We start from the raw sequence: 72,089 nt of genomic DNA, 5'->3' as shown, positions 1-72,089 counted from the left end.
ATCAGGTGGGATCTCATAGAATTGATATTGTAGTTGCTCTTTGTATTTGGCCTAAAATTGGAAGGCCTTACAGTCGGACATATTGCATGTAATCAATTATTTTATGGATAAAGAGTTGTGATTTGGTATCAGATCTTGCGTTGTTGTTGCTTGTTTTCGTATTACTACTATGTGTTTGTTTGTTGGGGCTTTGGACATCTCCTTTTGGGATTCTCCTTCCTTGCACTGCATCAAGTGGTATCAGAGTCAAGGTTTTCTTGAGTGTGTTAATAGATCACTGAAGTTGAGGCAATTTGTTCAAAGATCTTATGTTGGTGAAGGTTGATCTTGTGGAGTTGATTGATCTTCTAGATTTTTGGATACATTGCTTAGGGTTTACAAAAATTAGGGAAGATTCCCCCAAGAAGATTGGACCCTAGGTAAATTGATAATCTTAGTGATGTTGTGGAAGAAAGGATCTTAGAGAAGATTTGAGTAGAATTTAGATATGAGATTTTGTTGATGAAAAGTGACATGATTGCTGAAATTGTAAGTGCTTTAGGTGGTGTACCTAGGCCTGTGGGTACTGAAGGTAGTTATGAGGAATTTGATGAAGAATTTGAATTTCTAGATCGACTGGTGATGATAGAACAAATTATATGGAGGGACCTATTGGAACTAGGGCTAGTCAGTTTGTTAGACATGGATCTTAGTTGATATTGAAGCATAAGATGGAGGTGTCTAATTTCTCAGTTACTCTGACTCTTGAAAACTTGATTGATTGGATTGGTGAATTGGAAGACTACTTTGAACTAGAGGATATTAAGGATCCAGTCAAAGTGAGGTTGGCACAAACTAAGCTAAATGGATATGTTGCTCTTTGGTGAAAGGAACTATAATGGACATGTTGCTCTTTGGTGAAAGGAATTGCAAAGAAATGGAGAATAAGAAGGTGAAATAAAGATATTTAGATGGAGATTGATGGTGACTAAATTGAAGGCTAAGTTCATTCCTATTGATTATGAACTTGAATTGTTTAAGAGGTTGCAGAATTTGAAGCAGAAATATATGACTATAAAGGATTATACTAAGGAGTTTGACAAGTTGACTATTCGGTATGGTCATAGAGAATTGTCGAAGGAGAAGGTAGCTTAGTGCATTAACAGTTTGAGATTCAATATTTAGGATGAGGTTGGTATGTTGAATATTTTTTCAATTGAGGATGCTTATCAATAAGCTCTGAAGGCAAACGATAAGTTTTAGAGGAAAAGTCAAGGTAATGCTAGAGGAAAAGAGAAGCAGGATAACTCAACACAAGCTAAACCAAGTGTAGAAGGTGAACCAAAACCTATTACTCAAAAAAGGAGGACAAGTAGAGGTGAGTTTAGAGGTAACTATTTTAGATGTGGTCAAGAAGGGCATAGATCTTTTGAATGTATGCATGGTAGGACAAATGTTGTTGTGAATAAGGTTTTAGTGAGTAAGATAGGAGACCTTTTAAATTGTAAATCCAACTTTAGTAGAAATTACTATTATTCTATCAAAAATTATTGAGAAAACTCAAAAAAATATAGTATTTACCATTGGTAAATTTTAGAAAATTTATTTCAAAATATGGGGGAAAATCTTTGTTTTGTTTAAACAAATTTGTGGGTTAACTATAGGGTAAATGGAGAATCACTTTTAACTTGAAACATACACTGGAACAAAAATGGAAACCTTGTATTTAACCCAACAATGTGATTCAAAATTAACCAAAACATGTACTTGCATCTTTTTTGTATATGCTGTCTATATTTTAGGGTTTGGGGTTGACTAGATTGTTGACCAGTTATAGGACGTCTACTAGAGGCTCGAGAGTTTTTTGAGTGTGGTATCATGCTAATGTAATCTTGATTAATTTTACTTAACCATGGTATGTGATGGTATGCTCTATGTTGAGTGTGTTTATATTGCTGATTACTATTTTTAGTGTCTTTGTGGGATAGCGAGATTTATGCTATGAGATACTTGATTTAACCATGTTGAGTCATTGATCAGTATTGTTGGGATACTTTCTACTTTCTCATTGAGAACCAATGGATATTGTGATTTATCTTTGAAGCTTTCTAGTTGCTCTCAAAGAACTGATGTGATTATTATGATTATCTTTACAATGCTTTCCAATCACTTGTCTAGGGCTGAGGTGATTTTACTATGTTTCTATGATTTGTGATTTCATGAGCCTAGGGTAGGAAATCTATATGTAATGTCAGGAAGTGGCTTGCAATGGGGGTCGGGGCCCTAAGTGGTTGCCAGGGTAACTCATTACAAGTTGTTTAATAAGTGAAAACATTACACTAAAAGTAAGTAAAATGAACCTAATAAGAGTCTTTGTATGTTCTCGCCCATGCCTCGAGTGCTAGTACAAACTAGGATGGGAGTAGAGAGAATGTTTGGTTGCAACCTTTTATGCATGGTATGCCTTGTCAGTACGAGAAGATACTAGTGGCCGTATAGAGAACACTAGGGGGCTGGGGTAGTGAGAGACTACCATTTTAACTATAGCATGATTCATGTGATGGCACATGCCCGCTTACATAGTAGGTTTCCTACATGTCTTGTGTGCCTCTAGGTATAGATGTCAAGCTATCTTGGAACCCTTTGAGTTAGAATACTTTTAGGATTTCCTGGACTTAGAGAGTATTTTGATATTTGGTTTGATATCCTATTTGGGAGTTTAGACTATCTCCTCAGTGTGGTGGGAGTGGGCCATTTAGGTTCCACGTGTATATGAGCAATGTTAGTATGCTAATAGAAACCAAATTTAAATAAAGCTTCTACAAACTAAACAAAATTCATAAACTTCAAGATAGACTAAGATGAGTTCTTAATTGAGAATATGAGCCATTAATGGGCTCTCTCAATAAGAAGCTCTCTTGTTGAGTGGCTTTGTCTAAATAGATAGGATGTATGCTCAAGCTTATGCCTCAAAAAGGGCTTCAAATGGAGTTGGAATTTGGGTGTGAGTGTATGATTTTGATGTAAAATGGCTTCTTAAAATGGCATTATGACTTTACTTCATGGATTGTATTATTTTTCAAAGGGGAAGGATCCAATTTATAGGCAAGAGGCTTGAGGGATTGAGGGCTAAGATGCAAGGATGGGAAAAAGCTCATGGAGGGCTCAAATTGCATGAGAGGAGAGCACATGGATTGTGCTTCCTTACAGCCAATCAGGGAGTGACACATGTCACGGGGTGAGAGGATGGAGGAAAGGGGAAGGATGAGTCAACAAAGGAGGCTCAAGGGATAAAATCTTCATAAAGACCCTCATAATGGCTTGTAAGAGCAATAAAAAGGCTTGGAAGAGTCATTTATGGCCTAGTAGGCTTCATAAAGTTTTATGGTTGAGATATTTTGAGGGAGATGAGAGCAATTTTGACTTGGGCTTGATTAGGAGGGTTTTAAGCTTGCTTAGGATTGTGCAAATGATTAGAGGATGGATTAGGATGGTTTAGGATTAGCTTAGGGATAGGCAAGTGGATGGCATTTAATGAGGGTGGGTGAAGGAGATATTTGTTAACTTTGGCTTGGGTTAGTAAGTCTTAACTCATGTTTAGAGAATGTGACAAGGTTAGGAGGGGATTAGGATTAGGTCTAAAGACATCTTCTAGAAGAGTCTAGACTTTGGATGAGGATAAAGACTTTCTAGAATAGTCTAGAATTTCCTAGGATGAGGATGAAGACTTTCTAGAAGAGTCTAGAACTTCTTAGGATGAGGATAAATTAGATTCTTAGGAAATAAATAAAGTTTTATTTATTTCAAGGGTTTGGGTTGAGGAGATATTTATTAAAACTTTTTTAATAAACATGAGGATTAATATTTAATCTTAATTAAATATTTTGAGTTGGGATTAGGGGTAGGAAATGATGGGATTAGCCTTTAATCAAAATTAAAGAAGGATTAGAAGATTTTGGAAGAGGTTAGTGGTCTTAAGGAAATTGGCCAAGTTTTGGGCAAAAAATAATTTTTTTATTTATTTTGGGTTTTTTGGTGAATTTATTAATTAAATAATTAATAAATAAGGAAATAATGTTTAAATAAGATTTAAACATTTTTGGGAGGGGTTCCTTAATTAAATATTTTTAATTAAGATAAAGGGATTTAATGGCATAAAAATAAATTAATTAATTAAATAATTAATTAATTAATAAATGATGATGTCATTAGGAATCTTTCAGAAAATAAAAATACTTTATTTTCTAAAGGTTTTAGGTGTCTACACCATGCGATTGGGTGGTAGTACTTTTTCACTCTTACCATTGAGATCCATCCATAGTCATTGTGGCTAGAGCTTCCTTGACTGCATTTACTTTCATTCTTTCTATGTATCATTATGATGGATGGTTATATTTCATGATGGATGTTGTACCTTTTATGATGGATGGATGTATCATGTATGGTGGATGGTTTCATTTATTTTCATTGTACTTTGTATCGTAGATCCGAGGAGGATGATGTATTTCTATTTCTACATATGTATATTCTTTTAAGTCTTTCATACCCTATGACATGTATATTGGATGATTGAGCATTCTAAATTTCATTTGCCAAGAGGCATTTGGAACATATGTATATTATTTAAATGGAAATTGGACTTTTCATTATTCTTTCATATGGATGTGGTATTGATGGACTTAGTATTAGATTAAATTTATATGTGATTCAACATCTTGGGATCCTTAAGAAATGTAACCTGTTATGTATGCTTTAGTTGATTGTATGTTATTGCTTCCGCTACTATGTGTTTGATGTGTATGTTACTCTTTCTTGTTTCAAAAGAAAAATGATACCAAACTTAGTAAAAATTTAGGTTATTTCTTTTGGATTCCTTGGCAGAGCATTACATCTGGTATCAGAGCCTGAGTTTCTACATTGGGAGCTTTGGGTATATTGGAACACCACTAGTGTTAGCTAGTTGAACAACAACGAAAAAACTTTAAACTATTATATGTACCTATATCAAACTAAAACTTTAACTAGTTGAACTGAAACAAACCTTAAACTTCTAGTTGTGTATTTTTCATACTTCAACACTTAGACTTCAAGCTGAAAATTATACATAAACCTAAACTTAGGCAAAACTGAAAATTGGAACTTATTCTATTTTCGAAACCATGTGTCTTTTATATAAATGCTTATAGTACTATGCTTTATGGTTGTTTTAGTATCTTGTATCTTGGATATTATTGTAGGATGGTATCTAGGACGAGATCTTCCATTAGAGGTCGTAGCCTTGGCTATGGTAGAGGCCATGGATGAGGTAGAGCTATCAATGTACATGAGTCTATCCATGAAGGCCTCATTCAAGAAGAGGATAGGGAAGAGCATATCAGTGAGCATCAAGAAGAGAATAGGGGAGATAATATTAGTGAGCATTAGGAAGAGAGCCATAGAGAGTAGCATGTTGATTCTAAGGAGGTGGATCTGATGAAAATGATATGGACCATTATTGATCGCCTACCTATTGTTCATGATTAGGATAGACCACATCAAGTAGGACATGAACATAGACCTAGGTCTAGGAGCCCTTGGAGGGATCATCATAGATCCATAGTATCTGCTTAGATGAAGGAACTTATAAGGACCAAGCTCAAGCCCTTTAATGGGCATGGTTCAGGATATATAGCTGAACAATGGCTTATTGCCTTTGACATAATTTTGCTATGCAGGACTTTGACAGTAATGTCAAAGCAAGGTTTGTCATTATGAACTTGGAAAAATTTGGAGCCACTTGGTGGACTATCAAGGAAAAGAAGCTAGGCATAAATATGAACAATGTCACATGGGAGATATTCTTGGAGAGATTCCATGAGCGATTCCTACCAGAGGAATGGAAGTAGCATAGAGTAGATGAGTTCCATAACATGAGACAATACACTATGACTATTGTAGAGTATGAGTGGAAGTTCTATGAGCTCATTCCCTTTTTGGTATTCATTGACAACCTAGCACAGTTGGCACAACATTTCATTAGAGGCTTGAACAAGTATATCATTGGGGGTGTTAAGGTATTTGAGCCTAAAACCCTCAAGGATGCGGTACATCAAGCCATCCTTGTTGAGCAGAGTGTCAACCTTGGACATGGAGGTTTTGTGGGAGCATTTATAGCATCAATACTTAAGGGAAACCACAACTCAGGTGGGAACAAGAAGTCTCCTTTTCCTAAGGGGAATTAGAATTAGCAGCAACCTCAGTAGTCATAGGAGCAGAAGTGATCATACCCTTAGGCATAGAGTGGTGGAAATCATTCTAACTCCAAGAACAATCACAATGCTTAGCACAATAAATGAAATCAACACACTCAACCTACACAGAGTAGCTAGTCTTTTACTAGTAGGGATAGTCACCAATGGTCAAATGCACCACCTATAGGGAGAGGATCTAGCGAAGGCATAGGATGTTATACATATGGGTAGGTTAGACACATTGTAGCTCATTTTCCATAATGAGCACCTCAGTATTCAAGTCCTAGGCCAATAGCATCTGAGCCTACAGTTGGAGATGCAAGTAGAGCTCATAGGATTTTTGCAATAGTTGATCATCTTCAGGTAGACCATCAACGGATCATGGTTGAGACTACAAGAACTATTTGAGGTACACCTCTCTCTATATTTTTTGATTCAGGTGCCATAGATTCCTTTATTTTACCATCATTTGTTGCTAAGTGTAAGCTAGAAGTAGTTAAGCAAGATCATGGTTGGCAAGTGGAACTAGCCTCAAGTGCTAAGGTTTCCTTAGATTTTGTAGTTCATAAGTGTGGGCTTAGCATAGAAGGGTTTGAGACATCAAATTACCTTTAATTTATTCCTCTTGGCTCCTATAATGTGATCTTAGGTATGGATTGGCTTGGGTCTCATAGATCTAGTATAGATTGTAGGAAGAAGACCATTATGTGTCAGGATGACCAAGGGAAGGATGTGGAGATTGTGGGGATACTGAGGCCTATATCTCTATGGATGATTTCTACTATGCAATTGAAGCAGAGATTTCGTAAGGGATGTCAAATATTTTCTATTACAGTAAGTGAGCTAGATGAAGAAGATCCCGTGAGAAAGACTTTGGACCACCCTATTCTATAGGAGTATGTAGATGTCTTTCTTAGTGAGATTCCGGGCATGCCCCCAAAGAGAGATATTGATTTTAGCATTGACCTCACTCCAAGAACATAGCCTATCTCTAGAGCTCCTTACTATATGACCACTCAGGAATTGAGTGAGTTGCACCTATAGCTAGAGGAACTTTTGGCCAAGGGTAGTATCTAACCTAGTGTATCACCATGGGGAGCTTCAATTCTCTTTGTGAAGAAGAAGGATGGTTCTTTATGCCTTTGTATTGATTATAGACATCTGAACAAGGTAACAATAAAGAACAGGTATCCTCTACCAAGGATCAATGATTTATTTGATCAAATCAAGGGAGCTATAGTCTTCTCTGAGATCGACCTTAAGTTAGGATACCATTAGCTTTGCATCAAGGAAGCTGACATTCATAAGATAGCTTTTCAAACTCACTATGGGCACTATTAGTTCATAGTGATACCTTTTGGGCTGAAAAATGCTCCATCAGTATTTATGAGCCTGATGAATGGAGTGTTTCATTCCTATCTTGATAGATTTTTACTTGTGTTCCTTGATGATATAGTGATATATTAGAAGTCCCAGAAGGAGTATGAGGAACACCTATATTTGGTTTTGTAGTGCTTGAGAGATAATCAACTTTATGCCAATGCGATGAAGTGTGATTTCTTTCAATCAGAGATACAGTACTTAGGGCATGTCATATTAGGTGAGGGTATCTCTATAGACCCCATGAAGATCCAAGCAATAGTAGATTGGCTTACACCCACTAATGTGTCATAAATTCATAGTTTCATGGGTCTATCTGGTTATTATCGCAAATTCATCTAAAACTTTTCCAGAATAGCACATCGTATCACTTCGCTTCAAGGGAAAGGAAAGAAGTTTTTATGGATGGAGAAATATGGGGAAGCATTTTAGAAGCTCAAGGAGCTTTTGACTAGTGTACTAATCTTAGCAGTACCTGATCTAGTAGGTGATTTCATGGTGTGTATAGATGCTTCCCTTGATGGGGTTGGAGTGATTTTGATGCAGAATGGACGAGTGATTGCATATGAAACATGCAAGCTCAAGGATCACAAGCTAAATTATCCTACACATGATCTTGAGTTAGCAGTGGTAGTTCATGCCTTGACAAGATGGAGACATTTCTTGTTGGGGCACAGATTTGAACTTCATAGCAATCATCGCAGTCTATAGTACATTTTCACATAGCCTATTCTGAATGCTCGACAAAGGTGATGGATGGAGTTTTTATGCGAGTATGACTTTGAAGTGAAGTACATTTAGGGGAAAGAGAAAATAGTAGAAAATTCTTTGAGTCACAGGAGACATGTGATATCATCTATGACTCTTAGTGCTGATTTGAGGAGCCAGATACTTCAAGCATTCCCTACCAACTCTTAGTATTAAGAGGTGTGCAGAGAGATAGAGTCAGGGAGACCTTTGGAGGGTAAGTTTTTAGACTATGTCCTAGAGTTAGATGGCCTTTTAAGACATTCAGGAAGGATTTATGTGCCACTAATAGATGAGCTTCATACATTGATCCTATCTGAGGCCCATCGTGCACCTTACTCGACACATCCAGGTGTCAAGAAGATGCATGCAGATTTGTGAAATTTATTCTATTGGATAGGGATGAAGCATGACATTGCTGATTTTGTGGCTAGATGCCTTGAGTGTCAGAGAGTTAAATTAGAGCACCAACATCCAGTGGGACTTTTACAGCCAAATCTCATTCCTTCATGGAAGTGGGACATCATCTCTATGGACTTCGTAGTAGGATTACCTATGACTGCTCATTATCATGATGTTATCATGGTGACCATTGATTGATTGACTAAGGTGGCATATTTTTTATCGATAAGGTCTTTCTACACTGTAACTTCTATAGCTAATTTCTTCATGCACAAAATCATGAGGCTACATGGTATTCCCCGAAAGATCATTTTGGATAGGGATCCTATATTCACTTCTGCATTTTGGACATCACTAGAACATGATCTTAGAGTGCAGATGAATATCAGTTTGGCATATCACCTAGAGATAGATGGATAGACAAATAGAGTGAATCAAGTTTTGGAAGATATGTTGAGGATGTATGTGATGGATAGGCAGACTCATTGGGAGGACTATCTATACCTAGTGGAGTTTTCTCACAACAATGGATATCACATTTCTATTGGCATGACACCTTTTCAGGCTTTATATGGTTGTCCTTGTCGTACAGCTTTGAGTTGGGATAGTTTGGAGGATCGCATCCTATTGGGTCCTTAGATGGTTCGAGATATGGAGCAATAGGTAGTGTGTATCTAAGAGAACTTGACTACGGCATAAGATAGATAGAAAAAGTATGCTGGTGCACATAGGACAGATAAGAAGTTTTCTATGGGAGAGAAGGTTTTCTTGAGAGTGCATCTATGGAAGAGTCTAATCCATTATGGAAAGGGTTCAAAGCTAGCACCTCACTTTGCGGGACTATTCGAGATACTTGAGAAGATTGGTCCAGTTGCCTATCGTCTTATTTTACTGCCCAGTTTAGCTCACATTCATGATGTTTTCCATATTTTAGTACTTAGGCAATATATCCTAGATGTGGTACATGTTCTTGATTGGAATGCATTGCAAGTAGAAGACAAGTAGCTGGCTTTCGAGCTGGTTCACATTCTGGAGCAACAAGAGTTGACTCTTAGGGGTTGAACCATAAAGCAGGCAAGGGTCCAATGGGACCCTACTAATGACTCTTTAGCTACATGGGAGGATGCATCTAAATTACATGATTTACATCCCTACTTGTTTATAGGCTTCCAAGAGTAAGCCTAATCCTAGGGGGGTGGATGTAGTTCCTTCGCCTACCTTACATTTTCCTAGTTTACATTTTTGCTATCATTGCCAAACTCTTTTAGGCCAATTTTATGGTTGATGATTAGTAGCATGATTTTGGGATTATTAGATATTGTTTCAAATTCAGTTGATATATGATGAGGTTACTTGGTACTCTATATTTCATGTATGCATGATGATTATTATAGTGTTTTTCAATTATTAATGATGTTTAGTTAGATGGATCATTATGTATGTGTTTTCTTATGGATACTTACCCCATACTGTGTGTGCGTGCGCGCGTGCATGTGTGTGTGTGTGTGTGTGTGTGTGTGTGTGTGTGTGTGTGTGTGTGTGTGTGTGTGTGTGTGTGTGTGTGTGTGTGTGTGTGTTTATTTTCTTTAGGTATGGCATTTTTGATGTGGTTAAGGAAGGGAGTCATAGTCACCTACTATTCGGTATCTACACGATGCACCACTTCTTACCATTATCTGTTTAGCCTAGTATATATTGTGTTTGTACATGCATAGATTTTATACATGTTGAAAGTACCAGGTATCAACTTCCCTGAATTGCCAGGATGAGCATACTCTATCACATTATCTTAATGGTAAGAGAGGGAAGATAAATTATTAAGTCCAAATCCTAAGCCTTTAAGTCATTTGTCCTAGAAAATTAGGACAAGTATTTGAGTTGTGTAGCCTCCAAATGCATTGGATGATGTTAATTCGTAATTATTAACACTTTAGTTTGATTTGTGTGTGTTTTACTATGATGGGTTTTTCGTATGTTGTTTCATGAGTATTTGGTAAATTTTCTATTAATTAAGTCTAATTAAAAGATTAAATTAATAATTTAATTTAATGAAAAAATTATGATATTTTAATATTTATTTATATTTAATTAATTGAGAAATTAATTAAATAAAAAGAATTAAATTTGAAGATAAAAACTTACAAGTATAAATTTGGAATGTGATAATATTTATTTAATTTAATAATAATATATTTAGAGTTCATTTTTGAATAAATGCTAAATAATATTATTATTTAAGTTAATAAATAGTTATCAAACTTAATGTTCGAAAATAAATTTAGAAGTGGAAAAGAAATTAATTTATTAAAAATTTCATGATCACATGATATGTGCATGAGATTAAATTTATTAAATTAATCTAAATAGAAGTCAAGTGAAAATTAAATAAAGTAATTTAATTAATTAATTAATGTACATGAAAAAGATAAAAGAAATATAAATAAAAGTTAATAATGAGTTAAGGGTTGTGAGCAAGGAGTTCTCTGGGGTGAATGCACAATTAGTTCCCCAATTTTTGGGAGAGAACTCCATATCACAACTTAGGGGTTTATTTTTGAAGAACTGCGAATTTTGGAGAAGGAAGGAATTTACAGAAAGGAGAAGGTTTTGGGAGGAGGAATTTTCCCTACAATTTTGTAGGGCATAGCGATTAACATCAGTGTCCAAGTAGATGCTTGTGATTTTTGCATATCTTAGTACACTCCATTCTTTCATGTCTTCATCGTGTCTGTTGGATGGATGTTTGGATAATTTTTGTAAAGAATGTTTCATGTTGTGAGTTCTGGACATTTGTTATTTCTTCTGTACATGGAACATTTTTAATTGATTGATATAGTCTTTCTTTCAATAGATTAAAAATGGAAAAATCAATCAGGGAAGGGTTGAACTAAAATAGGATATTCCTTAGGAAAAAAATAAATAACTAATTGGCAGGTTCGTTGTAAATTCCCAATTAGATTAATGTTGAGATTTGATTAAAAAAATACTATTAAATACAATTGTTTGTTTTAACTCTGTTAATTACGAAATTTTTATAAAAAAATTAATTATGGAAAAAAAAATTAATGGGGAGAAAAATTATTTTAATAAAATAAAATTTGAAATATATATATATATATTGGACGGGTAGGGAATTACCTCATACCCCCTTGTCGTTGGTTGCACACAAGGTACCTGTCGTCTAGGTACTGTGATGACAGGGGTACTTTGTACCCACTTTCATAGGCCCTGCAACAATAGGGTACTGTGGCAGGCTGCAGACCTTCCTTTAAGCCGGCAGGCTTTAATTGCTTTTTTTTAAAAGTTTTTTTTTAATTTTATTAAAATTTAATTACATTAAAGTTTTTAATAATATTTATTATAATTTATTTATAAATATTATATTATTAATAAAGTTTATTTAAAAACTTAAATTTATTATAATTCATAAATGGTATTCAATATAGATATTAATTTATTTAAAATTAATTTATAAAAATTAATTAAATGTTATAGACATTAGTTTATTTAAGATAAAATTTAATTATTATGAGCATTAGTGAGTAAGATAGGAGACCTTTTAAATTGTAAATCTGACTTTAGAAGAAATTACTATTGTTCTATTAGAAATCAATGAGAAAACTCAAACAAATATAGTATTTGCCCTTTGTAAATTTTAGAAAATTGATTTCAAAATATGGAGATAAATCTTTGTTTTATTTAAACAAATTTGTGGGTTAACTATAGGGTAAATTGGGAATACCTTTTAACTTGAAACATATAGTGGAACAAAAATAGAAACCTTGTATTTAACCCAACCATGTGATTCAAAATGAACCAAAACATGTACCTACATCTTGTTTCTATATGTTGCTTGTATATTTTGGGTTTGGGGTTGACTAGATTGTTGACTAGTTATAGGATGTCTACCAGAGGCTTGGGAGTTTTATGAGTGTGGTATCATGCTGACTCGATCTTGATTACTTTTACTTAACCATGGTATGTGATGGTATGCTCTATGTTGAGTGTGTTTATATTGCTAATTACTATTTTCAATGTCTTTGTGGGATAGTGAGATTTATGCTGTGAGATACCTAATTTAACCATGTTGAGTCATTGATTGATCAGTATTGCTGGGATACTTTCTAGTTGCTCATTGAGAACCAATGGATATTGTGATTTATCTTTGATACTTTTCAATTGTTTGCAGAGAATTGATGTGATTATTATAATTATGTTTACCATGCTTTCCAGTCACTTGTATAGGGCTGAAGTGATTTTACTATGTTTTTGTGATTTGTGATTTCATGAGCCTAGGGTATGAAATCTATATGTAATGTTGGGAAGTGGGCTGCAATGGGGGTCGGGGCCCTAAGTGGTTGCCAAGGTAACTCATTGTAAATTGTTTAATAAGTGAAAAAATTACACTAAAAGAGAGTAAAATGAACCTAATAAGAGTCTTTGTATGTTCTCAACCATGCCTCGAGTGCTAGTACAGACTAGGATGGGAGTATAGAGAACACTTGCTTGTGACCTTGCATGCGTAGTATGCCTTGTCAGTACGAGAGGATACTAGTGGCCGCATAGGGATCACTAGGGGGTCGAGGTCCTGAGAGACTACCAGGGTAACTCTTGCGTGATTCGTGTGATGACACTTGCCCGCTTACATAGTAGGCTTCCTGCATGTCCTGTGTGCCTCTGGGTATAGATGTCAATCTATCTTGAAACCATTTGAGTTAGAATACTTTAAGGATTTCCTAGACTTAGAGAGTATTTTGATATTTGGTTTGATATCTTGTTTGGGACTTGAGACTATCTCCTCAGTGTGGTGGGAGTGGAACATTTAGGTTCCACACGATCGGGTGGTAGTTCTTTTTCACTCTTACCATTGAGATCCATTCGTAGTCACCATGGTTGGAGCTTCCTTGTTTGCTTTTACTTTCTATGTATCATTATGATGGATGGTTATATTTCATGATGGATGTTGTATCTTTTATGATGGATGGATGTATCATGTATGGTGGATTGTTTCATTTATTTTCATTGTACTTTGTATCATGGATCCGAGGAGGATGACGTATTTCTATTTCTACATATGTATATTCTTTTAAGCCTTTCATACCTTGTGACATACAGTGGATGATTGACCATTCCGAATTTCATTTGCCAAGAGGCATTCAGAACAAATGTATATTATTTAAATGGGCATTGGACTTTTCATTATTCTTTCATATGGATGTGGTATTGATGGACTTAGTATTAGATTAAATTTATATGTGATTCAACATCTTGGGATCCTCAAGAAATGTAACATGTTATGTATGCTTTAGTTGATTGTATGTTATTGCTTTTGCTACTATGTGTTTGATGTGTATGTTACTCTTTCTTGTTTCAAAAATTAAAAATGCTACCAAACTTAGTAAAACTTTAGGTTATTTCTTTTGGATCCCTTAGTGGGGTGTTACAAGATGGTTCAAAAACTTGGCTTGAAGAGAGTGAGACATCCTTATCCTTATAGAATTGGTTGGTTGCAAGGTGAACATGCTTTTTAAGTGAGGGAGTAATGCTATGTTGATTTCTAGATTGGGTAGTACAAGGATCAAGTATAGTGTGATATTGTGGACATGAACAATTGTCATGTGTTACTTTGTAGACCTTAGCAGTATGATTGCACAACTGTACATGATTCTATCAAGAATTTGTTTACTATTGAGAAAGATGATAGGAATTTTGCCCTCATTTCTTTGCAAAATGAGGAACTCGATAGGAGGAACCTGGGTATTGGAAGTTGAGTTGAGTTGGAAGATTCTAAGAAGGTTGGAAATCGGCATGGAAAGTAGACTCGTAGAAAACCAAAGATGGATGTGAAGAAGCAAAAGACGAACAAAGGAAAAAGTGTGCAAGTTGAAGACTTGGAAGATATGTATGTAAAGAACCAATTTGGGATTTATGTATTAAATCCTAGAAGATTTTCTTCTAGATATTGAAAACATCTTTTCAAAACTAGGTTGTGTAATGTAGGGGCATCCTAATCTTTCTTACAATTCTGCATGTTGGGGGAGTTTCGCTCTGGATGAGGACTCGGTCACCAAACGAGTAGTGCTCGGTCATTGTTGAAAGTAGTGTTGGTTGAGATACTCGATCATTGAAGGGGCCTAGTTGTTGAAGAGCTTGATAGATATTGTGATGCTTAGAAATTCTTGGGAGCTCAACAAGATCTAGGAGCTTAGCAATGTCTGTGGTGCTTAGCATGCACTAGGAGCTCAACAGTGCTAGTGAATTTACTAGTGCTCAACTTGATTTTTTTGATGCTCGGCTTGGTCTTGGTTCCTGTTGATGTTGAGTTGTTTGAAGGCTTACTTTTTCCATTTAATTTTTTTATGGATATTTAATTTTTTTTGTATCCAACTTGTGACTTAGCATATATTTAATGTAAGGGAGTTAATTTAGTTTTTAATGAACTAGGTCGACTTGTGGCTTAGTTGGGTATAAGTAAGGGCTTTTGTGGAGTCTTTAGGCATTGTGATGATCCAACTTGGAGAAGATGATGTGAACTTTGAAAAGCTAGTAGCTATAGCTTGAGAGCTAGAGGATAGCTTGGTGGACCTAAGGGTACAAGTGTGTATTCTTCTTGGTGTTCTTATCTAGCTATGGATTTGGACTAGTTGAGAATGGAATTATGATTGTAAGTTGTATCTTGTGGGATCTTTTAGAACTGATATTGTAGTTGTTGTTTGTATTTGTCCCTAATGTTGAAGGCCTTACAATTAGGCATATTTCATGTAATTAATTATTCTATGAATAAAGAGTTGTGATTTGGTATCTAATCTTGCATTGTTGTTGCTTGTTGTTGTGTTTCCTCTGTGTGGTTATTTGATGGGGGCTTGGACATCTCCTTTGGTATTCGTCTTCCTTGCACTACATCATATTATGTATATTACCTTGTAGCATGAGCCCTCTTCTTTATCAACGTCCACCCTACATCAGTGTGTCCTTGGCTTTATAGTAAGACTTCTTTTGAGGCAAGCCCTCCTTAGTCAACGAACATTGTATACTATTGATCGAATTGCCTACTCTATTCTTTGGACCTCTACATGAGGTGTTGACTTGGACTAGCATATTTATTCCTAATTGGGTGGTCTTTTACTTTTTGTTTTGGCATTTTTTCCCAAACAAGTGGGTTTCTTAGTGGTTTTTGGGGCTTTCTCTAGTCATTTTATGGGGCTTCTCCATGTGGTACCTAGATTTAACAAGCCATTGTAATTTTACTGTCATTATATATAATATTCTAGAGAACATTCTAGCACACATGACTTTTTATTGTCATAGGATTATTGTTTTGGATCTGGCATACTTCTCAGACACAATGTTTTTCCCTGTGTGTTTTCTAGCATACCATTATTTTTTAGGCATTGGTTAATTTTTTTGGCCTTTTTTTCTTTGATGTCCATTTGACCACCAAATTTGGGCTCATCACATGCCAATGTTGGTGCCTATAACATATCACATAGTTTCCCTTCTAGATTTTTGGACCTATCTTTAACTTTTTGCTCATATTTTGGGCATGCAAACTCCATTTTTTACAAAAGAGATATCATCAGAAAGATGGTTTTTAGCTTGACACAGTGGTAAAGGTAATATTTATTTTTTATGCATTTTTTATAGCTTTTTATACTATCCAAGTTAGGAGTTTGTTTTTTCACTCTTGGATACATATCTCGAGCATCTAATCTTTGATTTGGGAATTCTTCATATCATTGAAAAGGTATTTCAGAGTTCTTTCTAGTGATGTTTTGGTAAACAGATTTGTCCTTCTTCTTCTTCTTTTTTAATGTGCCCAAATTTATAATGAAGAACAACTTTACACAATAGTTGGGAAACCATTTCTAAGAATATTTAGTTTCCCTCTTAATTGAGGTATAGCTCCCTATGTAAATGATATTCAATGAATTATGTTTTATCTCTAATTCCTAATGTGGGGTATGCTCTTAACCTGAGAGTAGGAGAGGAAAAACCAAATTAAGCCTAACTAGAAATTAATTCAGGCAAGAAAAATTTCTCAATATTAAAATAGATCTATGTATCTACACTTCTTATGAATTCATAAGTCCATTCGAGCAAGACTAAAATAAGTTGAAATATAAATCTGAACTACAACTGATGAATTGGGAAAACTAACAAAATACTTTCATCAAATGAAATATAACAATACTTATCACATCCATTTGAATTCTAGGAAATAGTGGAAAAGACACTCTATTCTTTCTTAGTTCTCTGTAACACAGAAATGAAATACTAACTAATTACAGTACCTACTGGAACAGAAAATGATTGAAACAAAGTGCCATTCAATTGTCTCTGCAACAGATAGTACTTCACACCAAAAATTTTCGACCTTTGATTTATCATTGAATTTCATACATATAGGATTTGAGAGATGACCTTTACAATGGGAATTTCAATCAGGTCATCTTCTGAATATGACAAATGGCAAGATGCCAGTTCATCGAATTTCAAAATTTACAAAAATTGGCAACATTTACATCAAAGAATAGAAAAGGAGTGCTAAATAAGTCATTTAGACTTCTTTCCCTTTTTAGTTTTTGCCCTATATGTTCTGGCAGCCACTATAATTGGGATCATCTCCTTGTGACTAGGCACATGTACATTGGTGAATCTCAAGAGCCACTTTGAATTCTCCCGAGCTAACTCCTTTACTACACCCAGCTAACTTGTTAACTCTCCAGCTGCCACATGCACGCATCCACTCAGTGTCTGCAACTCTACCACTCTATTTTGACTGCTTGAAGTCATTCCAGATGGTTACTCAAGTATGTCGAGAAGTTATTCTTCATTACTTCTATCTCAATGGGAACCTTTCCTTACCCACTGCTTTGTGAGTCAATGTGTAATCCTCACATGAGCTCAAATGCTCTGTCTTGGAACTTCTTCACCTTTTCCTTTGTTTCTTTGAGTCCTTCCTCTACCTCTTGAATCATCTCCTGCTTGAATTACATTTTTTGAAGCCATTCAAATATTGGCTCAGTTTCCTTCTTCATAATCTTTTCTTCAACTACCTCTTTTGCCTTCATTTGGATGATCATATTCAGGAGAGAAATGCATTCGTCACACCTTGCCTTTTCTGCGGCCAAAGTGTTATGATTAGAAGTGATGTTATCCTTCTCAATTTCTAACCGAAGGATAACATTCCCAATTTGATCAATCATGACAACTCCATCTGAACTGAGCTTCTCAGTCCATTCTTTTCCAATCTGACCAAAATGCCTATCTTTTTGGAGCTGTGATATGAAGTCTTGTACCTCTTATGCTGAAGGATTTTCAATAGCAGGAACACCAGTGATAGTTGCCAATGGAACAACTAATTTTTGGATGAATCTTCTCAACTCCTCTATTTCTAATTTCATTCTGACCTTCTATGACTTGAGATCCTCCAGTTGCTCTTCTATCACCTCATTACTCGATTTCCATAGGCCTACGTTTGTATCATGTCTAGCTTCTCCAAGATCAATTGAGTGCAGAGTGAAGTCTTCTAGTGTCATACCTTCAATTCTCCTTGCCTTGTTTGGTTTTTCTACCTCCATAGTTAGGTGCCCTATTTCTGGATCTCATCCCAATATTGACAAGGTCTTCTGCTTTTTAGTTTTTACTAACGCAGATCCTGAGCAAACCACTTGAGATACAACATCCTTTGAAGGGAAATTTTCATCTTTTCTTTTCCTTTTCTTCTCCAAAGTATCCTCAAGCCAAGACTTTGGAGATTATTCTGAGTGATTCAATGCTGAACATTTTCTTCTTTACTAGAGTTGTTGTTTATATAGCTACAGAAAAGGGGGTCTTTGGATCTCGAGAAAGGAGCCGAGATGAACCTGGAGCTTTCTCTTCTTCTTGAGCTTTCTTGGCATCTTCATCAAACTTAGTGGATTCGCTACTACTACTTTTATCATCTCCAATATCTACTATCTGAATAGGAGAACCAACAGGCTTAAGAATAGGAGTGCTTACAGATGGAGTAACACTGCGATGGGGGGATAAGATAGGGGCAACAAGAAGAGATGGATTTGGAGAAGCTTGAGGAGATGGGGGAGGAGCAACATGTGGAGGTGAGACTGGAGCAGGAGATCCATCTTTATGTTCCTCTATTTCTTTTTCAGCTTTAGCTTGAGCTCCAATGACTAGTAGTGATCGCCCTTGATAGGTTGGGATTATTGGAACATGCTTCTCTAGGGGCTGGTCACCTCCTCCCGCAAATTGGGCAAGTCTTTGATCAGCTGTGGCAGTAGCACTGGGAGTGGCACTTTGAGATGAAGCAGGAGTAACTGTAACTGGAGAAGCTTGAGTAGCTTTGCTCTTGCTTCGGCCTTTCTTATCTATCCATTCAACCCACTTCCTAGTTCTTTTGATAATCCTTGCCATCATGACATCAAAATTTTCTTCTATGTCAACATATGGTTCAAAGCTAATGGGAGTATTCCTCAATTTTATCAAATATGTATTACTGTACATATTTTGACCATCATCCTCCAGCCCTTCCACATCTAAATTTATTCCATATGTCTTTACCTGATCAATTGTAAATCTGGCAAAGGCACAATCTTGACTCTCCTGCTCATCCTTACAATCTGCCCAATAATCCTCCATGGTTGTCAAATGTTTGATTACGCTTCCAATCTGGAGCACATCTCTGGCATATCCATTAGGATCAAACAGGGGCCTTATTGCTTCATACTCTTCCAATTTGTATTTACTTTCAAATGCTTTGAGTATATTCTTAGCATCTGATCTGGTTTCGCAACTGTATGCTCCCACTTTTATAGGGAATTCATACCCTTTCTTCCTCAAGCTAGTGCTCAACATGTTCACTTGTATTGCTTGCCTCACGATCTGCACGAGCACAATCATATCATCTGGATACCTGGGCAACTTCAGTGGGAATCTATCGAATGCTGCAAGATGCAAATAAGAAAATGATGAGAACTGGATGAAGTAACTGCCAAATTGGCTGATGATCGCCATTGCTTTTGGACTAAATCTCCGCTCTGGGTGCCCCTATAGTTCCCTACAAATCCTCATAGTGAATGCATCACTTACCTGGATGTATTTTGCATAACTATTCTATAATTGCAAGCATGGATAAAACTCATAACTTTTTACATTATCAGGGAAATCCTCAATTCTAGGGAGTCCTAGCCACAATTGAAGAGAAGCCAACATGTATATCAAGAATGAGGACATATAAAAAGAATTATAAAACTTAGCTGCACTGAGAGCCCTAGAAAGTTGTTCACTGACCTCATGTGCCCAGTTAATATATTGTGTGTTTGAGCAAATAACTTGCACCAAAAAGAAGTGTTGCTCTACAAAATTAAAAGCTTCTACCTCACCTTTGAGTCGATGCAACAAAACCAAAATGTCAACAATTTTTGGTTTGAGGTCCATGCTGAAAAGAGTTTTAGGGACTTTATTCTTAGCTCCCCTTGGCTTCTGAAACCAAGACTGAATGATCTCCCTCCTCCAAACCATCTTATTCAAAGAGTACTCGGACATGGCTCCACTCATCATCAAATCAAAAAACTCCTCCCGTTCTAGAATCTGCAAGAAATTCACCACTGATTGTCGATCGATTGAAATCAACACTATTTGATCAGGCAATAGAATTTTCCTTGTATCTAGGTTGTAATGATTGATGCATTCTAAAATCAACTCCAGGGCTTGTACTGCTACAAGGAACCCAGCTTCTTCTACTAATCTGCTTCCCTGAAGTTTCTCTGTTATGGGGGGGATTGGCTATGCTCTCAATCTCCTTTGAAAATCCTACATATCATAGAAATGGAGTGAAGTATCTGTGATAGTTGACCATGCTGACTTAATTCCACCCAATCCATTGAAACCCGCAAATCTTGTTGCCATTTTATTTGATGTATGATAGAAATAGTTCAAACAATTGCAATTGATTCAAGGATCAAACTCTGTAACTTGAAAATTACTTGAAAGCACTATTTAGTACAACAGTATAATAGTGAAATGGGAGTTTGAAAATCTGTTACTTCCCTTTTATAAAATAACCTTAGATTTTCCCATTGAATTTCATAAATCGTGCCACATGAGCGAAATTAAGGGTAAATCTGTTGGATTGGTGGATGTAAAGGTTCTAATGGATTTATCTTTGTCTTTTCACTATTTCCATTAGCTCAATGGTAACTCTCATTAATTACCGATTTACTTCTCGTTTCATCTGTCTTTCGAAAAAACATGAACGGAGTACTTCCTTGGGAAAAATATACTTAGGTCAATTCTACTTTCAAAAACCTAATTAATCCACAAATTTACTTCTCTTTATTCGCCAAAAATAATTTGCAACCAAATGACATACTTACCATGCTTGTAGGAATGACTTTCTCTGAAGTGTGGGAAATGGCCTTTGAGGGTAGAAAACTCACAGCGAAGAAGCAGATTTTCAATTTTTCCCTTAAGCTTTTGTTTTACCTTTCAACCCTAAGCACTTTACTAAAAATGTTCAGGAAACACCAAAGAGGCTTCGCGAATGAAAAATGGGGCCTGCCTAATAACTTTACCTTTCTATTTAGGCCTCTGTGGAAAGTTTACCTCTTGTTTCGAAGTTCACCAAAGGAGAAGCTACTTTTGATTTTTTGGCCGATGCTTATTCTTTCCTTGTTTCAGCCTACAAATAGCGTTTATGGATTGCCATAGATTTTTACCTTCTGTGTGCGAAAACCCACAATGGAGAAGAGGAAACTTGTTTTTTCGCCAAAGCCCATTGTTTTACATCCTTTTCCCTATTCACTTTATTTTAAGCTTTCAGAAAACAAAAAACTAACTTCAAAAGTGAGGGGCAGGGCCCATTGGCTTTCTCAATTCCTTTACATAGACCTTTTCGGACAACTGATTACTGACTTCGAAGTTCGCCACGGAGAAGCTCTTTTTTGGTTTTCCACCGACACTTATCCCGATCATTTTCCAAGCTTTAAAATGGTTCTTGTTGTCAGATCATGACATCACTTGAACAATCTTTTCTTAAAATGATTCACTTTACCTCAAGGAAGCTTACAAATAGCATTCACCAGTCTTTGAGAAAATTTGCCTTCGAGGTGCGAAAACTCGCCGAGGAGAAGTCGAAACTTGATTTTTCACCAATTCAATTTTCTCTAACTCCAGATCAAATGAGCTACATAGAAATCAAAAGATGTAGCACAAATCAAGAATCTCCATCGAGGATGGCTCTAAACTACCCCTAAGACTCATGACAACCAAGAAATACCCACCCAGGCTAAATCTGATACGGGAGAAGGGAAAAGATAAAAACCCAATGGAGAAGCTCAACACCTAAAGAAGAAAGACCTATTGACCCGACTTGACAGAACATGACATTAATTCACTCTCCACTTTGCAAAATTTTTATATGGTGAAAAGTGGGGCAACATGATGCTAGTTGTTTTTTTAGATCCTTCTCTAGGAACATTCTATTCAAAAAATTTACATTTTTTGCATTCTAGTGGATACTTTGGTTATTTGAGGTTTAGGGATTGATTTTGTTGGTTAAAATGATTCATCATGGGTTGCACTATCTATTGTATTAGCTATATGTCTCTTTTGGTCTTTATAGACATATATTGTATGTTATGTTTTTTTTGCAAACGCACTTTATTTTTTAATTTGAATTATTTTTCCTTGTTTTGCCTTCTGATTTGAGCAGTTTCATCTGAGGACACTCATATAGATTACTCTATTATTTGGATTCACCATATCTTGTTTCTGATTTTATATATACTACTCTAATTAAAGTGACATGGGGGTTCCATTTTTTGCCTTTGTTTTCCATCTTCCTTTATCTAGTAAGTGTCCCTTCTGTTAAATTAGCCTCATGATGTGTCTAAGATTGATCACCTTAGTACACACATATGTATTCATTTGTGCATCTTGATCATGGTTCCTTGACATATAGTATTTTTGGTCCACTTGTTTAGTTGTATGTCACTCATCCTTGTATGCATTTGGGGGGTTATTTTGTTGGTTCTTATTCTTCCTTGGTCTGATGGAGTAAGCTATGTATTTAGTATTTGTGTAATGTCCCCATTTTGGAGGAGTTAATTATTTATAAAGTTATCAATAAAAAAATATATTACAAGGTAACTTTAAATTTAATTAAGTGATATATCTTATAAAGTCATTAAATAAAATTATGTTCTAGAGGTTGCTGGAAGGAGCAAAGAAATAATTTAAAAAAGAGGCCGACCTATCGAGGAAAAAAGAATAAATAGGCATTGAGGGCTCATTGCCTATCATGAAGATTTATTATTGATTTTTTCTGATGTGCGTTGTGGAGCCTAGGGTTTCTGCAAGTAGTCACAATTGGTACGCAATTTTGAGGTTGTGAAAGATCACTTGAATTATTACAGTTGTGGGAAGGATGTTTTAGTCCTTTCACTTGTGCTTAATTGCTAGTTTGGAGATTTAAGTGGAGTTGCACTTTCACCATATCATCTTCAGCAGTCAGTTTCCAATATCTGATCAATCCAAGTTCTTCATTTTAGTTTGTATTTGTAACAAGTTCTCAATTGTATATAGCTAGTTAGGGTTTTTTTGTAATGTGCCATGTCATAATTTTTTGGTGTTGAAAATTTCCATATCATTTGTAAAAACATTTGGTTTTCATTGAATGAATATATTGGCCCTATTATTTCCTTATTTAAACAATATACTTTAGCAATGTATTAAATTTAGGGTTTTGTTTAGTGGCCTATTGAAAAGGGTCATTACAATGGTTTCAGAGCAGATTTCCTGCCAGCCTGATAGGGTTTATCTAGCCAATTTACATAGGGAACCAACATAACTAAGAATATGGCTGAGAGATATTCCCAAAGCTCATCCAGAAGTGTGTGAGATGATGAGACTTTACAGCATCAGGAGAGGCTTCTACAGTCAATAAAGGCAAGTACATAGGCAATGATGATTATGATGCAAGATTTGATTGGGGAAAATAGGAGAAATAATCATGATACCGACTAGGATGATAGGAGCATAACAGGATCACAACATAGGACATGGTCTGGAACAACTGACAGACCCACACATCCTACATTGAGGGAAGAAACTCTAGCACACACACCTGATGCTATGGTAACAAATATTGTAGATGAACTTTGACAAGCAAGGAATGAGTGGGATTCGTTACCAACATATGTATAGGATGGGTGGAAATTTGACTGGCACCTGAACTACAGAGCTTCCAGGCAAATAAATACAATGAGTTGCAATAGGTCACCAACAAGTTGGTATTACCCACATTTGATGGTAGTGGAAAAATGACTACTTGTTCTTGGATTCATAAGGTGGATACTTTCCTATCTCTGAAGACAATGACATAATTTGAAGTGCTCAAGTATGCCACTTTATACTTAGATGGGGCAATATATGATTGGTGAACACATGGCATGATCACATTGCAACACAATCAGATAACCAGTTATTAGGAATTCATGGATAGAATGATAGAAAGGTTTGATAAAAAAAAATCCTAAAGTTTATTTCTAGGAGTTAGCCCAATTGACACAATCAGGAAGCTTAGAACAATTTATCAATGACTTCTAGAATCTTGCAGTGATGGTGCCTAACATTTCAGAATGGAGGCTAGTCATTTTATTCACAGAGGGATTAATTGAACCACTCAAGGGTTGGGTAAAGACTTTTGATCCTCCTACATTATAGGAAGCCATGAAGAAAGCCCACAGTATGGAACTTGATGCTCCCTCAAACTAATTTAGTTTGAAGGGTTCTTCATCATTTAGAGATAACAAAGGGGAATTCAGGAAGGGTAAAGAGAAGGTTGGTGACTCAAAATGCAAGTCATCTATACCCTTGGATAAGGAAACACTTAATGACCCACGTAGGAAGAAGCTATGCTTATTTCACAAAGGTCCCTATGAGTTTGGTCTTGATTGTCCTATGAGGCCTAAGGGGAAGGCTAACCGGGTGATGTGGACTTATTACAAGGGTTCAAATTTAGACAACTAAGAGCACCATGATGAGGATCCTAATGGGGTAGAGGGTGAATAGGAGATAGATAGTGCTAAGAAAAAAGAGGCTCCAAAGCTACATTTACAGGAGGCACGTCTGTCTAGTATTCAAAGAGAGGGATCTTTCAAACTTCAAGGAGTCTTGGCAGGGTAGAAGGTTATTACTCTATTGGATACAAGTGTCACACATAATTTCATTGATGCACAATTTGTGGAGAGGCATGGACTCATTTATAAGGAGTTTGAAGGATTGAGAGTCAAGGTAGCTGATGGATATATTCTTCGCTGTGATAGGATGGTGTGAGATCTACCTTTGCACCTGAACAACTATGAGTTCAAGGCAGACTATCATGTGGCCAACATGGGTGACATGGACATAGTACTTGGGATGTAGTGGCTACATTCTTTGAAGGAGGTTACTCTAAGACTAGAGGATATGGAGATATGATTTGAGGTAGATGGCAGTACTCATGTGTTGAAGGCTATTCATAATGGTGATGTCAAGACTATCTCACTTAGGTGGATGGAGAGATTAGCTAGGCATAATAATATAGAGTGGGTGGCAATATGTACCTTGATGCCTACCCAAGAAGAGTAGCATAAGACTGAATATCATCCAAAAATTGATAATCAAGTATGAGAAGGTTTTTAGCGAGATTCCACTAGGTAGGCCACCAGACAGAGGAATTAAGCACATTATCGAGCTAGAGGAAGGTGCTAAGCCTATCATGATCACACCATACCGAAACCCAAAATGACTCAAAGATGAGATTGAGAGGACCATTAAGGAGTTGCTAGCAATGGGACACATTAGACCAAGTAAGTCACCTTTTGCATCTTCTGTTGTTTTGGTAAAAAAAAAGGATGGTACTCTACGAATTTTTGGAAATAGAGATGGAGTAACTAAGAGGGGAGGGGTGAATCAGTTACCAAAAAAATAAATCCACAAATCCTTAGATGTCTTAAAATATAGTTGTTGACAATCTCACAAATAAATCTAAAACTTGATAGATGTTCTGATAACTTATTTAGCATTTAAAGAAATAACATGCATGCATAAAGAAATAACATGAACACAAGAGACACCAGATTTAACGTAGAAACCCAATTTGGGAAAAACCACCAAGTAACTAGTTACCAATTTTCACTCTTCTGAAGTGAGCCCTATTAGGAGCCAACCCTGTTAAAGGTTACAAAACACACTATTAGGTGTGACCATGTTAAAGGATTTGATCACCTTGTTAGAAGTGGCCTTGTCAGAGGTCTTTAAAACAATTCAACTGAATTGTCACCTTGTTAGAGGATTTACAAAATAGTTTTCAAACCAACTCTGTTAAGAGATTTTGAATCACTGTTACAATGATTAGAAAGCAACAATGAAGTGATCTGAAATATATGCAACTTATCTTTGTTGAATACAGATCTCTGTTCTGCTTCACTAAATCCTCACTGATCGAATGCAACTTTGCAACTTCATAGGGATGTCTAATTCTTCCTTAACATTTTCTCATATATTTTCTTATTCATACATTCACACTTCTATACATCCACACACTTCTACATTTTTTGATTTCACAACTTGACCTTTCATATATACCTTACAAATTGTCAAGTCGGCTCAATCAACTGAAAAGCATAAATCAGACTGAAAAACATAAATCAGTCGGTTGCATAAAACAATTAAACTTAATTCTTTAGAACAATAAAGTTCTTTACTGCCCAACCCAGCTCAGTGACCACTGCTCAGAATGTTTTCCCCAGTGTTAACCAAATGGAGCCTGGTAAACACTGCAAACCTTGCAACTTCCTTTGGAGACCGAGTTAACTCGGTAAATACTAACCTTCCTTTGTTTACCGAGTGATCTCGGTAAAAGCTAATTTTTCTTCGCTTACCAAGTGAGCTCGGTAAAAGCTAACTTTCCTTCGCTTATCAAGTGAGCTCGGTAAAAGCTAATTTTTCTTCACTTACCAAGTGAGCTCGATAAACACTAACTTTTCTTTGCTTACCGAGTGAGCTTGGTAAAAGCTAACTTTCCTTTTCTTACCGAGTGAGCTCGATAAAAACTAACTTATTGTGTAATGTTCAAGAATGCTTGGTAGTCACTATAAATTGCTTTGCTAACCATCTGAGCTCGATAGACTCTGTCTGATGGCTGATATGAAATTTGTGTAACATCAAAGGCAATACACAATTAACAATTTTATCCAACACAAATGTGTATTGATTATAGGGTGTTGAATAAGAGAACTATAAAGAATAGGTATCCCATCCCACGCATCGATGAGTTGATAGAGGAATTGCACGGGGCTTGTTATTTTACAAAAATTGATTTGAGATCAAGCTATCACTAAATTAGAGTTCAAGAGTAGGATGTTGAGAAAATTGCTTTCAGGGGTCATTGTGGGCACTTTGAGTTTGTAGTCATGCCTTTTGGTCTAACTAATGCACCTGCCACTTTTCAATCCGCTATGAACAAGGTCTTCCACCATCAGTTGAGGAAATTTGTGTTGGTGTTATTTTATGATATTTTGATCTATAGTAGGACATGGTAGGAACATTTAGAGCACTTGGAGACAGTATTGAGCATTTTACAGAGGGAGTCCTTGTATGCCGAGGAGTCCAAATGTGATTTGGAGATGACAGAATGGTTGTATCTTGGACACATCATTAGTGTGGAAGGAGTGTGAATGGATCCTGAAAAGATCCATGCTATTGTTGATTGGCCACCACTAGAGAACCTTACACAGTTAAGAGTGTTCCTTGGTCTATGTGGATTCTATCGCAGGTTTGTCAGTGGCTACTCATGACATGCAATACCCTTGCCAGAGTTGCTAAAGAAAGGGGCATTTGTGTGGACTCAGGAGGCACAGGAGTGTTTTATGTGGTTCAAGGAAATAATGACTACATGCCCAGTATTAGCATTCCCTGATTTCACAAATCCATTTGAGCTTCAATGTGATGCTTCTGGAGAGGGAGTTAGTGTTGTACTCATGCAGGACAAGAATCCTATAGCTTATGAGAGTAGGAAACTCAGAGGGCCTAAGAGATCATTCATCATATATTATTAGGAAATGTTGGCCATCATGCATGCCTTGGACAAATTTTGTATTAAAACTAATCATAATAGTTTGAGGCACTTTTTGGGACAACGAGACTTGAATGATCATCAGCAGAAGTGGGTGAGTAAGTTAAAAAAATATGATTTTGATATCACATATGTTAAGGGGACACAAAATATTATTGTAGATGTTTTATCCCATAGGCCACACCTCACATCTATGATTCAAATATCAGAGGATTGATTACACTTGATTGTAGTATAATATGCCAAAGAAACATGGGCCTCTATTATAGTGGAGCAAACAAAAATCTACACTAGATACACTCTCATAGATCATTTGATCATTTACAAGAACATGATTTACTTAGTCCTAGGATCGAAAGTGAAGTAGTTGATTTTGAGAGCATTCCATAATTCACCCACAGCAGGCCATCCTGGGTATTTCAAGACTTACAGGTTAGTATGAGAAAAGTTCACTTGGAAGGGACTTAAGGATGATGTTTTATAGTATGTGCGTGAGTGTCATGTTTTCCAGTAGAACAAATAAGAGCACACTTATCTAGCAAGGCTCCTACAACCACTTTCTATTCCTGACAGGAAGTGGGAGTTCATCTCTATGGATTTTATTACAAGCTTGCCCAGGGCCCAGGGCTACAATTGTATCTATGTGGTGGTGGATAGGTTAACAAAATATGCTCACTTCTTCCCTATCGCTACTACATAGTCAACAGCTCAAGTGGTAGAGCTCTTCTTCAGGGAGGTTTTTAGATTACATGGTTTGCCTCAAAGCATTGTGAGTGACAGGGACAACCACTTCATGAGTCACTTTTGGCAAGAGGTATTTTGGTTGTGTGATACTGAGCTTACACCTAGCACTAGTTATCACCCACAGACTGATGGTCAAATAGAGATTGTAAATAAATGGGCGGAAGGGTATTTGAGGAATTACGTGGCAGATCAATAGTGAGCTTGGGTCCGATGGATATATCTCTATGAGTATTGTTATAATACTCCATACCATATGACTATACAAATGAAACCCTTCATGGCACTTTACAATTATGAGGCACCTAGTTTCTTAGATTTTTTGTTGGGAGACAATTGGGTACCTCATACAGGTGAACTATTACAGGAAAGTAAGGATATACTTGCTACTCTCAGAGACAACATTGCTAGATCTCATAACCAGCAAAAGTAGTATGCAGACAAGAAGAGGACTGAGCATAGCTTCGAGGTAAATGATATGGTTTACCTCACGTTGCAGCCATATAAGTAGTTCACTCTCAAGAAGAGTGTAGAGAAACTCAAGCCATGCTATTATGGACCATTCAGGATTGTCGGGTGAGTTGGTGAGGTGGCTTATGAGTTGGAGCTTCTTGCATATAGTAGAGTGCACAATGTGTTTCATGTATCACGCCTCAAAAAAGTGTTGGGTCAGAATGTGATGCCTTCTGCAGTATTACCTCTCTTGGATGATGAGGGAAAATTGATCTTAGTGCCAGAATCCATTCTGGATAGTAGAGAGAAGCAGCTCCATAGGAGAGTAATGAGAGAGTATCTATTTAAGTGGAAAAATTTACCTATTGAAGATGCTACTTGGGAGGGAGAAGTGATTTTGCAGCATCCAGCATTAAGATTACTTGAGGCCAAGCAATTTTAGGGGGGGCAGACCTGTAATGTCCCCATTTTGGAAGAGTTAATTATTTATAAAGTTATCAATTAAAAAATACTACAAGATAACTTTATATTTAATTAAGTGATTTATCTTATAAAGTCATTAAATAAAATTATGTTCTAGAGGTTGTTAAAAGGAGCAAAGAAATAATTAAAAAAAGAGGTCGACCTATCGAGGAAAAAAGAATAAATAGGCATTGGCTCATTGCCTATCATGGAGATTTATTATTGATTTTTGTTGATGTGCATTGTGGAGCCTAGGGTTTTTGCAAGTAGTCACAATTGGCCATTGAGAATGAAAGATCTCAATTGGTACACAATTTTGAGGGTGTGAAAGATCACCTAAATCATTGCAGCTATGGAGAATATTTCAATCCTTTCACTTGTGCTTAATTGTTGGTTTGGAGATTCAAGTGGAGTCGCACTTTCACCATATCATCTTCAGCAATTAGTTTCAAGTATCTGATCAATCCAGGTTCTTCATTTTAGTTTGTAGTTGTAACAAGTTCTCAATTGTATACAGCTAGTTAGGGTTTTTCTATAATGTGCCATGTCATAATTTTTTGGTGTTGAAAATTTCCATATCATTTGTAAAAACATTTGGTTTTCATTGAATGAATACATTGGCACTATTATTTCCTTATTTTAGCAATATACTTCAGCAGTGTATTAAATTTAGGGTTTTGTTTAGTGACCTATTGGAAAGGGTCATTACAATTTGTTCCTATGTAATTGGAAGATGAAGTGGATGGGTACCTATGTATTTTGGTGAGATAGGTCATTTACCATATAGACACTTTTCTTTTTTTTCCTACTTTGGTTGCATCGTTTCATGTTTGATGGATCAACTCTTCAATCTTTGGTATTTCAAACATTTCAATCTTTAGTGTTTCATCTCATCTATATCTTTGAAATCAATTATTTGTCTTTGCTTGCGTCTAGATTTGAGTAGTGTCTTCTGAGACCACTTGTGCAAATTATAGTCTTCTCTACTTCACCAAGTTCTATTGGAGTGAAGGTTCTTCTGATCAACAGTTGGTTTTGATAGATTTTTGCATCTTCTCCATGTTTCAGTAGTGTTCTTCATGATCATATGGTGTTCTATCTTCTAGGAAATTCTCTCATTTGGAGGATTTTTTAATCTTTCACTAGTTCTTTCCACATTTTTTCTACCTCTTCTTGGAGTGGGGTTTTTAACATGTAGTTTTTTCTATTTCTCCTCTTTAGAGAGATTTGGTTGTTCTTGGGTACCTCACCAGGCCTTGTTGTTGAGACCCAGATTTACTTTCAAAGGTAATTTCTAGGTTTTTAGCTACTCCCTAAGTTTATCTTAAGAGGAGGTGTTAGAGTAATAAGGTGTTTTCTTATTGATTCTATTTACTTAAGATAAACTTTAGGCATACGGTAATTAATTATTTTGGGTAAAAGCACAAACATGTGTCACCCTTTTATAAAGGAAAAGGGTAACACAATTATAACTATTCACCTTCAACGACATAAAACTAGTATTATTATTTAGAATTTGATAATGAAGTAAAATAATGAAATGTGCAGAAATAGACAGAGTTTAGGATTATAATTTTTAATAATTATTTAGAATAAGAATTGATATATTTTTCTAATTTTGTAATATAATTTTTTAGTTGTTGAAAAATGTTGAAAAGTAGGGGTCTTGTTCCCACCACAAAATTATATGGAAATAAACTTATCTCCCTTTGATCTTAGACTATTTCATAGATGACATATATAGCTAGGATAATCAAAAATAAAAATTGTCTTGAGACCTATATTTTCTCTTTTATAATAATTCAAATTTCAACTCACCTAAAATTCATAGTTTTCATGTCCCACTACATTTTTCGAAACAAGTCTATTCTAAACAAAAGAAAAATTATAAATTCTAGAAGAGAACTCTATCCTCTAGAATGTCATATAATTTTTTATTTATTTTTATATCATTTATTATTTCTTTCTTTCTCAGAATTGATATCTTTTCGAGTGTTAAAATATGTGCTTTTAGAATTTTTTAATTACAATATACTATATCTAATTAAAACACTATAAACATAATATGAGAATATTCTTGACTTTGAGCTCTATAAAATGGTGTTTATATGTTATTAAAAAAATCATTAAAAATCATAAGAGTTATTCAAATATTAATTTTTTGAAATAATTTTATTTCCTTAGTGATTGGATACAAACTATTATAAAATATCCATTTCTAATTGAAAAAGTGTGAGACCATATATAACTTAGAATGAATTTATCTAGATCATATGTTTGAAAAAAATTGACTTTTAGATGTACTCAAATTTAGTCATTCTGATAAGTCAACCTAAATGGTGACACAACTTTGTAATTTTAACCTTTTATTAATTATTACCATGCAGTCTAGGTTAGATTCCTATTAGGGTTTTGATATACTTTTATAAAGATTTATCTCTCTTGGTAAATTAATTTTAATTTTTTATTAATGGCAATTTCTCTTTTTTCACATCAAGAATGTCTCCTCTATGGATCTATGATTTCCAACCTCCATAGCCTTTTCTTCTCTCTTTTTGTAACAAGTGTTTTGATGCAATTGATTCTTGGGAGCTATAGGATTGATCTTTCCTCAACTTTAACAAATAATCCACCATCTATGCAATTCTAAAGCAATCAAGGAAGTGTATTTAAGGGGTTTTCAAGAAAGAAATCAAGGCATCTATCTCAATCATTTAAAAATTTCAACCATCTTCATCATTCATCATGCATTTCTTCTCCTAGATCTAACATCTTTCTTTATTGGAGAAAGTAGAGTTGATCATTGAGGGGGAGATCAAATTTCATGCATTCAAGCTCTTCAAATCCATTATCGAGGATAATGAAAAGCATCTTCTTACATGAGATTTTATCTTACATGATTTCCTTTTGATTTTATTTTCAGTTAAGGCTATTGCATTAATGTATTTGATCATGTATTAAACATAATTGTGTCAACACTTATATGAGAAATTCTTCATCATTAGATTTACTTCTACTACATCTTGGATTTCTTTCATTTATATTTATTTCAATTCAAGGTTGATTCAACAATTAAGTCTTGGCTAAGGAAAACCCCTCCCCCCACCCAAAAATAAAATAAAATTCTCATTTCTTGTACAAGTATAAATTTATATGTTTTTAGGATTAAGTTTTACAAATCTAGGGTTATAGGTTCTTTCAGAGCTTCAAATCTCAAAACATTTTGTGCAGACTGGGTCAAGGTTGACCTTGGCCTTTCCCAAGTTGTCCCTTACCCTCCAATATTTTACTTACCCTACATATCATCCCTTACCCTCTATGTCATCCCTTACTAGGAGCTTTCATATTCTCAAGGTTTGCAGATTCCAACTACCTAGATCCAGATCTCACTCATTTCTTTAATTCCTTCACAATTTGACATTCTATTTTAGATTTTGAACTGCCATCTTTCACTATCCCTTAAGGTGATTATATTCCTCTCTATCATTTTGTAGAACTTATTTTCATTACATTATAATTCCTTTTATTAGGGAATGGAGGAGAAAACCCCAAGAGACTTCCACATTGAGAAGATCACACATTAGTGCTTACTTTTGTGCTAATCAGATTTCCTTTGTGCTAGAATCTTGATATTCCTCCTATATTTGTATGATAGCCCCAATTGTAATAAACATTGATAAATAATTTGTAACTAATTTTTAAAAATTAATTGTAATAAAATGATCATTTAAATAATTGCAATAAAATTATTACTAATTGATTTGATAAAATACATATTTAATAAATTAAATAATTAAAAATTAATCATCAACTAGTTAATCATTAATTACATAAGGGTAATTGATTAATCGATATATATATATAAAGACCTAACAAATAGAACTATAAATCAATCAATATAATCATCTTACTTGTCAATAAATATAATATAATAATACATGTATGCACTATATACTTACCCCTAACTAAATATACTAACCATAATACCTTAGCCCTAAACTAATAAAATGGTTTAACCCATTATCTTAGAGGTTGTGACCCCTTATCTCATTCGAGTGAGTACAAAGAGATTGCATAGACACATAAAATAACTATCAAAAAATATATCATATAGGAAAGAGACGGTAAAAGGAGCAACTATTAAAGTCAACACATGAAATGAGGCATCAAACTGGAAAGGAAGAACATGTTTAACAAGAGTTACAAGGCAGCCAAGTTTCTTCCAAAGATAAAAGATAAAAAATTATAATGATGATTGTTAAGGAGCTTGTTTGATGTTTAAGTATATGTGTGGTTCTTGAAGTTCCAATATTTTTCAACAATACAATTAAAGTATGAAGTGGAGTTGGATAGTGTGTTTAAGTTTTGAAGTTCAAGAGTATTCTAGTTTAAGATAGTATTTATGTGTATTCTATGAGGTGGAACAAGTGGCTACAATCCTTGTAAAACTTGGTAATACCAACTAGCTTAAAATCCACTAACTTACAACAAGAATGTATTGCATTGGTTAGTCAATAACATATGAACATAATTTAGAATGATAACTATAGTCCTTGCAAGCTTGGAATGGTAGACTACTTTTATTTAGATGAACTAAAACAAGAATGAATATGATAAGTTAAAGAAGGACATACAAAAAAATTGATAATCACAATTCTTCTAGGATTTGGACTTGGAAGATGATAACTACTTGTATTCATATGAACTAAAACAAGAATGAATAGGATAAGTTAAAGAAGGACATACAAACACAATGATGAGCACAATTCTTTTAGGATTTGGACTTGGAAGATGACAATTTTTGAGTGGCAAAGCATTTATGATTACTAAACCACTTTAATTGTGTACATTTATAGCTAACTAACTAAAAACCCTTGAGAAACATAATGTTAAACATTTAGGTAGAGACTCTTAAAAAAAATACAAAGATCTACCAAGCAACATACGAACTGAACAACTAGTTCATATAAAAAATCAATACTTTTAATTCTCATCAAGGATGAAGTTGTGTATATTTTAAGCAATGCCCTCCAAATCCCCAGTTTGAGGTCTCAAATAGAAACATGTATAGGAAATGGAATTGTCTAGAATAAATCTATTAAAGTGAATCAACCTAAAGAGACAATTCATGAAAGCTATTTTGATATGTCTTTCAATGTCTATGCATCACTATATTAATTAGGAAATTTATATTGGAGCAAAGATACTATTGATAATCGCTAAATATGTTGTACCAAATTTACAGTTATGTCTCTATAACAAGAGTCAAATGTGGTCTTGTTTGTTTGTTACACTGTACAAAATTGAAGTTTGAATGTTTTGAGCAGTAAAATTTTCTAAAAGGTTTTTATTTTTTAAAAGGGATGAAAATGTAAAAGATTTAAGATCTTTGCAAAAGATGGTCATAATTTAGGACATCAATCTTAATTAACAAGATTGAGATAGAAATGAAGAATTAAGAAGATTGAGATAGAAATGAAGAACTATGAATAAAAGGATCAATTGTACCAGCATAGATGATGCTAAAAATACACAATGAATAATTTATATATGATGATCAAGACAAAGTGAACATTCTAGAAAAAGTACCTATAGTAACAATGCAATTTAGAAAATAAAGCATTAATGTTGATATATATCTAAAGATAGAACTCTAATATTTATCTAAAGAAAGAATTCATAGGACATGATTTCATCAACCTTCTATTTTGTGACAATACAAAGGTTGGGTGTAACTTTGAGTTTGGAGGATAATCTAATTCTGTAATTCATAGTGGGAGTTTATCTATGTAAATTGTTCATATGATTCTATAATTGACTATTGGATTTTTATCTATGTGAATTCTTCATCAATAAAAGGTAAGTCAAGAAGTTAATATTATGTTGGAAATAAGTTACACCCATGTTAAAGATGAATTGGTCAAGAGGGACTAGCAGCTCAGTTGGTAGAGCTCTCCAATAGTAAATGGAAGATCATAGGGGGTATTAGACCCATGCTAAGAGCTCAAAGTACTTGACATGTGGCTTAATGGGAAGTGTTGGAAATAAGACACACATGAACCTAAGATGCCCTAGCCATGATGTACATTTAGTTGGTAGGACACTTCAATAGGAAATGGAAGGTTCTAGGTTTGATTCTTAACTAGTCCAAATGTGCAATAGCTTTAACAATGGCAAATACATTAATAGAAGACAAAAATCCTAAAATTCTATATATAACTATTTGTATTTTAGTGAGAGTACTTGTATTACCTTTCAAAAAAAAAGAGAAAAAATGTTTCTATTTACCTCATACTATGCCAAAATAGACAAAATGTAGATAAAAATATATGCTTGTCATGTCATGAAACAACACAAATTTGTTAGCATGCATAATTTCTATTGTTGCTGACCTTCAACCACCATATTTATTATAGAAGCTTCCAACTGACCTCCATAAATGCTAGTTTATTCACATGTCACATGTGATTTTTGACTGTTGTATATTCCAGATCTTTCCTACAATGCATGTGCATAGTTCTAGATCTTTCTTAGACCTCTATAAATAGAGGCATTTGTAATGGATGTAAACATAAGGGAAAAAAGTAGAAGCAATAATATAAAGATTTCTTATTATGTTTCAGTTTTCTCTATCTCTACCCACCTTCATAGTGGTATTAGAGCATAGGTAGATTGTGGAGTCATAGTCCAGGTAGATTGTGGAGTTTAAAAAGAGATTGTTGCTGCAAGAAACAAGGTATGCTATGAGTTTAAAGAATGCAAATTCTTGTCAATGTTTATGGAAAAAACTTGAGATCAATCCAATCATAAGTTATTGCATTCTATTCTTAAGTTGAGGAACCTTTGTGATTTTTCTTGTGTGCTTATGAGCTATATCTTATTTTAAGTCACTAATTTTGAAAGGAGCTGGAGATTTGGTTTTTTCTAATTGAGATAATCTTATTGATACTACTGTCATACTTAGGAATTCAAGTATTTTAAAAAGATTGTATTTGTTTCTAAAGTATGGCATCAAGTATGAATCAATTTATGATTCCAATATTTTCTAGCAAGAATTATGATCATTGGGCATTTAGAATGAAAACAATATTTCATTCCCAAGAGTTATTGGACATTGTAGTGAATGGATTTGTAGAGTCATTTGATGAATCATTATTAACTGCAGATCAAAAGGATGAACTCAAGGAAAATAGGAAAAATGATATAAAGGCTTTTCAAATTATTCAACAAGGTTTGGATGAAATTATTCTTGCAAGGGTTAATGGAGCTATAATAGCCAAGCAAGCATGGGAGATTCTTGAAACAACATATCAAGGTATAAGCAAGTTAAAAGTATCTAAATTGTAGTCATTAAGAAGAGATTTTGAAAACCTCCAAATGAAAGATTCTAAGTTAGTAGAGAAATCTTTAATTTGAGTTGTGAATGTGGTTAACCAAATAAGGTTGAATGGTGATGAGCTAATAGATCAAAAAATTGTAGAAAAGGTCTTAAGAAGCTTGCCCATTAAATTTGATAATATTGTTGTGGCAATTGAGGAATCTAAGGATTTGTCAAATTTATCTCTAGATGAGTTGTTTGGGTCATTACAAAACCATGTATATAGGTTGAACAAGTGCGATAATACTTCATTGGAGAATGCATTCAAAACACAAATGACATTTGGCAGAGGCAAAGGAAGAGGAAATCTAGGATTCAGAGAATGAGGAAGAGGACAAAATAATTATCAAAGAGAGGAAAGGAGTTTTGATCAAGGAGTAAGGAGAAATCAAAGTTTAAGCTCAAGGGGGCGCAATAACAATCAAGCATCAAAAAGGTATGGAAAATCAAATTTCTAATTTTATTATTGCAAGAGGTTTGGTCACTTAGCAAATGAATGTTAGAAGAAGAAAATAGATGTAGGCATACAAAATGCAATTTTTTCTGAAAGTAGTCCAAGGACATTGTTCATTACATGTCATGTAGCTCAAGAGAGCTCAAGTGATATTTGGTTTCTAGATAGTGGTTGTAGCAATAATATGATAGGAAATAGAGATATATTTGAAAGCTTTGATACCTCAATCAAGTCAAAAGTAAAATTGGGCAATGATAACATAGTGGAAGTAAGTGGAAAAGGTAAAAAAAAATTGATAACAAATCTTGGTAAGAAATCTATTCTTGATGTGTATTTTGTACCCAATTTAAAGAATAATCTTATAAGTGTGGGACAACTTACACAAAAAGGTTATAAAGTTGTTTTTGAAAATAACATATGCACTACTTTTGATATTTTTCCTAGTACCATGGTCATTGTAAGGGCTGAAATGATAGACAATAGAATGTTTCCACTTCACATGAAAATTGGAGTGATGCACAAGGATGGAGTGAGTTTCAAGACAACATGTCAAGATCAAGCATGGATATGGCATTTGAGGTATGTTCATCTAAATTTCAAGGGATTGACTTTATTGCAAAGAAAGGAAATGGTAAGAGGCTTACCCCCATTGACGCATCATTTACTTCATGTGAAAGTTGCATCTTAGCTAAGTAGCATAGGGAAATTTTTCCAAAAGAAATATCATATAAAGCTTGGCCACCTTTAGAAATTGTGCATACTAATATATATGGTCCTATGCAAGTGCCATCATTAGGGGGGAGCATTTATTTTCTAACTTCCATTGATGAATTTAGTAGGAAGACATGGGTTTATTTTCCTAAATACAAATCTGAAACATTTAGCAGGTTTAAGGAGTTCAAGGCATTTGTTGAGAAACAAAGTGGTCTATCCATTAAGGTATTAAGGTCAGATAGAGCGGGAGAATACATGTCAAACAAGTTTTTAGATCATTGTAGGCATAATGGAATAAAGAAGTAGTTCACTACAAGTTACACATCTTAGCAAAATGGTGTTGTTGAAAGAAAGAATTGAAAAATAATGGAGATGGTAAGAAGCATGTTCAAAGGTGAGAATCTACCAAATGAATATTGGGCTGAAGCAATAGCTTGTGTTGTTTATATCTTGAACATGAGTCCAACAAAGATTGTAAGAGACAAGATTCCACAAGAAGCATGGAGTGGTAAGCATCATTGTGTTTCCCATTTTAGAGTATTTGGTTGTATTGCATATGTACACATTCCTAAAGAAACAAGGAGTAAATTGGATGATAAGAGTGAAAAATGTATTTTTATTGGTTATGATGAACAATCTAAGGCATATAAGTTTTTTAATCCTATAACTGAAAAAATCATTATAAGTAGAGATGTTGTCTTCAAAGAAGAAGAATCTTGGGATGGCAATATAGATAAGATAGTTGCAGGCACAAATCCAATACTATATGATGATGAAGAAGGAAAAGATCAAGAGAATCAAGTAGATCAAACAAATGAACAAGGGGGAACTACTTCAAGAAGTACACATGGAGATAACACACAAATGGAAGATGGGTACTAAAGAGAATCTTCAAGTCCACAAGTAAGTAATGACTCTAATCCTACACTTGCATCATTGAGATCAAGGATTAAGAATAATAAAACTAAAAGTTTGCAAGAGATTTATGAACAAGTGAACAGAATAGATTTACAATCAAATTTTTCTTTATTTTCTCAAGATCCTATAAATTTTGAAGATGCAATCAAGGAAAAAAAATGGATTAATGCAATGAATGAAGAAATGGAATCTATTGATAAAAATGATACATGGGAACTAGTTGATTTGCCTAAGAATAAAGAATGCATAGCTGTAAAATGGGTTTATAAAACTAAGTATAAGACAAAACGAGAAGTTGATAAATATAAAGCAAGATTAGTAGCTAAAGGGTTTGCACAAGAATACGGAGTTGATTATAATGAAAATTTTGCACTTGTAGCTAGACTAGATACTATTAGAATGGTACTAGCTATTGCAGCTCAAACCAAATGGATGGTTTATAAAATGGATGTAAACTCAACTTTTTTAAATGGGTATTTGGAAGAAGAAGTTTACGTGCAACAACCACTAGGTTATGAAATCAAAGGACACAAACACAAGGTTTATAGGTTGAAGAAGGAATTTTATGGGTTGAAACAAGCACCAAGAGCATCCAGTATAGCAAAATTGATTCATATATGATTAAGAATGGATTTAATAGAAGCACTAGTGAGCCAACACTATACACCAAAGTCAATAAGAAGGTCAAATTTTGATTGTTTTCTTGTATGTTGATGATTTGATCTTTATTGGAAATCTTTCCATTGATATGTTTAAATCGACAATAAAGAAAGAATTTGAGATGATAGATTTGGGTTTGATGAAATATTTTCTTGGTATTCAAGTAACACAAAATGATAACAAAATGGTAACCAAAGAGCCGAGCTTTAACCTTTCAACCAAGTTTCTCAAATACAATGAATAGAAGATGAAGATAGATTAAAGTATGCTTGTTTGCTTTCTATTCAATCTTTCATTAAACTATTACAAAATCTAGGAGCATTCGACTTCAACCAAAAAACCCTAAAATAACCCTAAACTGATAATGCTTCAAACTTCAATAAACTTTTAAACCTGCAACTCTAATGGCTGCATACAAAGGTGCCTAGAGCAATCACTGCTTCAACAGGACAAATCCAAACAACAACAAACTTACAGAGTGAACAAGGAAAACACATGCAACTGCAGGGACAAACTTCTTTCCTTCTTCCTTCTTTGCTCAGCTCTGCAACTTTTCTCTAATCTGCTTGATCTACAAACTCTGCTAAATGAATGAATAAACATTCCTTTTTTCATATCTTTTAGTTTCCCCCTCTTTTCAGAATTTGGAAAAACTCACCCACCATATTTATGTTTTCTGTATGTTCTGCTGGTCGTTAGGTGGTAGGTGGGCGTTTGGCTCCAAGGGAAAATGACAACTATCGTATTAAATATTCCAACACTCCCCCTTTGTCCCAAGCCAAACAAACAAGGATCACAGCTAATCCAAATCAACTACACCAAGACACTCTCTTAGGTGTACAAAAGATCCAATGCCTAATGGCTTTGTGAAAATTTCTGCTAGATGTTGCACAGACTTGCAAAAATTCATTTTGATATCCCCATTCTCCACCAACTCTTTGATGAAGTGATATCTGATCTCAATATGCTTTCTTTTTCCATGGAAGACTGGATTCTTGGACAATGCAATTGATGAGATGTTGCCACAATAAATTGTGGTTCCATCCTGTTGCCTTTCATTCAAATCTGTCAAGATCCTTCTTAACCAAATAGCTTGGCATGTTGCTGCATTTGTTGCTATGTATTCAGCCTCTTCTGTAGATTGAGCAATAATAGGTTGCTTCTTGGATGCCCATAAAATTGCACCCGATCCCATATGAAACATGTATCCGGAAGTTCTCTTCCTATCATCTAAACTTCTAGCCCAATCACTATCAGTGTAACCAACCAACTTGAAATCATCATTTGCAGTATATAAAATACCAAATCCCTTGGTACCTTTCACATACCTTAGGATCCTCTTTCCCACTTGCCAATGGGAATCCTTTGGTGTTTCCATAAATCTGGAATTAAGACTTACTACATGCATTACGTCTGGCCGAGTTGCAATAAAATACATTAAACTTCCAACCATACTCTTGTATAGTGTTGGATCCACTCTCTTGCTAGAGTTTTCCTTGCTCAACTTCAGACCTACTATTGTTGGTGTGGGGACTGCCTTACTATTCTGCATTTTATATCTCTCCAAGATCTGCCCTACATATTTTTCTTGAGAGATGAAGATGCCATCATGCATTTGTTTTACTTCTATGCCTAGAAATTATTTCAAGAGACCTAGGTCTATCATTTCAAATTCACTTTTCATTGCCTCTTTGAACTCACCAATTAGAGCCTTATCATTACCAGTAAAAATTAAATCATCTACATACAAGACAACAATCAATAAATTACCATCTGCTGCCTTGATGTAAAGAGTGGGCTCACCATTGCTTTTGTTAAATCCATTGCTCATCAAATATGAGTCAATCCTATTGTACCATGCTCGTGGAGCTTGCTTGAGCCCATAAAGAGCTCTCTTCAATCTATATACTTTGTTCTCTCCACTTGCAACTTCATAACCAAGTGGCTGCTCCACATACCCTTCTTCTTTCAATTCACCATTTAGGAAGGCGGACTTCACATCCATTTGAAATACCTTCCACTTGTGCTGAGTTGCAATTGCTATGACAGCACACACAGTTTCTATTCTTGCAACTAGGGCATAGGTCTCATCATAATCTCTTCCATACTACTATTTGTAACCCTTGACTACCAGCCTTGCTTTATGCCTATCAATATTCCCTTCAGCATGGTATTTGGTCTTGTAGACCCATTTCACTCGAATCACATGCTTCTTTGGAGGCAATTCAGTTAGCTCCCATGTCTCATTTCTTTCTATAGCATCTATCTCCTCATCCATGGCTTTACACCATTTCTTCTCCTTAATAGCTTCTTCAAAATATATTGGATCACTATGAGAAAATAATGCAAAATTAACACTCTCATCATAATCTTCATACCTTTCATCTTGGTATAACTCCCTAAGACTCTTGGTCTTTCTTGGTAATAGGGAGGAGAGTGTGGGATCAGAATCTTCATTGTTGTTGCTTTGCCGACTAACTTGGTCTTCACTGGTACTTAGCACTGACACTCGATCATGCCTAGAGGAGCTCGGCAATGTCTGAACCTGCTTGCCTTTTCTTCTATTTTCTCCTTCTTCTTGCTATTCATTAGCATCTTCTTCACTCATAATTAGCACTTTACTAGAAGTGCTTGGTGACTCATTAATTGAACCATACCAAGACTAATTTTCAAGAAATTCCACATCTCTTGAAAGCATCATCTTGTTGTTCAATGGGTCATACAATCTGTATGCCTTTGATTCTGAGTTGTACTCTATGAAAATACATTTCACACCTTTGTCATCCAATTTTTTCCTTTGCTCTTTAGGCACATGTGCATATGCAACACATCCAAACACTCTTAGGTGTTCAACTGTCCGTCTTCTTCGTGACCATGCTTCCATTGGAATTCTGTCACGGACTGCCTTTGTAGGACACCTATTAATTAGGTAAGCTGCTATTGCCACAACCTCTTCCCAAAATTCAGTTGGGAGACCTTTCTCTTTCATTATGCTCCTTGCCATTTCAACAATGGTCTTGTTCTTTCTTTCAGCCACTCCATTCTGTTGTGGTGTATAGCTGGCTGTGAGCTCTTTCTTTATGCCATGTTTCCTGCAAAAGTTTACAAAAGAATTGGAGGTATACTCCCCTCCTCTATTTGATCTAAGGACCTTGATATAGTGTCCACATTCTCTTTTAGCCTAGGATTTAAATTCTACAAATTTATCAAATGCTTCAGATTTATTCTTTAAGAAATACACCCATGTCCTATGACTGAAATCATCATTGAATGTCATGAAATAAGTACTCCCCCCAATGGAAGTAACTTGCATAGGACCGACTAGGTCGGTATGCACTAACTCTAATGGATATCTAGCACTCCTAGAATTTTTAGAATTAAAGGGAAGCCTATGTTGCTTACCCAAAATACAAGCCTCACACTTGTCACGAGAATTTCCTACACGTGGCAAACCATCTACCATTCTTTTATTTGACAATAAATTTAAATTAGCATAGCCTAGATGACCATACTTGAGGTACCATAGCCGTGAGGGGTCTTCAATCACACTCCTTAGAGCTGACTGTGTGGGAGGTGCAGCACGAACTTGAGATGAGAAACATGTCTCAATCCTCAAGGGAAACATTCTGTTCTTTGTCATCTGAACTGCTACAAGTAAGTTCTTGCTCCCATCCTTTTCATGAATGATACAACTATCATTCTCCATCAACAGTTTATATCCATTTTGAATAAGCTGACCAATTCTCACCAAATTGTGCTTTATACCAGGGGTGAAATACACATTTTTTATTTCTTTCTTCTCACCTTTCTTGGTGCAGACCATAATAGACCCTTTGCCAACAACTGGTAGGGTTCCATTATTACCCATCTTAATTTCTAATTCGAAACTCTTGTCAATGAATGAGAACAAGGTTTCATTACCACTCATGTGGTTGCTACATTCACTGTCGAGGAACCAAACCTTAGGGCTTCCTTCTTCACCAACATTACACATGATGAAGGCAGCAGCATTGGGTCCACTTCTTATGTTCACATCAGCCACATTTGCTTGTCCTGATTGATCATTCTGCTTCTTCCAGCATTCATTTGCATAATGCCCATATTTATGGCAGTAGTAGCATTCTACATTACTCTTATTTGAGTTGTATTTTTTCTTACCTCCTCTTGAAGTATTTTGTGAGCTACTTGCTCCATCTGCTCTTCCTAAGCTTTCTGTTGCAGCATTTCTTTGTCCTCCATTTCTTCGGCCTCTACCTCTAGAGTTTCTACCTGAGCCATTTCTTCCTCTCCCCTTTCCTCTTGGATTTCACTGAGCCTTGAATGCTTGCTCTTGGGAAGATGAAGAAGTAGATCTGTTGATCCTATGCTCATGGGTTTGAAGAGAACCCATCAACTCATCCATTGTCAAAACAGTGAGGTCTTTTGCCTCTTCTATGGTCATGACCAAATTGTCATATTTATGAGGTAAACTCCTCAATATCTTCTCCACTATCCTCTACTCTTGATAGTCTTCTCCATTTGACTTCAATTGATTAATTATATTGGAAGTCCCTGAACAGAAGTCTGCAACTAATTCATCTTCCTTCATCTGAAGGTTCTCAAACTCCCTCCTGATGTTCTATAGCTTTACTGTACGGACTTTAGCAGTCCCCTTGAAGTTTGTCTCAAGGATATCCCATGCTTCCTTTGCATAATTTGTTGCTGCAATCTTTGGAATACTGTCTCTATCATTGCTGCTTCAATAAGACTTAATGCCTTAGCATCCTTCCTCCTTGACTCTTTCAAATGAGTTTTTTGTGCATTTGTGAGGGTAGCATACTGAGTTGGATCAATCACGTCATTGAATCCATTAACTAAAAACTCCCACAAATCATTTGCAACCATTATAGTCTTCATCTTCTTTGCCCATGTATCATAATTCTATCCATTGAAGGATGGTGGTTGCTGCCATATCTTTCCTGCATCCCTTGCCATGTCAAATATCCTAAGAAAACAAATGCCCTAACTCACTGTGGATGTGGGGCCTCAAAACTCTGATACCATGTGAGAAATATTATAAATTTAAATTTCAACTCACAACCCTAAACCTAAAATTTTACTCGGCACTTGAAAAAGTGCTTGGCACATAAAGGTGTCGAGTGCCAGTTTTGGTCGGCACCTGAAGGTGCTGAGTGCCAGAAAAAATAGGTGCTGAGTGATAGATAGAAAATAGGTGTCGAGTTAGCTCGGCACACAAAAGGCAATGCTCAGCACAGGAAGGAGGATGCAATAGATACCAAGTTAGCTCAGCACTCAAAGAAGACAATGGATGCCGAGTAAGGTTGGCTCCAACTAATAAAATTTATAACTTAGAAACAATCTAATGTGAATGCTTTCACGATTAAAACCAGAGAGCCGAGCTTTAACCTTTCAACCAAGTTTCTCAAATGCAATGAATAGAAGATGAAGATAGATTCAAGTATGCTTGCTTGCTTTCTATTCAATCTTTCATTAAACTATTACAAAATCTGGGAGCATTTGGCTTCAACCAGAAAATCCTAAAATAACCCTAAACTGATAATGCTTCAAACTTCAATAAACTTTTAAACCTTCAACTCTAATGGCTGCATACAAAGGTGCCTGGAGCAATCACTGCTTCAATAGGACAAATCCAAACAACAACAAACTTACAGAGTGAACAAGGAAAATACGTGCAACTGTAGGCACAAACTTCTTTCCTTCTTCCTTCTCTGCTTAGCTCTGCAACTTCTCTCTTATCTACTTGATCTGCAAACTCTGCTGAATGAATGAATAAAAGTCATATCTTTCAGTTTCTCCCTCTTTTCAGAATTTGAAAAAACTCACCCACCATATTTATGTCTTCTGTCTGTTCTGCTGGTCGTCAAGTGGTAGGTGGGCGTTTGGCTCGAGGGGCAAATGTCAACTGCCGTATTAAATATTCCAACAACAGTTAGGATCTTTCTTGCCACTCACTATTTGAAAACATTATTTTCTTGCCACTCATTAGCAATAGACATTAACCCAAATTTGACAATTGTAGCTTAATTCAATAGCTTAGACTACAAAGTGAATATTGTATCCAATATTTATCACCTAAAGAAATTTAGTTCAGATTTAACCTACCTCATTTGTTGTACCTAAAAAATTAAAATTTATGCCTTTACTAATTACCATGTGGCAGGTCACAAAAGAAACAAAAATCATTCTTGAAGAAGCAGTTTCAGTGTTTTTCCCACTAATTCATGATAAAAAAAACCTACAAAACATTGGGACCCAATATGACATGGAATTCTGAAAAGAAAACTCCACGACTAAAAGAAAAATTGATGTTTTCCTTCATGCTAAAATAGCAGTTGGATTGGATTCAATACGCAGTTACAAATGGGCTAAACATGCAAATTACAAGTGGATTGGATTCAATACACAGTTACAAATGGGCTAAACATGCAAATTACAAGTGGATTCCCACAATTTTCATTCAGTTCAAATAAGACAATTAAAATTACTTTCTCTCTCCATTAATTAGAGTCTCTGTGTGTTTTACTATTTGTTTCAATAAGCCCATTTGAGTAAGAATAATAGGGCAAGAGTAGTTCCAAGAGGGAGAGCATTAGACATGCAGGTCATGAGAAAGCAAAGAAGGGTGATCTTTGCTATGAACGAGCCATGCCGACCTGATCTTAACCCAGCTAAGCCCGACGACGAGGTCTGATCACATTTCAACATTCGAACCCAAGCATTGTTACCATCGAGAATGAATCAGCACATAAGCACATGAATTATCCAAATATCGATAATGGAGGCAGGAGGAGAAATGATTTTTCTAAGCACACCATAAATTAATGAATAGACTGAGAAGACTGAAAAACCCTAGATTAAGAAGAGGGTGAGTCTGACAGCAAGGATTGTGTACTACTTTTTCGACCAACATATAGAATGAAGTGTCATTTGACGCCATACCTAGTAGGGGTAAAGAATGATCTGGTCTTTGTGAGTTGCAGTAGTAAAAGCCTGGAGAACTTCGGCGCCTTATATTAAAACACCCAACTCATGACTTTTTTTGTAATCTATCCAACACATGCCAAAGGAAAACAACAAAAATAGCTCTGAAATAGTTTCAGTGAAAGACATTTTTTTATTTTGCTTCAATGCCCTCTCGCCTAAATCTATGAGCATGGGTTGTAGAGCTTTCCACATGGATCATCTGCATGGGGGAAACCATGCAAGAAGCCATTTGGCAATTGCAAGTGCGGGTAATTGGCATCGAAGAAAAGTTTGTCCGAAATGCATATATTTTCTGCCCTAGGAACTAGGTATTTCTGATGCGACCACATTAGGATGGTGCCTTTTTGAGCATAGAAACCTTTGCAAGTATTCAAAAGGTACCCGAGGAAGAGGACACTTGTGAAATTGGTTAGAGATGGATAAAACTCATGCTGCTTTTGCTTAGGTACTTTGCAAATTAACATTGCCAAAGCACTAATGACCATACGTTATTGGCTCTTTGCCAAAAATTTAATAACGAATTATATCTAACCCTAGGCAAATAGTTCTGCCATGCAATGGCAGGAACTAAAAAGTGAAAGCTTCGTTTAATGTCTTGATCTATTAAACATTATTTAGTAAATGGTGATAAAATTGTCACCTTTCAGATTATAACAACATTCATGGAGTTTTGAATACCATTTAAATAATGCTTGCACCAAGAACATGTGCGAGTCTATAGTCGATAGTTTCTCAAGATCAACCATTTTGAAAATGTGTCAACAAGCTACCATATATGATGGATTGCATGGTGATATAATTTTTAACATTTGGTGACATGGTTGTTTACAACTTGAAAAGCATTTCAATGGTTGTTTACAACTTGCAAAGCATTTCATCCTCCTTCCTTTTTTTGGAGCTTAAATGATGCAACAAAAGCCTAAATTTGTTTTTTCCCTTGATTGAGATCAAATAGTTGAACTAAATTATTAGGATTAGAATTTTTTAGTTTTATATTTCAATAGTGTATTTATGTTAAATAGGGATTTCATTTTAGAATGAAGAAGGAAGAAGCTTGTATGGTACCATTTCATATTTGTCCCTCTGAATTCTTGGATCAGTTCTAGTGCATTTCAATTAAAATGAAAATGTCTTTTATCACTTAACTAATCAAGTATATCTTTCATTTCCATTTTCTTTGTAATGGTATCAAATAAGGCATAAATAAATATGTAGGCTAAAATCCTGAAATATAGTTTTCTAGTCTTTATGATATAATTTTGCATCAATCATTTGTTTTGGGAAAGGATCGCAAATACAATTATCTTTGTCTTCTATTCATTTTAATTACATGGCAATATGACATTTATCCCCACCATGGTGGTTTTGTTTATTGCCAAATACTGTGATTATTTCTTTTAGAAACTTATTTGTTCAAAACATTTTGATTTCTATTCTTTGTTGTGTGCTTAATTTGGAAATGTTTGAACATTGTTGAAATGGGTTCTTAAGACAATTTTCTTGAAAAATTTTGAAGCCTTTACAACTAGTCCATTTTGTGAATATCCCGCAACTATAGAGCATTTCACAAAATGAATTTTCTTTAGAGTCATTCTGTCAAACAATTTATTGGCCTTGGTTGTACTTCCACATTTTGCATACATGTGTACCAGAGAAATTGCAACATCCTACGAAATTCCTCTGTTTATCTATAAGGGTCATAACAAGATTACATCTTTATAAAATTTATGAGGCATTTCCCTTCTAGAATTAGTTTTTGAGTCATGGATGGTTGTCAAGTGATGAGGAGAGGGCATTGAGTAATCTTCAAATCTATTTATCTCATTATCTTTTTATATAAAACCATTACCATTACCATTCCTTCAGTCTGTCATGACATAAAAACAAATCATTTACACTTCTTGCAAATAACAATAGAGAAAAACCAATTCATGTTCAATGTTATAACCTTCCTGACAGAGATCAAAAACCGATAGAAGGAAACATAAAGACTTGATAAAAATACATTTCGTTTAATGTCAAAGCCAACAAAACATCAATGGCTCTCTGGTTAAAACCAGAGAGCCCAATTTCCTCTCACAACCTATTCCTTATTCCTCTAACCACTCTGTCAATCTCTCCCCGCTATTACAATAATGTCTTTCTTTTAAAGACAACTTGAAACAATTACAACCGTTTACCTTCCCGTGTCCCTTCCTATCCATATTCAGATTTTCATTACAAATTTCATATGATCCCGATTCAATAACATAATAAATAGACCATTTCACATTATGGTTCCAATGACTTAATAAATAAATCATTTCGAAGATGAATTTAAACAATATAAAATTAATAGAGGGAGGTTGCACCATTGAGATAAGATATAGTTGTATTTGATTATAAACTTAGAACAACTTAGCTCTTTTCTAATATTGCATAACACAAAATAGTTGTAGATTTTTTTATGATTTGAAAAAATGATTGAACTCGTCAAACATGTTGCATCTTCCCAACATATCTTAACACTTTCCATATATTAATCATAGTAATTTTGCATACATTACCTGTTTGATAGCTTACATGATGTTATTAGTCTTTCCTCATCATGAATTACCTAACATATCAATCAAGGACAACAAATTTAGTCATATTAAATAATTGTTTTCCATATGGAAATGGTTCTAAGTTATTTGAAAAAAAGAGGGACCTTATTAGAAAAATTAGAACATTCCCCTTTTTCGGCAACGGGTGCATGAATCATCTTTGTGCCCAAGCAATTGGTCTGGAACTCAACCTGGAAATAGTCTACCTGTCAATTTTTATAGATAATATGACTGGGATGCTGATCTAGAATCAGAAATAGGAAAATGGGGCGTAAATCGCACAGAAATTAATGACTACCAGTGCACATCATGTTCAACACATGTGTGCATGGTCTGCAATATGGGATTGAGCTGTGGGAAGGTATTTGGTGCTCACATGATAATTCATGGTTGCCAATGGAATCAAATCGAATTCTACAGAGGCTTCATTGTCATCCTCCAGCTCATTAACATTAATTATTAATTGAAGAGAATATTCCACACAAATATTACCTATAACAAAATCGTATATGAAAATTCATATATACGGTTGTCAGCCTCAAGATTTAAGGGGGAATTTATGAACACATTATTTATATAGCTAAGACTATATTGAATTATAACCAATATATTTAAAACTAATATAAATAATTAGTATTTTTAATATTATAATTATAAAAACTAACATATATATACATGTGTGTGGCATTCTTTATATCGTTACAAATAGATTTGATAATATATGTCAAAGAAATAGAATAAATTCATTGTATTGTTATTTTGACAATCATCAATATTATGAATAATCATTTATTTCTATGTTATTGCCTTGAATATACAAAGGGTTTCTAAAGTGTAATTAAAGAGAAGCTCAAGTAAAATTCACTCAATGGTTTTCCCAATTGAGGGTGGGAGTCAGCATTATGTACATCTTTGTGAAATGGACTTCGACCTGTAAACGTTGAGGGAACTTCAATTGAGGATTGGTATCTAAGAAACTTGATTATATGTGAGGTCTACTTCTTAAACCTAAAGATAATCTCTATCATTATCATTATCAAAGTGTATAATATTATCAAGGAGGGGATTTTATTAATCTAACCTAGTGGATCTTAACAATGGAAGGGTGGGGATCAGCATCCCGTAAATCTTCTTGAAATGGGTTTGAACCTATAAACTTTGAGGGAGTCCACAGATTGTGTATAGGCAACTTAGATAATATCTATAACATTTGGATTGTATGAACTCGTGGGTGATCCTGTTTCAGCCAACCCCTTTTTTTGTGAATATGTAACTTTATTGTATTTTTTTTTAATATAAGGAAGGGGTCCTATTCATCAAAAAAATGTCTAATATGAATATTAGAATTCATTTAAAACACATCAATCATGATGGACTTGGAAATGGGACATTACAATTTGTATGTGTATCGCTTTTTCCTCAACATAGTTATATCTATAACTTTTGTTTCTAGAAATTTATAATTATTTTTATTTTAAAATTATTAGTAGATTTTGAAACCTTAGGAAAATTTAGAGAAACACATATAGAAAACTTTGGGAAAAACTTAAATATTAATTAATTGTGTATAGGTATGGCTCAATTTTTCTATTTTAAAATATTACATATTATATGAACTTTAGAAATTGTTTAACAATATATACTTAAATTTATTTTTATTAAACATGTGTACTCATGAACACAATGCCCTTCTCAATGTTTCCCTCACACACACACGCACACACACACACACACACACACACACACACACACACACACACACACACACACACACACACAATCTCTCTTTCACTCTCTCCCCTCTCCTTGAGACTATTTTATACATCGCCCACCCCCCTCCACCAACTCCCCCTTAATATTTTCACACTCCCTCCATCTCTCTCCCTCCATTTAAGGCTCTCTTAAAAATTCTCTCAATCCCCTTATTATTTTCTTAACTCTCTCGCAATCCCCTTTCTTATTTTCTTAACTCTCTCTCTTATTTTCTTAACTCCCTCTTAATCCCCTTACTCTCTCTCCACCTCTCAAGATGTTCTCTCTCTCTACCCAACCCTTAAGAGTCTTTTCAATCTCTCACGCTCCTCTTCATTAATTTGTTTACTCCCTCTTAATCCAATTAAGACTCTCTCCATACTTGTATTATCATATTAATTACACTTAGTTGTAATTTATATTACTAATTGATCTTTATTTCAAGAAAATGTGGTTGAATCATGATTAGATTATTGTGTGCATGTATGGCATCTCATATAACCCCATTCTAAACCATTAGATCCTACATCTTCATATTTTTACTATATATCACATATGCATGACTAATGCATCTTGCATCACACATGCTAAAAGTATATAATCATCATAAATACATCATATTTTACATCACACATGTGCATAGTACACAAAAAAGTATTGAAATCATCTGTGTCCTTATAATTCTTCTTCATATTTCTTACACTCTCTTAATTCCCATAAGACTCTCTCTCTCTCTCTCTCTCTCTCTCTCTCTCTCTCTCTCTCTCTCTATCGCACACACACACACACACACACACACAACTCCACTCTCTCCCTCTTCTCATTGTTATATCCATCATTTATATTTGTACATGTATAATTTTAGACTTCAATATTTGTTTATAGTTAATAACATAGTTTTATATTAAATAAATATTTTCACTTTACAGGCACATGTAATGTATCGACTTATTTTTTAACATTTAACACATGTTACCCCTAGATGACCACATATAATCACACGTATGCACATCTTGGCAATACACCCTAGGGTGACACAACTTGGGATGATGCACCTCAAGGTCACACACTTGATGCACCTCATATACTATACATTCATAGTATATGTTAGTCATTGTGTTTATCATTGCACCAAAAGATCAACTGATTAACACCCCATACAACCACGTGGCTTATAGAATAGAGGAGGTGGTTAAGTTACATTGTGAATCATGAAGGGGAATATTGGTAGTTAGTCCAACAATCCCCCTCAATGTTTCTTAAGGAGATTCAAATTTGACAAAACTCTAATGCCACTTGTTATCAATATAGTGTTTGCCATCATGTTTTCCATTACGTCAAAAGATTGAATTATTAACACCCAATACAACCGCATGACTTATAGAACATAGGATGCAGTTAAGCCAAGACATTAATCCAAAAGGAGAATGTTGGCGGTTAATCCAACAATATATTCCAATTTTCTATCATAAAGATTGGTTGATTGTGAGATGTTATTAGTAGATCTCATGAGAGTATACAAAGCAAAATATATAGCACACATGAGTTTTAAGTTGAGTGCACGCATGAGTTTTCATAGTTCTTTTACACCATCAGTTATAGAGCATATTTTTCATGAGTTAAGAGATGGGGTCTTCGTTGATGTGGACCCTTAGCCATGATCCACATCTGTGTCTCTAAGGATATCATCAAATGAGAGGTCTTCCCAAATTACACAAAAATGGTCTAGGTGAGTGCATATCAAGTTACATAGCACCATTCCTGAGAGAACTTCCATGATATACCCTCAATTCCTTGTAGCATATGGTTGTTATCTTAATAACAACTAGATTCTATTATATTCTACACAATAATCATACATTGAGATATGTTTGGGTCTCAAAGTCAATTATATATATATCTTCCTATTGATTTTGGTCTGGGGTATGATAGAGTAGCCGATTGCAATCAATATCATAAGTTTGATTGAGTTCTACCTTCTCACCAAATAGTTGGTATGGGAGAGGACTCTAGCAATGACACCATCAATGGTTTCTACCACTAATGGAGTTATCATTTCTTCCCAAAGGGAAGTAGAAACAAGATCAAGAAAATTGCATCTATAGCCAATACCATAATGTCTAACAACTTGATAGATATATTTTGATTATTTAACTGGGAGGCTCTTCCTCCATATTTTTAGAGAATTTAGTAAAGTTGGTTAGGGGTGATAAAAACTTGTAATTGCTCCTTTTAGAGTTGTTTACTTAATAACTATTTGTGCTTGTCTTGTTTGTCTTGGAGCGAATGGCTTAGACATCATACACCAAGGCTTGATTCCTAGACTATCTATAACTTAGTATGTGATATTTAAGAGTGGCCATCCTCAAATGAGCCTTAGACTGTTTTCTATGTACTATTTAATTTCTTCCAAATAAATTTGTATCTTCTCTTTATATATGTGTACGCACGTGCATGTTGTGCACCTCCTGCAGTCACTTCATTTCATTCTTTTAAATATCATCTCTTTGCCACATTCTATCAACCGTTGTTTTGCACGCATCAATCTGAGAGCAAATTCAACCAAGTATTTTTTCAATGAAACCCTTCATTATGTTTTGGTGGATGTTGAAAACAATTATGATGATGACATGGGTAGGGAGGCGACTGTTTGTATCAGGATGCATTTCTATGAGCAGCTTCTTAATCATCGTTCATGACTTTTTTTCAAAAGTCCCCATATGGAAATTTGGAAATTGCATTTGTTTAATAGTTTCACAAACTCTTCTAACATTTCTCACAATGATCTTCTGGTCATTTTCTGTCAAACATGTGCTCTCTTCACCGCAATTCATTACGCTTATCTGCAATGTACATTTTCTTGTGTAGCATGCATTTATCATGCACGTCTCGTTGTTTAGTTATAATATTTTCATGGCCCTTTGCTAAATTAATTAAGTTGTCGATGACATATGACTTATCTCAATCAGTGATTTGGCACTAAGACATAGCTTTTTCCAATTCACTGATAACACGCTCTTCATGTTCAACGTCTAAGAATCTTACGATACTTTCAAAAGTTTGCAAAGAGACTGATGTTAATTTTTAACATCCAAGACTCTTCTTTGTAATCAGCTACTTTCAAATATATAGTATTTGGTGTTGCCATCCATCTTTACATGTGCAAAAGGAACACTTGGCAAACCTCGCTAACTTTCATTGGTGATAATGCCGAAGCCATAGATATATGATGAGCTCGCAAATGTTAAACTTTCTCTTTGATGTTAGCTTCATAACTTCTATCGAAAATTAGGCCTTAAATTATCCCAATACTTGATATAAGGAACGAAGGAGGAAGTTCACAAATAAGTTTCCATATATTCGATGAATTAAAATATCCCCAACTTTTATAAAGTGTGCCAGCTTTTGATGCAACTTCTCCACATTGTATATAGATTTAGCAAGTTTGATAACTTTGCAATGTGGGTGAACTATCGATTTCTCCAATAAATGTGTGAATTGAAATCAGCCTTTTATTATTTGGAGGCAATGGCTTTTTAAAGAATCCTGTAAACTGAATGTAAACTGAATGAACATTGATGAAGAAGTGGACAACCTTGCATTATGTTTAAACAGATGGTATAAATATTACATATTAAGATTTGATTCATAGTTTAAAAGTATTAAATAGTCAAAGTTGACTTTAAGCACTTTAAAATTTCAAAGAACTGTTGTCAACCTATAATTTCTTGATTTTACATATAAATATAGTACAATCATAAATTGTCACTCTATTATCATGTCTTATTGATACTACCAAGGTACACGAAGGGAGAATGTGTTCATATAGATTGAAACAACATAAATTTTCTCCAAGATGATAATAGGTGTACAATTTTCAAATGATTGGAGATGTTTTCAACTTGAAGATTCCCATTTCAAAGGTTCTAGTGGAATTTTTTTTGGAATTGGTCATGGTTAAAATTAGGGTTAACAAGATGTCAAATGTAGTAATACAATCAAGGTATTAACACATGAAATTAGATAGATAAATAATACAACTTGTGTTCTCATACCATAAAATGAATTAAAGGAAAATAATAATAAATAATTCAAATAACTGATCAAAAAAAAAAAAATCAAATAATTCATGAATTTCCTTGTCATTGACCCAACATGCATCCCAACAACCTAAATAATCAAAACCCAAACTCCATACTAGTTAAAACTACCTCATGATTACAGAAGATGACCTAGTCCTTGAGCACCCTAAATTCACAAATCTTACATTGAGCTTTCAAATCATTTCCATTGCACCTCTCCTACTTATAACTAAAGCTTCAGAACTACATTATAAAATATGATACTACATCAACATACTTTTTGTCAAGGTGTCCAAATCGGCCCTAAAAATATTGTGAATCTAATAATTGAATAAATTGAATATTGTGATGTTGCATAACACAATTGGTTTCTTTTCAGAACTATAAGTTACATTTTATTCAAACATGATTAGTCATCCCTAATAACAACTTTAAGTGCACTCTAACCCAAGGAGTACAAAATAATAATTTTGCAAGGAAAAAGAGAAAGTGGAGGCCTCTATTGCTTTTGATAACTGGGTGCACAACAAAATTAGTGTCATTAAATAGGCAGCAGAAAAACTGATATGCAAAGTGAAGTTGAGGGTAGGAAGAGGTTGGATGATGACATTCTAGGACAAATGCGGATGATGACATTCTGGGACAAATGCAGGAGTTGAAGAAAGTCATTGGGGATAGTGATAGGCAAATCCATGAGCTGGTGCAAAAGTTGATAACTGGTAAAAGCAACAAGGACATTGAATGCATCGAGAACAAGGACTGGCGAGGATGAAGAGCGATGAGAGGAAGCTTCGGGTGCAAAATAAGGAGGGACAAACTGAATAAGAACAAATTGAATGATGTGTCGAAGAATAAAGAGGAGGATCTCAAGGCAACAAGATCCAGATGACCAAACTTCTAAAGGAATTGACTTAATCTTCATCCATTATATTTTGTAATATGATACTTTCATATTTGAGACTTTTTTAAATCAACTTTTACCTAAATCCAAAACAACTTTAGAATCATAATTCTATTGTTAAAAGTAACATTAATGCTATCAATTTTCATAATTTAAAAAACCATAGTTATAGAGATATATTATGGTCGACAATTTCCAAGGCTTTACGCCCTCTGCCGACCCGTGTGAAACGAAAGAAATAGGAAATGAAGAAAAAGGCCAATGACCTAAACCTCTTGAAAAACATGCTTCCAACCCCTCGGAGATGACTTCTTCCGTGGTCTGCTAAGAAATAATAAATGCAATAATATGGTTTTTCCACAGAACTAAAATTTCAAGCCTAACCATACATTTTCATGGATTCCTTACGTCTTTTACAAAGACTTTCACTCCAAGCCTCCTTCCTTTTACTTTCCTGGTTCTCGTACGCTGTTGAATTTAAATTTATTATATAAACAGAGATTCTTTTGTGAGACATTTAGATTTTCTTCATACTAAAATATTCTAAACAGAGATTCCTTTGTGAGACATTTAAAATTCATTCATACTAAAATATTTTAAACAAAGATTCTTTTGTGAGACATTTAAATTTTATTCCTAAATATTGTGATTTTTGTTGGAATATTTAATATGGTAGTTCATGTTTGCCCCTGGAGCCAAACGACCACCTACCACCTGACAACTAGCAGAACAGACAGAAAACATAAATACGGTGGGTGAGATTTTCAAATCAGAAAAGAGGGGGAAAATGGAATGTGAAAAAAGGAATGATTAGAAGTTGCAGAGGAGAGCAGAGCAGAAGAAGGGAGAAGAAAAGAAGTTTGTGCCTGCAGTTGCACGTGTTTCCCCTGTTCTCTCTGTAAGTTGTTCTTTGGATTCGTCCTGTTGAAACAGTGATTGCTCCAAGCATCATTTTATGCAACCTTAGAGTTGCAATTTTAAAGGTTTTTTGAAGTATTAAAGTTGTTTGAAGTTTTACTAGTTTAGGGTTATTTTAGGATTTTCTAGTTGAAGCCGAATGCTCCTAGATTTTGTAATAGTTTATATCAAAGATTGAATAGAAGGCAAGCAGGCATACTTAAATCCATTTCTCTTCCCTTGTATGTTGCATTTGAGTAGTTTGTTTGAAAGGTTAAAGCTTTGGCTTTCTAGTTTTAATGGTGAAAGCATTCACGTTGAATTTCTCTAAGTTATAATTTTTCTAGTTTGGAATAGAACACTTGGCATCCTCTTCACTTTGTTGTGGGTGCTGAGCATTTCCTTTGTGAGCCGAGCTCACTCGGCATCCATTAGTGCCGAGCATTTGTTTCCGTGCATTTTCTATTGTGTGTCGAGCTCACTCGGCACTTGTTGCCTATCACTCGGCACCATCAAGTGCCGAACAACCTACCACTCGACACCATCAAATGCTGAGCAATCTGTCATTTGGCACCTTCAAGTGCCGAGTAAAATTTTAGGTTTAGGGTTGTGAGTATTAAATTAATTTTTTAATATATTTCTCACATGGTATCAAAGCTTTGAGGCCCCACATCCATAGTGAGTTAGGGCATTTGTTTTCTTGGGATATTTGACATGGCAGGAGATGCAGGAAAGATATGGCAGCAGCCACCATCCTTTAATGAAAAAAATTATGATACATGGGCAAAGAAAATGAAAACCATTATGGTTGCAAATGATTTGTGGGAGTTTTTTGTTAATGGGTTCAATGATGTGACAGACCCAACTCAGTATGTTGCTCTCACAAATGCATAGAAGACTCATTTAAAAGAGTCAAGGAGGAAAGATGCAAAGGCATTAAGTCTTATTGAAGCAACAATGATAGAGACAATTTTCCCAAAGATTGCAGCTGCAAATTATGCAAAGGAAGCATGGGATATCCTTGAGACAAATTTCAAGGGAACTGATAAAGTCCATACTGTAAAACTACAGAACATAAGGAGGGAGTTTGAGAGCCTTCAAATGAAGGAAAATGAATCAATTGCAGACTTCAGTTCAAGGACCTCCAATGTGATTAACCAACTGAAGTCAAATGGAGAAGACCATCAAGAGCAGAGGATAGTGGAAAAGATATTGAGGATTTTACCTCATAAATATGACAATTTGGTCATGACCATAGAAGAGGCAAAACACCTCACTGTTTTGACAATGGATGAGTTAATGGGTACACTTCAAACCCGTGAGAATAGGATCAATAGATCCACATCTTCTTCTTCCCAAGAGTAAGCATTCAAGGCTCAGTCAAATCCAAGAGGAAGGGGGAGAGGAAGAAATGGCTCAGGTAGAAACTCAAGAGGTAGAGGCCGAGGAAATGGAAGACAAAGAAATGTTGTAGCAGAAAGCTCAGGAAGAGCAGATGGAGCAAGTAGCTCACAAACTACCTCAAGAGGAGGTAAGAAAAACTACAACTCAAATAAGAGTAATGTAGAATTCTAATACTGTCATAAATATGGGTATTATGCAAATGAATGTTGGAAGAAGCAAAAAGATCAGTCAGAACAAGTAAATGTGGCTGACGTGAATATGAAAAGTGAAAACATTACCTTCATCATGTGTAATGTTGGTGAAGAAGGAAGCTCTGAGGTTTGGTACCTCGATAGTGGATGTAGCAACCACATGAGTAGTAATGAAACCTTGTTTTCATTCATTGACAAGAGTTTCAAATCAGAAATTAAGATGGGTAACAATGGAACCCTACCATTTGTGGGCAAAGGATCTATTATGGTCCACACCAAGAAAGGTGAGAAGAAAGAAATACAAAATGCGTATTTTGCCTCTGGTATGAAGCACAATTTGATGAGCATTGGTCAGCTCATTCAAAATGGATACAAAGTGCTAATAGAGAATGGCATGTGTGTCATTCATAAAAAAGATGGGAGCAAGAACTTACTTGCAGCAGTTCAAATGACAAAGAACAGAATGTTTCCCTTGAGGATTGAGACATGTTTCTCATCTCAAGTTAGTGCTACACCTCCCACACAATCAGCTCTAAAGAGTGTGATTGAAGACCCCTCATAGCTATGGCACCTCAAGTATGGTCATCTTGGCTATGCTGGTTTAAATTTGTTATCAAATAAAAGAATGTTAGATGGTTTGCCACGTATAGGAAATTCATGTGACAAGTGTGAGGCTTGTATTTTGGGTAAGCAACATAGGTTTCCCTTTAATTCTAAAAATTCTAGGAGGGATAGGTATCCATTAGAGTTAGTGCATACCGACCTAGTCAGTCCTATGCAAGTTACTTCCATTGGGGGGAGTACTTATTTTATAACATTCATAGATGATTTCAGTCATAGGACATGGGTGTATTTCTTAAAGAATAAATCTAAAGCATCTGATAAATTTGTAGAATTTAAAGCCCGGGCTAAAAGAGAATGTGGACACTATATCAAGGTCCTAAGGTCAGATAGAGGAGGGTAGTATACCTCCAATTCTTTTGTAAACTTTTGCAGGAAACATGGCATAAAGGAAGAGCTCACAGCCAGCTATACACCACAGCTGAATGGAGTGGCTGAAAGAAAGAACAGGACCATTGTTGAAATGGCAAGGAGCATGATGAAAGAGAAAGGTCTCCCAATTGAATTTTGGGGAGAGGCTGTGGCAACAGCAATTTACCTAATTAATAGGTTTCCTACAAAGGCAGTCTATGAAAAAATTCTAATGGAAGCATGGTCACAAGGAAGATGGATAGTTGAACACCTAAGGGTGTTTGGATGTGTCGCATATGCACATTTGTCTAAAGAGAAAATGCAAAAATTGGATGACAAAGGTGTGAAGTGCATCTTCACAGGGTATAGCTCAGAATCAAAGGCATACAGATTGTATGACCCATTGAACAACAAGATGACTCTTTCAAGAGATGTAAAATTTCTTGAAAATCAGTCTTGGTATGGTCAAACTGATGAGTCACCAAGCACTTCAAGTAAAGTACCAATTATGAGTGAAGAAGACATTGATGAACAACAACAAGAAGGAGAAAATAGAAGAAAAGGCAAGCAGGTTCAGTCATTGTCGAGCTCCTCTAGGCATGACCGAGTGTCAATGTCGAGTAACAGTGAAGACCGAGCTAGTCGGCAATGCAGCAATGGTGAAGACTCTCCTCCCTATTACCAAGAAAGACCAAGAGTCTTAGAGAGATATACCAAGATGAAAGGTATGAAGATTATGATGAGAGTGTTAATTTTGCATTATTTTCTCATAGTGATCCAATATATTTTGAAGAAGCTATTAAGGAGAAGAAATGGTGTAAGGCCATGAATGAGGAAATAGATGCTATATAAATAAATGAGACATGGGAGCTAACTGAATTGCCTCCCAAGAAACATGTGATTGGAGTGAAATGGGTCTACAAGACCAAATGCAATGTTGAAGGCAAGATTGATAGGCATAAGGCAAGGCTGGTAGTCAACGGCTACAAATAGCAGTATGGAAGAGATTATGATAAGACATATGCCCCGGTTGCAAGAATGGAAACCGTACATGCTATCATAGCAATTGCAGCTCAGCACAAATGGAAGGTATACCAAATGGATGTGAAGTCTGCCTTCATGAATGGTGTATTGAAAGAAGAAGTATATGTGGAGCAGCCACCTGGTTATGAAGTTGCAGGTGAAGAGAACAAAGTATATAGATTGAAGAGAGCTCTTTATGGGCTCAAGCAAGCTCCAAGAGCATGGTATAGTAGAATTGACTCATATTTGATGAGCAATGGCTTTAGCAAAAGCAATTGTGAGCCTACTCTCTACATCAAGGCAACAAATGGTAATGTATTGATTGTTGTCTTGTATGTAGATGACTTGATTTTTACTGGTAATGATAAGGCTCTAATTGGTGAGTTTAAAGAGGTCATAAAAAGTGAATTTGATATGAAAGACCTAGGTCTCTTGAAATACTTTCTAGGCATAGAAGTAAAAAAAATGCATGATGGCATTTTCATCTCTCAAGAAAAATATGCAGGGCACATCTTGGATAGATTTAAAATAGAAAATAGTAAGGCAGCCCCCACACCAACAGCAATAGGTCTAAAGTTGAGCAAGGAAGACTCTAGCAAGAGAGTGGATCCAACATTATACAAGAGTATGGTTGGAAGTTTAATGTCTTTGACTACAACTTGGCTAGACCTAACGTATGCAGTAAGTCTGATTTCTAGATTTATGAAAACACCAAAGGATTCCCATTGGTAAGCGGGAAAGAGGATCCTAAGGTATGTGAAAGGTACCAAGGGATTTGGAATTTTGTATACTACAAATGATGATTTCAATTTGGTTGGTTATACTGATAGTGATTAGGCTGGAAGTATAGATGATAGGAAGAGCACTTCCAGATACATGTTTCATATGGGATCGGGTGCAATTTCATGGGCATCCAAGAAGCAACCTATTGTTGCTCAATCTACAACAGAGGCTGAATACATAGCAGCAAATGCAATAGCATGTCAAGCAATTTGGCTAAGGAGGATCTTGACAAATTTGAATGAAAGGAAAGAGGATGGAACCACAATTTATTGTGACAACATCTCATCAATTGCATTGTCCAAGAATCTCATCTTCCATGGAGAAGAAAACACATAGAAATCAGATATCACTTCATCAGATAGCTGGTGAAAAATGGGGATATCAAAATAGAATTTTGTAATTCTGAGCAGCAGCTAGCAGACATATTTACTAAGCCTTTAGGCATTGGAACTTTTGTACACCTAAGAGAGTGTCTTGGTGTAGTTGATGTGAATCAGTTGTGATCCTTGTTTTGTTTGGCTTGGGACAAAGGGGGAGTATTGGAATATTTAATACGGTAGTTGACATTTGCCCCTGGAGCCAAACGCCCACCTACCACTTGACGACTAGCAGAACAGACAGAAAACATAAATACGGTGGGTGAGATTTTCAAATCAAAAAAGAGGGAGAAAATGGAATGTGAAAAAAGGAATGATTATTCATTCATTCAGTAAGATCAAGCAGATTAGAAAATGCAGAGGAGAGTAGAGTAGAAGAAGGGAGAAGAAAAGAAGTTTGTGCCTGCAGTTGCACGTGTTTCCCCTGTTCTCTCTGTAAGTCATTGTTTCGATTCATCCTATTGAAGCAATGATTGCTCCAGGCACCATTGTATGCAGCCATTAGAGTTGTAGGTTTAAACATTTTTTGAAGTATTAAAGTTGTTTGAAGTTTTACCAGTTTAGGGTTATTTTAGGGTTTTCTGGTTCAAGCCGAATGCTCCCTGATTTTGTAATAGTTTATATCAAAGATTGAATAGAAGGCAAGCAGGCATACTTAAATCCATTGCTCTTCCCTTGTATGTTGCATTTGAGTAGTTTGTTTGAAAGGTTAAAGTTTTGGCTTTCTGGTTTTAATGGTGAAAGCATTCACATTGAATTTCTCATGTTATAATTTTTCCAGTTTGGAATAGAACACTCGGCATCCTCTTCACTTTGTTGTGGGTGTCAAGCATTTCCTTTGTGAGCCGAGCTCACTCGACATCCATTAGTGCCGAGCATTTGTTGCCGTGCATTTTCTATAGTGTGCCAAGCTCACTCGGCACCTATTGCCTGTCACTCGACACCATCAAGTGCCAAGCAACCTGCCACTCGGCACCATCAAGTGCCAAGAAATCTATCACTCGGCACCTTCAAGTGCCGAGTAAAACTAGCACTCGACACCTTCATGTGCTGAGCAACTTCTAAGTGACAAGTAAAATTTAAGGTTTAGGGTTGTGAGTATTAAATTAATTTTTTAATATATTTCTCACAATTTTGCAATAGAATCAATCTCCCATCACTTTATTGAAGAATCAGGCTTTAATTTCCCCTGATCTTGGAGAATCACGAAAGAATTATGATCCTGCAAATGCAACCCTTGAGAACAGGTGCCATGATATTATGGTCTGCCATTGAAATTCTGCATTTTTTCAAGATATTGCTTTGTATTTTTCACTTACCTAGGGTACTAAAATTGTGGTTTCTTTTCTATGGTCATGTTGAATTAGATGAAGTGGCCTACAGGTGGTGGTAGTATTATGATAGGTGGAAAAGGCCATAGGCTTAATCAATGCCATTGGCACTCCCCAGTTGAGCATTTTATTGATAGGAAAATTTAAACATTTAACTTTTCTTTTCAATTCATAAGCTTGTATACTCGATTTTATGAGTCTGTCAAGGATATAATCTTGAGTGTAAGGCTCCATTAACTTATAAGACTTGTGCTTTCATATTGAATAGCTAAACAAATTTTTTGGAGGACCTCCATAAAACATATAGTATGATTTTTTTTTTATATATAATAATTTTATTTGAAAAAGGAATAGGATCACTTTGAATCAAGTTTTTATTTTATTTTTAGTGCTATAGCTATATGATTTTCATTAAATGAAATTGCACTGGTTCAGATATCCTCTAGAGATTCATATGGTGCATCAAGCAGAAAATGATAGTTTTGCAGTTGATACGATTTTTTATTCTTATGGAAAGCCTAATACATTTCTTGCAAAGGTAACTTGGCATTCCATATATCTATTGTATGTATCCTCTATACAAGTCAGTCATCAAATTTTCAATTCAATGGTAGAAAATAGACTTACAAATATTTTGGAAGCAACAGAAGTAAAGCTCATATCAATCGACCTAAAGGGTTAGAATTCTTCTTTAAAAGATTTTAAGAATTGGAAAAAATATTGAAAGTGGCTACATGTCTGTGAAGGAAAGGTTTCTCTCGTTGACACCATTTTTGATGTATGTGGTGCTTTTATTTTGTTATAATTAGCAGATGAAATTGTCTCCATTGTCGATAAGGAGCCTCTAGAAGAAGCTTTGGGTATGGTTGCTCCTAATGATATTGAAATGGGTAGCAAGGAATATTATCACTACATTAGATCTCTAACCACTCCACCTTGTACAGTAGGAGTCACTTGGAGCATTATTGAGAAGGTTTGTTGTCTTTTTTCTTTATATATATATATATATATATATATATATATATATATATATATATATATATATATATATATATATATATATATATATATATATATATATATATATATATATATATATATATATATATATATATATATATATATATATATATATATATATATATATATATATATATATATATATATAATTGTAGTCTTCTTTATAATTTTTTAGTTTCAAAAGTTCAATATATTTAGAAATAATAATTCATTTTTTTATTAATTGTGATTTATGTTGACTCTACTAGTTGTAAACCTTAAAATATTGGATATTTTTATGTGTAAATGTTTATACCTTCTTTTGTAAATTAATCTTTGTACTAAATAGGTTAGTATAGTCTATAAAGAACAAGTCAAAGCTCTAGAATCAGCCATACATGATGTAAATATCTAATTTTCTACTTTATGCTTGTGAATATATGTTATAGATAAATAAATTTAATAATAAAAAAGTTGCACTTGCACTTCTTATCATATTGTCATAGTAAAAGAAGACTAAGAACATAGGTTGAACATATTTAATAAGCAATTACTTCATTTTTAAATTGTATTTTTTATTAAGATAAGATATTGATTCAACAATCATTACATCATTTCCTATTATGTTGTTTTCTAAATTAAATGAAATATATTTGTATAGTATATATTTTCTAGTTAACTTTGTGATAATATGATCTCCTCATTCTATATTAACTTTAAGATTACTATAGTTAATATTATATGTTATGACTTTTGCACTTATACAAATTGAATGCCCACCCATCCAACCTACAAATGGAAGAATTATGAAAATCTACAATCCTTAGGACAATCCAATCTACAATTATTAGGGTAGTCCTCAATTGCATTGACTGGATACAGTAAGACTAGAAATAAACAAAAATAATAAGTGTGGGCAATATTATCATACACACAAAACTATTGCATTGACATTTGATAATAATTTTAATATTGATATTTATTTGACCTAATTTTTTACAAAAATTAACATTTTGTTATTCAATTAATGTCAATGCTGAAAGCTACCACAACCATATTGAAAGTATTGATAATGTTGTATTAAATAGGAACAAAACAAGATGAAAGAAATAATACATTAGATCTCTACAATTGTTATAATTATGTTACATTATTTTTACAACATTTATTCTTTGTATGACTTGATAATTGCACTTTACTATACTTCATGGTTGTGAAATGTTAAAAGAAAAATGAGAGTATAAAGTTATTGTATTTGACAATAGTAACACTCTTTAAATTTTTAGAAGTATAATAAATATGTGTAGTTTTCATCAAAATTAAAGGTCTAAGTTTTGGTAAGAAAGTTTAATGATTAACACAAATGATTCTTAGGCAATTCTTGATTAGTCAAAATTATTTATATGTGAGTTGATTTCTTAATTCTTTTATTTAATGGGGATTTTTTATAAAGATCTATCTTCATTGAGTTTGGTAGAGTAAATTGGATTATTAACTTGTATAAAGCTTAGTCTTTGTCTTTAAATATAAATGCATAAATTCAAGTCAAACAAAAATGTGTATATTAATTCACAATGGTTAATAAAACCTATGGGAATTATTAAAAATTTGAATTTAAATTTTGAAATTTGGAAATAATAAACAAAGTAGGTATAATTTGAATTTGAACCTAAAAATTTGAAGATTCAATTATTAGTCCTTGCCTTATATATAAGGCAGGGAACTAATGTTCCTAGTTTCCACATTCAATTAAATTTTGAAATTTAAAAATTCACAAATTATAAAGTTTGGTGTCATTTTATTTTTAAAATATTTTCATTGTAAAAATTCCAATTTTTTCATTGGTCAATAATAATTTTTCTAGAGTTTAGTTGTTTTAATAAATGAAATTAAAATGTAAAAACATGAAATCAATGATGACAGATGATATATACAAATTAAATGAAGTTCATTTACTAAGTAGAGATGTCAACCGTAGACATCAAATACTTGTTTGATTTTTTTTTTTTAAATCTCGTGTGAGGCCCACTTCCAACAAGGACAACATACACCAAAATCTGGCAGATAAAACATTTATTGTAGAAAGAAAACAAAAAATGGGGTGCTTATCTTCTACTGCAAATACTGAGCTCACCTCTATTGATCCTTCTCCACCTAATTCTCCAAGCATTCAAAAGTCTTCTAAAAGAACATCTCCTTCTCCTCCTCCTAGTTCTCACCAAAGATCAAGGTCTCCTTCACAAATTATGGAAGGCTGCCAAAATCAGGAGCTCTTAGTTTCTCTCTCAAATTGATTCAGGATTTTGCCACAAGATGATGACAACATTTACCCAAGTTCATCATGAACTGTAAATGTTGTCTTGGAATGTGAGAGGGCTCTCCCTTCCTCAATGAAAATTTGATGTGAAAAAGACTTTATTGAAATGGAAACTAGATGTCATTTTCCTTCAAGAAGTCAAATTAATCAATGAGCACCTCAAATTTACCTTATTCAATACTTGGAAGGAAGCTACTTTCTTCCATTTCGCACATAGAGATGGTAGTGGTGGGGCAGTTATTGGTTTGGCTCCTTGGATTGCTAAATTTTTCATTGATAATGGGGAAGACCCTTCTCACTGTTGTGTTTGAATGTGTACTTTTATCAATGGATAGCCCATAGGGTTTTGTTTTATCTATGCTCCTAATGATCCTAAAAATAGAGCATCTCTTTGGGATTGGATGGCGAACAATCTTCCTAATGTTGATTGGGTGTTGGGAGGGGATTTTAATATGGTTGAGCATCATGTTGATTGTAGTTGGTATAATTATTACAAACTCGACAAAGAAGAATTTGACAAATGGATATATTGTCAAAATTTATTGGGAGTAGTGGATCTCATCCACAACCAATTTTCTACCAATGGTGAGAACTAGTTTACTTGGTAAAATTGTAGATTTGGTACTGATAGGAAGATGAGTAGATTGGATAGATTTTATGTTTCACACAATCTCCAATTAGAGAACCTCTCCTTAGCATCCATCGTGTTTGTGGATTACTCTACTGCGCTTTCTGATCATTTTCCTATCATGTTCTCTCTTCCTACTACTCAAAAGCCAAGATCTTCATCTCAACTACCTTACAAACTCAATCCTTCTCTTCTAAAGAACCCTGATTGTGTTGCTGCATTAATAGGAATATGGAATTCTCTACCAAAACCCAAAGAGAGGAATTCATGGATTAACTAGTGGTGCTCTGCTTTGAATCAATGTGTGAGCTTTCCATAATCCTTTGGTCAAAGAATGGCTTGGAGACAAAAATGTAGAGAGAAATCTCTCCATGGGAAGCTGGAAAATGCTAGAAAAATGCTAAATTCCAACCCTTATAATGAAAATATCCAAAACTCTATTGCTATCATTAAGGCTTAGCTAGGAAAATTGGATATCTATAAGGGCCAAGGGGCTAAGATTAGGGCACATCTTCATTGGATTAAGGAAGGGAATAAATGCTCTACGTTCTTCTTTCAATATCTTAATTATAAGCATAAAAAGGAGAAAATTGGTGCCATATCCGATGAGTTTGGAACACATACTAACATTGTTGACATTGCTGTGACATTCCAAAAGTTTTATGAGAATCTATTGAAGGAAGATAAAAATTTGATGGATGTGCAACAAGCCTTAGAAGAGATGGTCAAGGATTACATCCCTAAAAAATTTGATCCCAACTTTAGTCTCTATTTGGATCGCATCCTCTCCTTAGAAGATATTGAACGTGTGGTTTTTTGTATGAAACCTTACAAGAGCCTAGGTCTAGATGGTCTTCCTACTGAATTATATCAAATTATGTGGAATTATATTAAGGATGATTTTTACATGCTTTATTTGGAAGCCTTTCACAAGGGATCCCTTGGGAATGATATTAATCAAGGTCTTATCAAACTGATTTCTGAAGGGAGGAATGAAAACATTATTGCTGGTTGGAGACCAATCACTCTATTAAACACTTCATACAAAATTATATAAAACTCTTTGGCTATGAGAATTAAACCAGTGGTTCAAAGTATTTTTAGACCTAAAAAAGAAGGATTTATTAAAGGAAAATTCATTTTGGATAACCTAATGCTTTCTTGGGAGACTATTGAATGGGCACAACAATTGGGGCAAAATGCATTGCTGGTCAAGCTAGACTTCGATAAAGCTTATGAAAGAATTTGTTGGGATTTCATTCTTAAAATTCTTCATTGGTTGGGCTTTGGACCTAGATCACAAAAACATGTCAAAATGTTGTTTTAGGATTCCAATGAACAAATTGTAATTAATAACTCTTTGACAACACCATTTGAATTACAATGATCTATTAGGTAGGGCTGCCCTTTATCACCCTTCTTATACGTTCTTACAGTTGATGCCTTGGGTTATCTCCTTCATGGTTCTAACCATTTGAATATCATCAAAGGGATTTCCATCCCTCAAAACTAGGTGGTTATCAACTCTCATTTTGCTAATGACAGCATGCTTTTCTTGCAAAATTTTGAAGAGTAAAATAATGTATTGGATATCTTGGAATTATATTGTGTTGTTTCTGGCTCCCGGTTTTCCCATAGTAAAATTGAATTTATGATGACCCATTATGAGAAGATTCCAAAGTGGATTCCTAAGGAATGGAGGCATATTAGGCATGGATATTTGGGCATTCCATTTAGTATTGGGGTTTCTCTTTCAGATATGTGGAAGTGGTTCCTTAATAGACTTAAAGAGAAATTATTCAATTGGAATAATAGATTCTTATCCTTAGTAGGGAAAATACAAGTTGAAAATAAAATATTCATTGATTCCCATGTTTACTATTCATCATGTTGGATGCAATCAAAGAGGAAATATGAAGAGCTGAACAAACTTATTCAAAAATTTCTTTGGTCTAAATGGTATGGAAATGATGGATTTATTGGTGCTTCTTGGTCTCATTGCATTCAACCAAGTCATAGGGGTGGGTTGGGAATTATTGACCCTAAGACTCAAGGGGTGTGTCTTGCTGCAAAATGGATACTGAGAGCTACTAAAGGAGATAAACCATGAAAAATTCTTGTTCATAACCGTGTGTTGTAGGCTTCTGGAAATAAAAAATGGCAGACAGTCAATTGGCTTGACAAGATCATCGTGGCTCCTTTTTTTTAAATCAAGGCTTATGTTCCCTTGCAATCCATTTGGAAGGGTTGGCAACATGTTTGTCATTTTCTTCAGTGGAATGATTCCTCTTTGCAACATGGTTTCAGCTGTGCTTCTTCATCGATTTGGTTGAAGAAGCTAGTTCAAAACCACAGCCAACCCCATGCTATTTTCTTTCCAAAGCATGCCTCTTATTTTTTCAAGAAAGGTGTGAGAAAATTTAAGGACATTTGGGACTTTAGTATTTTTGAGTGGGCTTCATGGCTAAAGATTAAAAATTAATTTTCTCTAGATAACAAATACAAACTATTTATCATATTTGTGCAATCATTATTTCCACTTGATTTGTCCATTAAAATCTGCACTCCAAGAGAATGTAACTTTTTTAAAGACTAGAAATGGTTCTCTTCATCTCATTTTAACCATCTTCCACTTAAGAAAGCATATTTGTGCTCCTTACCCCATTGGTTTATCCTCCCCCATCTCAATCAAAAATGGAAATACAAATTTAGTGTGAAAAGATGGATCAATATGAGTGCACGGGTTTGGAAATCCAAAGCTAATGTGGATTCGCAATTGCTAGCCTAGAAGGTTTTATACCACAAATTACCTATTGGTGACAAATTAAAATGCATTTTAGTGCAACCAATTAGGTGCCCCTTTTGTTTGCATACTGAAGATATGAAGCATATATTTTGGGACTGCCCCTATGTGAAAAAACAATGGAATGTTATCTTTAAAAACTTTTCAACTATTTTTCACCATAAATGGAATTGGAAGGAAGATCTCCTTGGCTTTGGCCTTCATAATGATGTTATTGCTGATCCTATTAGGCAAGTTATCTTAAGACATTTGGAAAACTAGATGCAATGTTATTTTTCAGGCAATTATTTGCAGGAAAGGGACATCTTGATGTTGTACTCTGATGTAGTTTTTCAAGTTTCTTTTTTATTGTCTCACATATCAGATTTATCTATAAGGAATCCGTCAGCCATGGCCTAGCTACAGCAACTTAAAGACCAAGTGAATCAGCTTCAAAGTAATTGTCATATGGACCTTTGCAAAGTTTTTCATCATGTCCTCTCAATGTAATGCTAGTTGTTAGTTGTTTTGTAGTGATTTGTTTTATATGATGAATCTCTCTTCCAGTTACCTCGTGTAGCTATTATTCTTTGTAAACTTGTTTTGTTTCAATATAATGGGGCGCTCACAAAAAAGTCAATGTCTAATCTCTCGTTCTAATGCAAAGCTATTTATTGCAAATTAGAAAGAAAAATAATAGTAAATGACCATTAGATATTGTAATTATTTTGATATATGACTTGTGAGTAAAGTTTTATAATCACCAAATAAGTATTGTCTTCTTTCAACAACTAGATTAGAAAAAATGATCTAATAAAAAAACTAGTGAGTAATTATATGAGTTGGAAACATTTAATATGATAATAATTGTTTAGAATATGTTATTATATTAAAACTAATATAATCATATATTTGATTCGATACTACATATAATCTAAGGTCTTGGAGAAACTATTTTGTTTGAAATAATTAATCATATATTTGATTAGATATTGCCATATAATCTAAGATCTTGGAGAACCTATTTTGTTTGAAATAATTAGGGAGTAATCTTAAATCAAGTATAAAATTGAAAAATAAACATCATTCTTTCTATTTGGAGAATTTGAAATATAATTAATAAGTTGTTTTGTAACAGAAGATAATTTGAAATATATTTTTTTGCAATTAATTTTTTTCATATCATCACTTATGCTCTTAGATCTAAAATATTATTTTTATATATATTTGAAAGAGAGTCAATAGTAAATGATAAATTCAAAATAAATCTAAAATATTAATGTTCAAAAGTATTAACTCTTACAATATTTCACCAAAAGATGAAGGTAAAAAGTACAAGGCACACAATTCACATACAAATTGACTCCATTTTTTTCTAATGCACAAATCTAAAGTCTTATTTTTTTTAAATATAATTTTAATTTAAAAAGAAATTATAATCTTTTTAAATCAATATCTTCCAATTAATATCTATTTAGTTTCATAAAAAGAACACAACTAAATTTTACTTTGTGTTTCTATGTAATGCAAAATTCAATGTTCTATATCAACCAACACATACACAAGATGAACAAATCAATCACATCCATTGAATGACAATTGTCATCTTCTTTCCATAACTTCCAACCATTTCATAAGGTAAAGAGTCTAGCTATGTAATGCAAAATTCAATGTTCTATATCAACCAACATATACACAAGATGATCAAATCGATCACATCCATTGAACGACAATGTCATCTTCTTTCCATAACTTTCAACCATTTCATAAGGTAGGGACTCTAGCTCTCCTAGAGCTCTTGTTTTCACACAATTGGCCTTGAGTCAATGAAAATGATTGTGATAGGGAAATAAGAAAAAAAAACATATGGATAGTGGACGTAACAGAATTAATATAAGGTATGGATAGATAATTGAAGATGCGTGTTCATGATAATAGATAAAAGTAAAGAAATGAGTTTTAGCTTCACACAAGTTTGTTTCATTTTTCAATCTATGCATATGTTAAGACTTACTCTCTTGATTTAAATATAAAACTAAAAAGAAACTTACACTAGTTTACAAAATCAACAATTACACATGAAAGGAGTGACAAATTTATATGGAATAAATTATAATTTTTAACTCTTTCAAATTTTTTTTTTACATTTTAAGCATAGTACTAACATTTATTTACCTGGTAGGCTATAGAGTGCTAAAATTTTGACATTTTAAACATAGTACTAACACTGATTTTAAACTCAAATCAAAACTTACTGTTATTTAACTTTTGATTTTTAAAATTTATTCAAGTTTTAGTTTTTAAATTATTTTATTTTATTTTTTAAATTAGTATAGCTAATAGGATATTTGTGGGAGGAGTTGCTATTTTTTAATATTTTTTAATATTTCTCATATTAGTTTTTCATAATAAATTTTTTGATGGA

General features: G+C 34.5%; 1 protein-coding gene across 1 annotated transcript; it reads left to right on the top strand.

Annotated features, from left to right (window-relative positions):
• Positions 1-36,588: 36,588 nt before the first annotated feature.
• LOC149555189 (alpha carbonic anhydrase 7-like) lies at positions 36,589-64,764 on the top strand. The gene is made up of 8 exons (XM_089829249.1): positions 36,589-36,826; positions 49,474-49,586; positions 62,751-62,870; positions 62,975-63,079; positions 63,372-63,474; positions 63,742-63,911; positions 64,287-64,346; positions 64,702-64,764. Exons 1-8 carry the CDS (start codon positions 36,589-36,591, stop codon positions 64,762-64,764), a joined length of 972 nt encoding a protein of 323 aa, XP_089685375.1.
• Positions 64,765-72,089: the final 7,325 nt, after the last annotated feature.

Source organism: Cupressus sempervirens, chromosome 5 (assembly GCF_028749045.1).
Source record: "Cupressus sempervirens isolate cs-2001-9-10 chromosome 5, ASM2874904v1, whole genome shotgun sequence".
NCBI lineage: Eukaryota > Viridiplantae > Streptophyta > Pinopsida > Cupressales > Cupressaceae > Cupressus > Cupressus sempervirens.
The sequence above is the reverse complement of the archived record's forward strand: the minus strand, read 5'-3'. Positions and strand labels throughout refer to the sequence as shown.

Excerpts from the sequence above, each read along its gene's own strand:
- LOC149555189 (XM_089829249.1), top strand. The coding sequence starts at position 36,589 with ATGAAAACAATATTTCATTCCCAAGAGTTATTGGACATTGTAGTGAAT. Across the intron at positions 49,587-62,750 it reads TGGGATTGAGCTGTGGGAAG|AATCAATCTCCCATCACTTT; the intron begins GTATTTGGTGCT and ends ATTTTGCAATAG. Across the intron at positions 63,080-63,371 it reads AGCATTTTATTGATAGGAAA|AGATATCCTCTAGAGATTCA; the intron begins ATTTAAACATTT and ends TTGCACTGGTTC.